Source organism: Silene latifolia, chromosome 10, assembly GCF_048544455.1.
Source record: "Silene latifolia isolate original U9 population chromosome 10, ASM4854445v1, whole genome shotgun sequence".
NCBI classification, from domain to species: domain Eukaryota; kingdom Viridiplantae; phylum Streptophyta; class Magnoliopsida; order Caryophyllales; family Caryophyllaceae; genus Silene; species Silene latifolia.
Window position 1 is genome coordinate 11,749,143 of NC_133535.1, and position 61,236 is coordinate 11,810,378.

The window sequence follows — 61,236 nt, forward strand, 5'->3', positions numbered from 1 at the left end:
CTATAGGATTCTTGAAATGGAAGAGAATCGAATTGTTGTTATTATTCCTGACAATCGAATGATTACACGATTTACAGAAATTACAGAAGGTTTAAAGAGAGAAAGCCAGAAAGAAATGTTTGTGGATGATGATGAATGAATGAATTCTAACAATCTCTAACAACCTATTTAAAGACTTGCTTAACTTTTTTTCCCGCCAAAATTCTCTAACTGAATCTGTTAGAGCTTGGGTTTTCCAGCTGGTTGCCAACTGTCACCAGCTCTTATTTATTCTAAATTCCCTTTATTACACATTTTTTAAGCCAAGGGTATGCAAATGAAAATCTATGGATAAGTATTTCGATGAGCTTTATCTACTGAAAAAATAAATTAAATAGATTCATGTTGATGAACTTTGATTATATTAGGCTATATGGTTAAAATAATTAAAATAAAGATAAAATCAATGGAAAATCCCTCTAAATCTTAATGAAACAATGAAATCATGTTGCGAATTTGACTCGCTACTAAAATACATTTATAGTTGTCAAAAATTTACTTTAAAAATATTAATTGGGAAACAAATATTTGTTTCATTATGCAGTGATAAATAGTTCATACTAATATTATTTAGGGTTATTTTATGGGAATAATCCAATCTATACCTCGTCTTCTCATATTAATCCGACCTATGATTTAACCGAGAATAATCTGAACTATACCCTCATTTTTCTCACAATGCTACAAGTAACCGGATACCTATTGTTTAGGTTATACTTCAAAAAACAAAAACAAAAAAACAAAAAAATCGTTAATCCTGTTAATCTGTGATAACCTCCAACTTTTAAAGTCATCCCCTCCACCTACTGACTTCCCCATCACCAACCACAAACACTAAAACCACTGTCACAATATCTCCGTCCTTCCTCTCTGCAACCGGACTGCGCGCAACCACCAACGCCCCTTCCTCACTTCGTCACCACCAAACTAACCTGAGTTTATCCTTGGTTGCACTCCGCCTAGCAACCTAACCTTCCTCGCCTAGCCACAAATACACCAAACTTAAATTAACTTCAAATCACCATCATATTTAATTCAAACATTCGTCAAAAATCAGATTAAAACAATAAATCTCATCAAATTCCCATTCAAATCTCACTTTCTACATCTTCAAATTAATCTCGATATCAATAATCAAATTTCTATATTTGTACATTATGTAGCCTCTCGAAAACCCCACATTTCGTTCCCTATTTTAATGGGGATTTCGGTCTTCTTCGAATTTACCCTCTTTAGGGTCAGAAATTGAAGACCCATTTTAATTGGTCTTCCCTCATTGCAAAAATACCTGATTAAGTAAAAGTTCGTATATGCCTTGATTCCTTTACGAAGTTGATGGATGATTCAAGTGCTCAGCTTTTGGATATTAGAGATGACAAGAGTTTGAGTTTTCTTGTTTCACCTAATTTAAGAATTTTAGCAAGGTTTTTATTTAGATCTCTTTACTGGTTTCATGAACCCAGTACTACTTCATCTTGTTTTTTTTCCAGTTTTTTTTGTATTATTGTTAATTTCTTGTCTGCTGTGAGAAATTAACAAGGTTGTTAAAATGGCGAATATGCGAGTTAAAATATGGTGGTGTAAATGATTGATGAAGGGGAAAGGTGGTTGGCTATGTGGGTTCAGGGTACCAGATAAGTGGTGGATTGGTAATTGATGATGGCGATTGTTGATGAAGGAGGTTGAACTGTTGAAGGAGGAGGATGAAGGGAAAAAAAATAGAGTGACCTGATGGGTTACCTGATTTCATAGGTCAAAACCGACCTAAGTGCAATATGAGCAAAGAAAGGCAATAGAATGGTTTATTTTGAGTTAAATTGAAGTTCGGATTAATATAAGGAGAGGTATAGTTTGGATTATTCCTATAAAATAACCCTATTATTTATCGGCATAGCCGTCTTAGCATAGTGGTTGACATATATATTTCAACTAATACTATTTACCAACATAACCAGCCGTCTTAGCTCAGTGGTAGTAAGGTTAACTCATTAGTTTCTATCCGTTGATTTGGTTTAACATCCATCTGATGTATAGTAAGGTTATGAATGGCAGCTCAAGTTATCTAACCGATTTTTGTGCTACAAATGGTTTAATACATGAAAAATATGCCTCAGTATTAGGGTGGTTACAAAATATTGTTAACCCTAACACATAATCAACTAATACAACAAAGTAACTACAATGGGTCACAAAAGTGTGTTGGTGGCGTACGGATGACTGAACACAAAGATCAACTTCAACATCCTCAACATTCTTGAAGGGATGAACAGAACAAATCTCAGCAGAAATTCAAAGGAATGGTGGTGTTGATTTCGAAAATACAGCTATTTCCCACAACGCCCAACAAAGGTCCAATATGGAAAATAAGGTCTTTCCACGTGTATCGAGGTCTGCAGGGTATTCTCCTGCTTCTTTGAATCTCACAATGGGGAGACATTTTATAAATATCATGTATATATGACACAATGTTTATTAATGGTAGAGGCATTAATATATTCCCTACAAAAAAGGAGTCCGCCGCAATGAATTAAAAATGTCTTGATATTTGCGATGGAGGCGGATCTCCAAAGGAGAGCCTTTAAAATGGGCAATGCTAATGAGATTTACTCCAAGCTTGTGACAATGTTTTCACAAACTCCGCGGATCGTCCAATATGAGACGGCCGCGGCATTCTTTGATCTCGACTTCAAAGAGGGCCAAAAGGTTAGCCCTCATGTGCTCAAACTTATGGAGCTTGTCGAGACCTTGAAGATTCAAAAGGCAGTGGTTTCTTTAGTGTGGTGACACTTGTAGATAATGTGACTAATAATTGTTGTCATAAACAATAATGTGATCTATTGCATCACTATGTAGGGGTATGGAGGATTTAACTGATTAGAACAGGACGGTGTTTTCAGCAGGATCTTGGAATTAAAGATTAGGTCACTAGCGCGCATTCCAACACCTTTTGTTGACCGAATTTAAGAGTTTATAAGAAGTTAATTTGCTTTTCGTTTTAAGTGACACAAAATTGAATTCTTATTGTTGTGAAACACTCATCATTTGTACGGATCAGTGGTAGAGCGCGTGGCTTTTAACCACGTGGTCGTGGGTTCGATCCCTACAGACGGCATTTTTATAAATAGAAGAGATCTAAACATTAGAAAAATTAAGGTCGGGTTACCATGCTCAGTCTTCTCTTGTCCTCTTGTCCAGTGAAGAACTTGTTTCAGTCATCTGAAATCATTTTAGGACTGGAAGCTTCAAGTAGCATAAATGGAATTTGACTATAAACAAAATGCTGTGAAACTACACATTACAATGTTAAACTAAAATAATTATCTAGCATTTTTTTTCGAGAATAAAAAATCCCTTTTTTTAACTTGAAACATATAAATACACAATCACCCGTTTATCAAACAATCCATCCGTTTCATGGATGGATGGATGACGGATGGGTTGGATGAGATATTAAAGTGACGGATGGATGACAGATGAGACTTCACCGACTGAACACGATCCATGGTATGTCCTCAGGGAAGCTTACTTCACTTGAATATTGTTATGCCTAGTGATAAAGGACGTTAACAACATCTTATCAAACACTGAATCCATTACGCACCTTATTTCTGAATTCCTAACAAACAACCAAAATGGCGTAAAAGGAAGAGGTACCAATACAAACGTGCACAACACAAGTACACAACCACTACAACTACATGCCCATTTGGTCAATCCTAATTGCCTCTACTCCAAATAAAAAGTCCTTCCAGCCGTGATAATACAATGCCCAAAGGGCTATAACATCGCGCACCACACCTTACTACCTTAGTCATTATCCTACTTTTTTCAGATTTTGCTCCTTTTTAAAAGCAAGAGCAAACAAAATTCTAGAGGATGCTTTCGGAAGCGCTTTGTTTTACGTTGTTAGCTTGTGATCTCGTGCAGTGGTAAACCACCTATCTTAAGAGCGAGTCTAAAGATTTACCTTACAAACACATGATTACTTATGGATACGAGTATAGAGCCAAAACACTGGTGGATCATGACCTTTTATCTTCTCCTTCTGATCTATCCATCGTACCAAGATTTAGTCTTAGCTTTATTGACTCATGCATCCTTACGACTAGCCCATATTATTGTGCATTTCTAGTGTCTTAGTAATAGGATCTTGGAAAGTCTTACAAGTATTGCTCAAAAGTGATAACTTCCCATTTTTATAAAAGGATGCAAGGGGACATAAAAACAATAGGCCTCAGAATTGGTCAGATTAGGTGGATTATTTTCAAATTTCACCACCCTTTCATTCAACTCCTTGGTTCCAGTGGTCTTTAAAATGGTTGACTCAATAAAATTTATATTACATCATCGGTCTCATGTGTCATATCTAAAACATAAAAATCATGGAAAAACCAATTGATCAACCTCAACCATCACATTCACCGTGACTTCCCTAGGATGAACACTAACCCAATTTGCAAAAGGTATCACAATTCTAGTACTCTTCAATGTGTGTGGATCCTCTCCAGAGGGTCCAGTTCTTTCATTAATCAAGTGACAGATGGGGAAGGCCAAATAAAGGGTTGAGGTGAAGTTTATACTCAACATCTTTAACTCATCTTCCTCATCCTTACAAATTACCATTGACTCCTAAAACGCCATCAACAACCATCATCATCATACAGCACCTACACGCACTACCTGAAGCCATTTGCAGTATCTAAAATCACCGACTTCCCTACCCAAACAAACAGCAAATTAAAAATGGGCTTCCTTCATTTCCACCATTGTCACAATGAAATTCATAGTACATCTTCAACAAGAAACCAAATTCATAATACCAATACACCTTGCCACCCCACAATCACCCACCCCCGAGATCCACGGGTCATTCACTGGATCGTTGTCTCTACCGAACCCGTCGTTTTCTACCGGACTGCCATACAGTCTAAATCAGCAAAAAATTGTGAAGATGATCCTTTGAAGAAATAGTTGAACGGCAACAACTTGCAAACAAAACTGGTAAGGTCATGAGTAACAATGATGCTGGTGAATTAAATGTCGGTCCATGAAATAAGCATGAGGGAGGATTTTTAGTTAATTGGAAGGTCCATTTTTTAATTTATAAAAAAAAAAGAAAAAAAAAAGTGAGATTGGAAAGGCGCTGGACATAGAGGAAGCATAGCCGTCCACTTTTATGCTATGCACGTGTCATCAGATTAACATAGGTGATAAGTCCATTTTATATACATTTTGACCCCCTACTTTAGCTCTAATATTTATGATTATTGCACTAATATAGTGGTTTTATGAGCTAATATTGTGTTCTAATTGTCTTTGCATGGTTTGTCACATTTTGTAGAAACTTGAGCTTTTAGGAGCTTATTTCTAACAAATTTGCAAGAGTTAGTATATAAGGCTAAGTGTGGAGCACGAGTTGGACCAACATTGAACTATTACATGGATTTGCATGCATAAAGCTATGGATTAAAATGAAAATGCAAAATAAAGTCTTATGCAAAGTCAAGCCCAAGAAATCAAGTCCAACTAGGTGGAAGCTTAGGATGCTAGAGTGCATTTGGATGTCAAGCTTAAAGATCATTATCAGACGCTTAATAGGGCATTTATCGCTAAGAATTGGATTTCATAGGCATTAACTAGAGGAATTAAGGAGAATAAGCTGGAAAGCCACGAACCCGATCGTGGTTGGCGGCCCCGGTCGGGGTTACCCCTCTCTTAATTGCTTACGTTTCTTCCTTCACCCCTATATAAAGGGTGTTGATTCGGGACCTAAAGCACTTCTCTTAGACACTTCTTACATACTTCCTACACCACTTTTAGACTCTCAATTGAGTTCTTAGTTTAGTTTAGATTATGTTTCCCTTTATCATTTCCTTTATGTTATAAACAATTTCCTTAAGCATTTCAATTTATATTACAAGTTCATTTACAATTTCCATTTCAAGTATTTGTTCTTCTATATTCAAGTTCTACTTCCATTGTCAAGATAATTTCATTTATAGTGTTATTTTGTTATTTCTTAGTATGTTTATCTTTATCAATTCATATGTCATTAGATTAGTTTTCATTATGCATAAGTAATTCAATTGTCTAGGGAAAAGGGGAAACCATGCATAAGTAGTTCTTGCAATTGTTGAACAAGGATGTATTAATATCATTTCATTGTTTCTATCACATGTTTGCATTGTCACGTTTAATCTTTGTTTAAAGGTCTTGTTCATTGATTAAGTTTGTTAATTCGTTCTATAAGTCGAGAGGCACGGAATCGGATTAGACTAAGCATGTGTAGTAGGACGACCTAGTCATAATTAAACGAGAGTTTCTCTAGGATCCGGTCTATGGTTGACACTAATATCGTGAGGTGGGTGTCTTTAAGCCTAAACAATTAACGATTCATCAACTCCTATGTTTAATTTAAGCATTTACATAATTTGCATGTGTGACCCGACCTTCCTAGACTATTCCTTTATCATTATTGTTTTCCCCCATTATCCAACCAAGCAATCATACGATAACCGACCTTGATAAAGTTCACTCCATAACAACTAATTAACAACTATCGTCTCTCTGTGGATTCGACCACTACGTACTACATTCATTTGTGTCTAGGGTATTTATTTTTGCATAGGTGTGCGACAGCCTATCAATAAGACTGGACCCTCAGAATAACCGAAGAGAAACCGAACTCCTCTTCAATGAACCAAATAAGATGATATTGACCTCGTATTTACAAAAGGTTTAGGAAATATCACTGTTATGCTACCCCTTTATATTATCCTTCAAGGCTAAAGGGAAATACGGAAGCAATTCAACAATTATTCAGGTATTGGTTCTAGCCTGGTCACTTCACGTTAGGTCATTTTTGGATCAACAATTATTAGGTTATTTCGGGTTGAGTCAAGTTGTTTTGGGTCAGTTTAGATCAAAATTTTGTGACAGACGCGTGACTAGAGCTAGCAAGTCTGACCTGACCCGAACTCGAGCAAACTCGACCATATAGGACTCGGGAATATTGCAAACTAAAACCAACCCGACCTAGTGACGACCCATAACCCGACACGACCCGATAATCAGTGACCCGGACCCGACCCGATCCGATATGAACCCGACCCCGGTATTAACCCGATTAAATTGATGACCTGATAATTACTTAGCTTAATATTATCAAATTGTAAGCGATTTAGTGCTTAACTATTATAGATCCCGTGCTAAAGCACGAAATTTTTGAGATATGACTATATAACAGTGTAAAATACTTTGGTAAAATATATTTTTGTACAAATATTAACAAATAAGAATTATATAAAGTAGGCAAACATTTGTATAGATTATAGAATGAGTAAAAATGTTAGGCCCAATACTAATATATGCCCTTAATGACAGGGGATTGAACCAGCACTAGATGTAGTTTGGCCGGAAGCCTTTCGAAGATTTTGTGCAAGGCATCTTTGTAAAAACTTCAAGGCTGAGTATCCTGGTTTATTGATGCATTCAATTTTTTGGAGAGTAGTTAACTCTTACTCAGATTGGGCCTTTAAGAAGGCATTAGAAATGGTTGTGAGGACTGGAGGCAATGGGTGTGCTAGGTGATTTCTTGACCTAGGCCCTAAAGAGTGTTGGACAAAACATAAATTTGATCCAAATATATGCAGTGATGAAAATACTTCCAATTTTGTTGAAAGTTTTAATAGCACGTTAGGAGTTCACAGATGTAATCCCGTCTTAAGCCTTTTAGAAGGTATGCCCCTTTATTATATTGTTTTCACTTGTTAAATCGATATATGTTATGAACATTATTTAAATATAGATAATAATGTGTGTATATATTACAGGCATTCGAAGAATAGCAATGGTGAGGCACGCCACAAGACAACAGATTGCAGATTCATGGTTAGATGATGGTATATGTCCAAACATTCACAAGAGGCTTATAGTTCTACAAAAAGAATCAAGAACATGTCATGCCTATCCATATGGTAAAGGTATTGGATTTGAAGTGCATGATGGTAGGTCTCGTTTATCAGTTTCACTTCGCAATAGAACTTGTGCTTGTGGGCAATGGGAAATTACTGGAATACCATGTAAGCATGCCGTTAGAGCTATTTTGTATGCTAAGAAGGAGCCTGCTGATTATGTAAGTGATTGGTTCTCTGTTAGAAGGTACAAATCAGCTTATGGTTTGTCAATAAACTATATGCCTGATGTGGAGCAATGGCCATCATTTGATGTCCCATATTTGGAACCTCCAACCCTTCGAAGATCAAGAGGTAGGCCATCAAGGAATAGAAGAAGAGAGCAGGGAAGCAGAGGAAAGGAAAGAGGTCCATGACAGTTAAGTGCAAGAAATGTAAATGTTTTGGTCATAATTCCAAAACATGTAAGGGGGGTTACACGGCTAGGGAAAGAAATGAAATACAAGGGAAGGTTACAAAGAGTAGGAGCAAAAAGGGTTTGGGATTGACATCTGAGTTCACATCCTTCAAATCACTAGAGGAGCTTGAAAGAGAAATCACTGCCAATAGCCAAATGCAGGAGCTGCAAATTGCAAATGAAGACTCTCAAGCAAGTTCAAGCAGAGGTAGAAAGAGGAAGCATGTCCAAGTTCAAGCTTGAAGAATCCAGTACTTGTTGCATTCTGAAATTAGCTATCTATAAAATATTATTAAAAAGTTAGCCTAAAAATGCCACGTAGATAATGCCACATGGGATGAAAAAAAGCCACGTACACAATAACAATGTGACTTGGCAAACTAATATGACATGGATTATCAATTTATTATTATATTACATTAATTTAATTCACTTATTTTCTTTAAAAATCCATCCATATTCCATTAGCTTTAAACTTAATTAACTCAAAAAAAAAACTACAATAAGAAAATACGCATTAACTATAAGTTAATAATTTCAAGAAATTTCATATGGATTAGTATTATATGTATTCGAAATAAAAAAACTGAATACATAAGAAATTAAGAATGAAGAAGAATAAATGAAGTTGAAAACAAAAAAAAATTGAATTGTCGGATTTGTCACTAATTCACTACTTTTTTTTTGAAAGAATTCACTATTGTTGTTATTATAACTTTGTTGTATATAGAAGATATTTTACAGAACTAATTAATCAACAAATTTGTATTAAATATCATATAGAATATTTTTTTAGGAAAATATAAAATATATGGAAAAGAAAATATTTATTTAATTTAAGTAATTTACAAACAAATTCTGTAAATACTTAAATGAAATTAAACACTAATAATAGAATTTTAAAAGGGTAGTAATACCATGTATTTAGTTCATGAAATTATTTCAAGTAAAGGATAAGGTTTTGGAAAATATAAAATATATGGAAAAGAAAATATTTATTTAATTTAAATAGTTTACAAACAAATTCTGTAAATACATAAGTAAATTAAACACTAATAATAGAATTTTAAAAGAGTAGTAATACCATGTATTTAGTTCATTAAATTATATCACGTAAAGGATAATTTAAATGAGACCTTCTCCATTCCACTTTTACTGTTTAATTATCCTTTAAAATTCATTCCAAATTAATTGTTTTTTCAAAATTTAGTATGATAAATGACTTAACTATTAGTATCTATACAATATAATAAAAAGGCAAGATGAGTAGTTTATTATTTGACGTGTGTCATGTTAAGCAATTTTAAGTGCCACATTTTATGTTATTTTTCTTTGCATTTTATCTATACAATATAGTTAAAAGCCTACTTAAAGCATTTAATTTTAATCCACGTGTAGTTTTTCTATTGGTTAATAATAATTCAATTATATTAATTACTTAATTATCTAACTAAAAGTAAGTAATTATCTAACTAAAAGTAATCTCTAAATACCATGTGTTACATGCTTATAAAATACAAACAAAATAAAAAATATTAGTGATAAACACAAAAAACAAATTAATACAAACTCTTTATTTTTCTCTCATAAATTTAGTATTAATTTACCTATTCATTTAACTTTATTTTTTCTTTTATTTAATGGATGGTCTTTTGGTTTTTCCTCACAATTATTATACTTTATTGAAATTAATTAGATAATTAATTACAAAAATTTCCTTATATAAATATTACAACAATCCTATTTTTCATTTTTATCCAAAAAGTTGGTAGGTAAAGTATGCATATATAACCAATTGAATTATTTAACTTTTTTATTCTTATTATGTTTTGAATTAATTAATACTTAGAATCTTATTTAATTATTATTTTTGTGTTTGTATTAAAATTGCAGGAGGATGACATACTCACATATCAAAAACTTTGCATGAAATCTGGAAATAATGGTTATGAAACTTCTTTGCAATTATCTTTTGACTTGAATATATTTTTCATTTTCATTAAGTTTTCCTTTTTTTATTATTATTATTATTATGATGTATGCGCAATATCAAATTGTAGTATGAATCTCTAATTATTGGTGACATGTTACATTATATATTCCAACACTTGGAATATTAATTGATAAATTTTGTAAATTGTACTAAATTGTCTTATACCCTGTCGTGCACTTTATTAGTTTTATGTGTACTCTTCAACTTGTATTTTGTCAATCAGGTTATAAATCAAATATCTTAGTCGACAAACAGATTATAAATCAAATGTCTTAATGGAAATGTTGAAGTTATATGCTCCAAGGATATAAATCGGATCTTTTAATGCGGATCAAGGTAAATATTTTGCATGGTTTTTGATTGAAATCCGATGATCATTCTCCAATCCATTGTTCCATTTTTAATGCTTTCAAACCTTTAAATCATTTTTTTTGTTTTCCATCAAATATTTTCTTCTAGCACTCTCAATATTTCTTCGAGAAATGTTTACTTTTTTTGTTTGTATATATTTTTGTTTTCTCATAATCAATTGTTGCGGATATTTTTTAATTATCACCCCACTTCTCTTTTTTTTGGGTCCATTTTTATATTATCACCCTTTTTCTTTAATTTCTACTTTGGGACGTACTTTTTACCAAATGTTTCTTATAACGTTTTTTTTTAAATTACAAAATAATGTCATCGTTTAAGGGTAAAATTCTCACATTACTCCACCAATTGCAAACTTTTTCCTTTTATTTTCAATTGGTTTTTATCTTTTCTTAATCTTAATTATTGCACACAAGCAAATGAGGTGCTAATTAAAAAAATGGAAGAAGTATAATAATACAAATTGTGTATCCTTATTTCTTTGAAATTCATTGGGATAGGCGTTAAAGCTCCTCACATAAAAGTCCACCAACAACAAAAGATATAGAGATGACTCTAATTGACAAGAGATATAGAAATGAAACTAGAATGATGTCCATTGTTTAACAAATACATTTTCTCGTGTATCCTCTCAAAAATTGCTCACATAAAATTTATTTTTAAAATTATTGAATGCGTATTTAATCTAAATTTTTTTTTGTATAAGTCACATGTCATCAACTCCTTGCTAATAGTTTTAAGTATATCACTTAGGTCTTTCGTTATACAAAAATCATTTCAATAATATTTTTCCCAATACGTTGGAAATCAATTGAATTTACAAGGACGATGTTGCAAGACCGACGAATCGACAAGAATTGTAAATGTATTATTTGTTAAAAGTTTAACAAACTTCATTGCATTTAAGAAAACAAACTTGTAATTTTAGCCTAATTAGTAAGATAAACATAAGTTGTATTTTAACATAGCGCTTTCTGCGCATTATTCATATCGTCTCTAATTGACTAAAGGCAATATGTAAAATTCAGTTATAAAATAGCATTACCATCCATTCATTTATGTATTTTACATATTTACTTTATTTTACATTTTTTTTTTCATTAGAATACGTTAGGTAATAAGGAATATAATTAGATGTCCAAGTGTCCAACATTTTGTTTCTTTGTCGGATAAAAATAGAACCAAGGTTCTTCGAACGCACCAAAACAACACTAAAAACAATATATCAAGTACTAGAATACCAAAAGCCGTCAATGTTGAGTGAACTGAATAACCACCGTGACAAAACGAAGCGCCCTCTAAATCCAGGGACAATCTAAACACCGTAAAAAAAAGCAGGGAATAAAAACAGAAAGGGGACCGACAGTAATTAACACAACAAGACAACAATCAGTAAAAGGACAAAGACAATGAGGACCGTAGCAAAATAAGAGTAGTTTGCAAAGTTAATATTCCACTGTTTGAATGCAATTTTACGTTTTTCCATAATTTGTGTTGACTTTGCTTATAGGCTTTGAGAATAAGTTGTTTAAAGTGCTCTAATGAAACACAAGACAATACAATTTCCGATTTAATTTATATGCAATAACAGCCTTCAAAATCAGATAATGGACATTCGTATGTTCTTTAAAATGAGGGATTCATGGATTTTGGTGCTATAATATATTTACCCTCATGAACTGTGACAGGACCCTCTTTATTGCCTTGCTTAGGTATCCTACCAACATATCTTCAAGATAATAAGCAAGAAGACAAACAAGCCGAATAACGCATTCATGAACGACACCGCAAAAATAAAATAACAAAAACAATCAAACCCGTGATTCTCACGGGTCACAAAACTAGTTTCTTATTAAAACAATTGGGAGAAATTTTTGTTATGAAACCAAATTGTGTTTTATGGGGTATCACTTTTTGTAATCAAAACAAAATTGGTTTATGTTTTAATCTTTTGTGACTCAATGTAAGGATAGATGAACTCTATGCTTTAATATATTCTGACTGAAAGCTAGTTTGCTGAAACTTTTATTAGTTGCTGCACATTCACTCATAATATATCCATCATTAATTTGATCTAAAATTTCACAATAACAACTAATAAAATAACAACAAATATAATCACAACTAATAACAACTTAATTAGAATAATCAATCTACTTGCTGCTTTTTCATATTGAGAAATTGTTCTTTCAAAATCTGCATTTGATACTTTATTTCCTCTCCACTTGATACATCATCTTCTTCATTTTCATATCTCATATTTAACGACTTCGTTATCGTCATGTGATATTTTGTTAACCACATAACAAAGTGTTTGCACTCTTCACATTTGAAGTAAGCTTTCCTTGGGTTGTTTATCGACCCGGATATCTTACTGATCGCATTTTTCCACATCTATTACAAGGTTGATTTCTAAAATTAAGTTTTTCAATTGGGTTGCTTCTCAACCATGAGGATGAAGACATGATATGAAGGGAGAATGGAGAGGGGGGAACAAAGATAGAAAAAAAGGATAAAAGAAAGGAAAGATGGTTAAGAGGAAAGGTTGGAGTGTTAATGCTGCAAATGGAGGGAAACTTTTGGGAAAATGGAGGGAAAAGCAGTGTTATGTATTTTAGGACGCAAAACAGCCATGTCAGCAATCCACCAAGACACTTAACAGAGCTCTTAACGTTAAATTGTAGTTTGTCCACGGTTTAGAGTAAGTAGTTAAGTTTAGGGGTATAAGAGGAGATTTATAGAACTGAAGGGGTATATGGTAGAAAATGAGAAAACTGGAGGGTATATCATAGAAAAACCCTAAGAATTATATAAAGTAAACAAACATTTGTATAGATTATAGAATAAACAAAAATGTTAAGCCCAATACTTAAGAATAACTACCAAATATGTTAAGGCCCAATATATAGTTAGAAAAATTTGAGAGGGAAAATTCCTAGATTCGCCTATTTGTTTAGTAAATAGAGGATTTGATATCTTTGACTTAATAATGAAGTAATTAAAACAAATAATGGTCGAAAATCGAAATACAATTTTAATGGTTAAATATTAAAGTAATTTGATAAAATCGCTAGACCCGATAATGACCTTACCCAAACCCGACCCGTCCTGGTACATCATCTGACCCCGAAAACAACTCGCCCCGAAAGTGTAGGTTGGCCCGAAACGACCCAAGCCCGACATAACCCGACCTGATATGTCCGACTCAAATCCAACTCGACTGACCTGATGGTCACCTCTAAGCGTGCGTGAGGATGCCTTTTGGTTGGCACGCTTTAACTCTCCACACGCGTGAAAACCCCATCCTTCACATGCTCGCACGTTTCACCCCCAATTTTCTACTCTATCTCTCTCCTCCGCCGGAATAATCGCCGGAATTTGCGGATATCGCCGCCGTCGATTGCGCTGTATGTCAATTAACTTATCGTCTCTCTCCTTCACTTTCAAAAAGTAATAAATTCTAGGGTTTTAGATTATGGTGTAATCAGTAATCACTTTATCTGTTTATGAATTTCGTATTTTGTTACATCTGTGAATTTTATTGATTTTTGGCCGGTTTATAAATTTGTCAATTTTATTTACGTTTTACTGATCTTAGATGGTAGAGTACGCAAAAACTTGTTTTTGGTTCAAATGATCGCACTATGTCGGGGTGAGAACCGACATCTAACTTGGGATAAAAGAGTTTTTACCATTTGAGCTGACTCTTGCTCAGAAGTTTTCTTAGTATGCAAAAACTTGTGTAAGACAGTTTTACACTTTTACATAAATTTGTTGGAAATCCGCCTTCTAATTTACTTGAGTAGCCTCGTAAAACTAGTTACCAAGATAACTAGTGGTTTTACAGTAAGTTATTGTAAAACGATATTGTAAGATACTGTACAATGTTTAGGGACGGTATAAATTATCGGTATTGTAATTACCCAAGAAAAAACATACTCCCTCCTATTCACTAAGTTCTTCCACATTTGTTTTTGGGTAGAATTTAGTGGTATGGTATTATGTGGATGTAAATGAAAGTAAGAGAGAGAATATGGGGTCATAAGTTATTATAACCACAAATAATAGACAAATAAAGAAAGTGAAAGATCTTCGTGAATTTGACATTTTAGGAAATGTGGAAGATCTTAGAGAATAGGAGGGAGTATCAATTAATTTTTATGGTCTTGTTATGGTGTTATTGATTGGTAAGATTGAATGATTGATGTTTTAACTTAGGGTCCCCAACTCACTTACCCAAAGCGCATGCAGAAATGCTTGTACAGTGCGGTTTTATAAAAATGTTACTGTCAAACGGCCGATATAATTATTTTATCTAGATATCATGATAAAGAGTAAATTAGTACGGAGTACCATTATTTGTTGTAGGGTGTAAATGTGATTGGTTGATGGTTTTACACGTGAAACCATTTTGAGACTAAGTAAAGCGCAGGAGCCTCTGAATAGGCAGTGTGGGTAATGACAATGAGTTTGTGTATGTTGTGTACTAAATGTTTGCTGTCATTCTGTTAAGCTGTGTCATTGGATTAACTCAACTCTCGGGCTCTCTGTGAATCACTTGTTGGTTCGCTTGTATTCATATGATAGTGTATGCCGTGTTTCTTAATATTTTGTATCAGCATTCTACTTGATTCACTTGTATTGTAAGATTAGCTTCTTGTCAGTAAATTCATATGATGGCGTTTCTTAAAATCATTGTCAAGTTGTAATTCTTGTCCAAGTTTTCTTTAAAGTGAACTTCTGAAACTTGATAAATGAAGTCATTGCAATGTTAAAATGCCGACTGAAACAATTTGATTGTAATCATTTTTAGGTAATGCAAGGAGTTGTGTTTTTTCTCCCTGGTTTTTGATCGGGTAATCGAAATATTATCAGCAAGTAAGGCAATGCTGCTCAAAAGAATGCTGCAGTTCGTATTTGTGATGGGTGGTTCTATCAAACTATCTAAGTAATCCTTGTTGCAAATGAATTGGTCTCCACTTGTTTGTAGTGTCATTAGGAGATGAATATGGAAGATATGCAGAAACTGATTGGAACTATTGAAGACGATGAGGAGGAAGAGATGGAAATGGATGAGAAGGTAGAACAAGATGATGAAGATGGGAAGTGCATTTCAGCTTCTATGATGGTCAATATGGATGGAGGCATTGAGAGCAGCAACAATCAGTTTCATTATCAATCCCCATCTCAAGAACAGTCTTCTAGCCAGGGAGGAGGTGCTAAAAGGCCTAGACCTTTAGAGGAGAAAGAGAGAACAAAGCTGCGAGAGCGGCACAGGAGAGCCATTACAGCAAAAATCCTCACTGGGCTACGTCGCCATGGAAATTACAATCTTAGGGTCAGAGCTGATATAAATGATGTAATAGCAGCTTTAGCAAGGGAAGCTGGTTGGGTTGTGCTTCCTGATGGTACTACTTATCCTTCACAATCTCAGGTACTAAAGGTTCTAACTTTTGCGAGCTCACTGCTCACCTTTCTATGGTGATGGTTGAGACTTGTGTTAAAAATGCATCCAAGTTAACTCTTTGTTACGATACAAAAAGACGGAGGGAGGGGTGATGTAGCACGGCCATTTTCCTTCCAAGTATTTCCTATTTTAGAAGAATTTTATTTTGCCTTGTAGGGCTGGCAATGAAGGGACCTGTTGTCCCTCCTCGATGCCCTCCAACTCATTTTTTCTAACCAAACAAAGAATATTGTTCCCCTCTCCCCCCTTCCCTTTACTTCTAAATACCTCCATCGAAACAAAGGGTAAGAGTTTTTGACTGTTAATGCATGTAGGAGAGCTGGTGATTTATGCAAAAAGAACTTAAAGGTAAAGGGTTGGCAGCTTTTGTCGCTGTGATGCAGTTTCACCTTTTTTTTCTGGTGAAAGGGTTGATGGAAGGCTCAATCCTTAATACAAGGGAGCCGAAACTTCGATAATGAGCCGCTACTTATCTGAACTCGATCCTTCACTAAGTTGGCTGCTAAAGATATGGTTTAATGCAACAGATCACACAAGAATAATTAGAATGATGTAGTCTGCCTAGTCTCTGGTGGTCTAGTATCTTGCGTGTTCTAGTCTCCTGGATTACCACTTTGATTGTTTGTTATGCATCTAACCCTGAAGTTTTGTGGGTTATAAAATGGAATTCGAACTGTGGCTTATTCCATTACTTCGCTCAATATATAAAGCTTTCAGTAGGATGAGGCAAGATGTAATTCCTGGCTTTTAGTGATGGAATCGTTTGTTAAGAGGCCATCATCTGCTTACTCCCTTGGTAGATCATGTATGCCATCGGCAATTCCTGGTCTTGAGTGACAGAATTTATGGTAACAGACATCGAATAACTTCAGAATATGTGGATACCTGAGATATTGACTACTAATTTTTATTTAACTAGGGCTCAAGGGTTTCTGGCGACCATTCAACACCAGCAACTACTCCGTCTCCACAAGTTTTGCCCCAGCAGACTCAGACTGCTTCGCTCAATGAAGTTTTTACTGGCTTTCAAAATGCAGTGGAATATAATGCATGTCAAGGAAAAGGTGTTTTTGTCCCAGTCACACCGCCTTATGATGTATCCTGCAATAAACATTTGCATATATCCTCTACAGTAGGAAGCAGGGTCGAAGTGTCAGGCAATGATCCTCTTATAAGTACATCTGTAAATACTGCTGATAACAAACAGGTGTATATTTCTCTTCTCTTACCATTTCTTTAGTCATCAAATATTGTAATTATTGCATATCAGAAAATAGCACTATGCTTTCTGCTTAAAAAATGATTGAGGTGTGTAATTTGACTCGATGATATATGCTTACTGATTTCTTCCTTGTATATATAAGAATAATAAGGTAAAGAATAATAATAATAATAAATATATGTGGTTTTTATGCGTATTGCTTAATCCAACAAATAATCATTTGTGGTGTCTCCGGGCCAGTGTCAGTACTGGTGATAAAAAGTAAAAACTATAGCAGCAGATGCTTCACTGGTGTAAAAAAGTACTTTTTTCCTTTTCTGCTGCTAATTCTGTAATCTGCTTCGTTTAACATGATAGGTTGTTGATCCAACCTCATGTCCCTCAAGACTAATTGAGCATGACTTTGCTGGGACTACATACATTCCAGTTTATGTGATGTTACCAGTGAGTTTTTCTTTTCTGTTCCTCTGCCCAATATATTATTTTCAGTTTGATTATATACTTGATCTGATATTGTTTTTCACTGAAAGTGGATATATTTCTCATCTTTCTGCTGTAAAAACTATTGTGCAATTCTTAGATTCCAATTGATCTGGAATTGCATTCTTGACTCGGTGCGCTTGTGCTGAACATTAATAATACAGATTACAGAGTATCTATATTCTATAGTTTATAGAAATGTTGGTCGTTTTCAACTTTTGACTTGAGTATATGATATTTTTTTGTTTTGTGTTGCAGTTAGGGGTCATAAATATGAAATGTGAGCTTAGTGATCCTGATGGGATGCTGAAGCAGCTTAGGGTTTTGAAATCTATCAATGTTGACGGTGTTATGATTGATTGTTGGTGGGGGGTAGTGGAAGCGCATGCACCGCAGGAATACAACTGGACTGGGTACAAAAGACTGTTTCAGATTGTAAGAGACCTCAAATTGAAGTTACAGGTATTCTTAGGCTGATAGGAGACATACTAGTATTTGTTTATGCTTAAAATTGTGAAGTAGCTTTCGGTCTATGCAATCCTCGACCTAATTTCATTATGAGTCGTCCAGAAATAGTTTTTTGTGATTTCAATACATGGGTAAGATTGCATACCTCGAGCTTCCCCTGCCTCGTTACGCCACCATATGTGCCTTTAAGGCAGCGGGATACTGTTGTATGCTGATACAAAATGAAGTAATGAACCTTAAAGGTTGTAAAAGTGTGACTTAAACACTAGGAAGCAACTTCTTTTCTAATAATCTCCTAAGGTGGATCATGAGTGCCGTTTTAAGAATATGTGACAGCTACTTCTTTGGTGGTTGGAAACCACCATCACTTGGGTCATGGAAGACGATGAACAAAGTTGCTTCCTAGTGTTTTAAGTCACGCTCTTCATATGCTTCCTATTGTTCAATTGATGAAGTTAAATACGCTCTTGTTAGGGGATCCATTTATCGAGTTATCATCGAAGTTTTACTTGAGAATGTAAAAACATTAAGTTGAGAGCTAGTTTTAAGTTTGGATGATTTAAGTATATGTTCAGACAAGTGGAAAATGAAGGAGTGAATCAGTAAATGTGATTTTACAATATGCATGTAGGTTAAATTTTTGCAATGTTTACATTGATTATTATAGTGCTTGCTTCTTGCAGGCCGTAATGTCATTTCATCAATGTGGAGGAAACTTCCTCGATGATGTTTGCATTCCCTTGCCCCTTTGGGTGGCAGAAATTGGTCATAGTAACCCTGACATATTCTTTACCGATAAAGAGGGACGGCGAAACACTGAATGCCTCTCATGGGGTGTTGACAAGGAACGGGTTCTGAGAGGTCGAACAGCAATTGAGGTGATTTTTTTTTTTTTTTTTTTTTTTTTTTTTTTTTTTTGTGGTTGGCCATAATTATTCAAATTTGACTCTTTTCTACTAATGTTTATAGATCTCGCCAGCAGGCACTCAATTGATAGTTAGACTTTAAGAAAGACCTTTATACTCGTGTAGACTTGTTATAAACAACTGTGCCCATTTAGATTTCCCTTACCCTGCCAACTGCCAACATAATAAACTTGGACGGTGGTGGCGTTATCTTCTCTGTTCCAAGCCGTACTTCCGGTTTTAAATATGCCGGTGTTTAGTCTTTCCGTTGACAGTTCTCTCTCAAGTCTCACCACTATTCAAACTGCAATGTTCAATAGAACTGATAACCAACAATCTGATGTACATTCACTCCTTTTTTGTTGTCATTTTTGGGGAGGTTATTGGTCTTATGTCCTGTATAAATATACTGTAGGTTTACTTTGACTTTATGCGGAGCTTCAGGATAGAGTTTGATGAGTTTTTTGAAGATGGGATCATATCTATGGTGGTTGTCGGACTTGGCCCTAGTGGAGATTTGAGATACCCTTCTTATCCGGTTAAGCATGGTTGGAGATACCCGGGCGTTGGAGAATTCCAGGTATTTCTCTTTTAACTCTTTCAATCATGTGCAAGTTTATAATCTTACACTCACATGGCTTCTTCAGCTGAATTTTGATTTTCTGGTTAACTCTGACATATAATAATTCGAGAAATGGGTGATAAGTTATATGTGCAAGGCGCTCCTAACCATTTGCCTTTAATATTTGGGACTTTTGATGCTTCTGCATGCATTTTGTTTTTAAATGTTTATGGTATTTGTAAAATTTATTTTGATCCGTAGATCTCTCATGGGACCAAATGTTTCATTATACTTTATTTTGGATATAATGAATAGATCATAATATCTTTTTTAACCGTACTACGCATCTTTATGCATGAAATAGCAGTGGTCATACTATTGTAGCCCAAGGGTCATTTGGAAACCGACTTTTGCAGTTTTGCTTATGAATGGTTGTGTATGTATGACTTCCGTTTTCCTGCTTGGAGAGGGGGTGTTTTGGAGGTGTCGACTGTCGAGTTACTGAAAAGGGTGATGGAATTTACTTCTCCAGCTTTTTTCTTGTGCTCATCACCCCATCAATTCTCTCTCCTATATTTCGAAGAGTGGGAAAGGTCACCATTTTTTGGTTCTAGATTATATGAAATAAAGCAAATGACTCACTTTACCAATTGCACTCTTTTTATTGTGAAGTGGCAGTCATTCAGTGAGATTCTTGATCCAATTTTTATATTGAGTCAACCAAAACAGCCTTTTTGTGTTGTTACACGAGGAATGACTTTGTACATCTGACCCCCATCCTGCCTTTTGCAGGATCAATTGAGGTAATGTTGTTTATCATTCATTTTGTTTGTCAAGAGTCGGTTTTCTGCTGCTCCCTCTGCAATGTGACTCTTTAGATGCATCATGTGTGTGTATTTGTATAAAAGTCAACGATCCTATGTCCTGCTTGGCAGTGTTATGATCAGTATCTATTGAAAAGCTTACAAAAGGCAGCAGAGGCCAGAGGGCACTCATTTTGGGGTAAACCACCAACTAATGCAGGTTTCTACAACTCACGACCAAATGAGACGGGATTTTTCTGTGATGGAGGTGACTATGATGGCTATTACGGCAGGTTCTTTCTTAACTGGTATTCTCGTGTCTTAGTTGACCATGGTGACCTGATACTTTCCCTGGCCAAGCTAGCTTTCGACGGAACTTGTATTGCTGCAAAGGTGAGCTGACCAACTATAGCTTTTATTGTATTCATTGAGAAAAATTAAGTAGACCGTGTGTGCGACTTCATCTAGCTTAATTAGAATATCTTCCACGCCACCTATTAGTCTGTGCCTGCACTCAATTTCCTAGTGTTTTTTTCCCCAGTTGAAATTCTAAAGAAAAAATATAACTAGGTTTTGCACACAGGGATTTCAATTGATCCCTGCTGCTATCCCATCGATTGGACTTGATACTGACAGAGTGCATGCAAATCTTGAAACTTTAAACCCAATGGATTTGGCTCAGATCGAGATCAATTCACAGGGAAATGGATTTAGATCTTATCTTTGAGATTCAGATCTGCCCAAGTTAGCAAAATTTCACAAATTCAAGCCTATTAAGTCGATGCTTATGGATCCAGATCCAGATACTTGAACTTTTCGACTTGTGGATCAGGGTCAAATCTGGATCGACACTGCGCCTTATGAATCTAGGTCCGAGGGATTCCGACAAGATGCAACTGGATCCCGTCCTGATCTGGCTCATTGGCATCCCTAGTTGCACGGCCATCACCCCTAACGCGGAAACCTATTTTTGTTGTGTTACTTAAACATCTGTTTTAGCTGACTGTTTTTGAATCTCGTATTCATGACAGAACTGTAGCTTATGTATCAATTAATAAGCAAATTAATATTGGTATTAATATCGAGTGTCTCTCCTATAAATACCCCTAGTAGTGATTGGAGTAGGATAACTTGTAATTAGGTACATTGTGCTCAATGTCAAATCACAACTCACAAATAGCCAAGAAATAGAAATCAATGCTTTTCTCGCAAAACCATGTTTGTGAAGCTTCTGTTGTTTTGAACTACTGAGAGCCTAATATTTCACCCAAATCAATTCCGAGCAGGTACCAGGAATACATTGGTGGTATAAAACTGCTAGTCATGCAGCTGAGCTGACTGCAGGCTTTTACAACCCATGCAACCGTGATGGCTATGCTGCAGTAATGTCCATGTTAAAGAAGCATGGAGTGGCTTTGGAGTTCAATACCTCAGATGTTGGCATGTTAGGAGACCTTGGAGATTATGCTGAGGCACTAGCAGACCCGGGAGGGGTTGCTTGGCAAGTAAGAAACGATTTTTATTGTTGCTTTGCAGCTTTTTCCGTCGGCACTCTATTCCCGAAAAATGTATATTTGTTTTGTATTTTTTGGTCTGGAGAACCCTCTTTAGTACGGATTGAACTGGGTAGGACCACAAGGATGACAAAACTCTCCGTTGTGAGTTTCAACTCTCCATTCTTACAGAATTGAGCTCAAGACTTTGTCCCTTACTGCTCGAGACCTCTAGTTAAGCTAGATAAACCCACTACCAATTATCAGTTGTCGATCTAAAGATCGCTAGTTAAGCTAGATCCACCACTTATTGATCTAAAACCCCAGGGGTATGTGGAAAATTGTTATCAGTTGGTCTTCCATGTAGCGGTCTCATATAGATATAACGAGGGACCAACCCATTCAAGTAGAAGTAACTCCACTGATTTACCTACAAACCCGATAAAAACTCCTCATAAAGTAGTAACTTACCTATCATATAGCTCGATCACATGAGAATCTTATTATGAAACCGTATCATTGTTCATTATATATAGAAGTGTGAAATGGTAATTGTCGGGATTAATATTCCTGTGTTCTTTCATGTAGGTGCTAAATGCTGCATGGGATTTTTCACTTCCAGTTGCCAGTGAGAATTCTCTTCCCTGCCATCATAGAGAAGGATATAACAAACTACTAGAAAACGCAAAGCCTAACCATGACCCTGATAGACGACATTTGCTCTCATTTGCGTACCAGAGGCTTAGTCCTCAACTCACAGAACGACAAAATCTCACAGAGTTCGAAAGATTTGTAAAGAGAATGCATGGTAAGATTATTATGACCCTGCCTTACTTGTCAATTGAATTTTAAGAAGCAGAATATAATATGGTGTAATGCTCGCGAATTGCAGGAGATGCAGTTCTTGACCCCCATTATTGAAGATTGATTATCCATATTTTATGAAGACATTAATTAATTATTCATGCCAGAATTTGTATAGAGCCATAGGCTTGAATTGCCTGAATAGATGATCTCATGATGTATATCCAAGATAACCTTCATTCTTCACTAATACAAAGGCTGCTATATTAGTTCCGCTCTTGGCTCTTCTTATTCGACTATTGAGACTTGAAGGACCTCTCTGTTTTTTTTTTTTTAACGGCTGTTGTTTATATACGAGATTACGACTTCCTTGGTATATACTTGAGGGCTGAGGCAGCCTGAATGCAGGTGAAACAAGTAACTATAGTTTTTACAATTATTAACCCCAAAGTCGGTCAGACAACAACTCCGATCTAAACCCTCTACGGAGTTGAAATTAAAATGAAACTAAAAAAAATAAAAAAATACTCCACAATTGAAGATTTTGAATCAAATTAATAAAACGTTTGATGTACACACAAATATTTGATTGTTTATCAAAGGGTTTTTGGTCAGGGAGTGCCTAACATTTACCCTCATTGGCACCAAGGTACCTAACTTTTTACTTTTTGCCCAAAGGTACCTAAAATTTTATGTTGACTTGTCGAGAGTGCCAAATCTTAATTGCTTAGTTAAAAAAAAGTCAGATTTCCGTCAAAACTAACGGAAAACGTAATGAAGACCTTACTTTTTCTCTTTAATCCTTTACCTAAAAATAATTTTTCATTAAATTAACCCCTTCTTCATTTCCTCCAACCAATCCTAATAAACCACCCTCTTCATTTCCCCTATCTAATTCAATTTTCCTCTACCATAGACTAATTCAACAAGAAAAAAAATACTTTGTAACTAACAAGTACAATACCCATAATATCTAAGGGTTTAAGAAGAGAGAAGTAATGGAGTTTCAAAAGGATGCAAGATAAAGATAAATGATAGGGAGAAGATGATTAGAGTTGAAACTTGAAAGTAAGAAGGTGAAGATGAGTAACAAAGAAGATGATAAAGAACAACAATGGAGATTGATAATAATTATATGTATGAGTTGCAAATCGTGCTATAGTTCTTGAAGAGGAAAAAATAGATTAGGATTACAAGTTTTGTGGTGGTAATTGAGAGATAGATGGTGGGGAAAAATAGGTAAGTAAGGAGGGTGGTTATGGGGTTGGGTAATGGGAGGGAGATTTGGAGGAGGAAGAAAGGTTGAGGAGTGAGACAGTGAGTTAGTGAATTAACAATGGTATTATAAGATCTTAATTGTAATTATAAGTTTAAAACAATTTTTATTTATGTTTTTTTGTTAATTTTAGCGGAATCTTGACTATTTTTAACGGAATTCGTCAATTGGTATTTATTAACAAACAAAATATGAATTTTAGGTACCATTGGGCAAAAAATAAAAAGTTAGGTACCTTGGTGCCAATGAGGCTAAATGTTAGATACTCCCTGACAAAAAACCCTTTATCAAAATTCTATCCGAAGTTGAACCTAAGCCATATCTATGAGTCCAAATCAGGTTGCATTATATTGTTTATTAAAATTCTATCCGAAGTTGTTTTGACTGACGAAGGAGGTATTACTTTTTTTTTTCTATCATGTCAAAGATTTAAATCTCCATTATAAGTGATACCGTACTATTATACTCCCTCCCATTCATAATAAACCTCCCCATTTCATTTTTCGGTTATTCACAATAACCTCCCTATTTCCTTTTTTGGTAAGTGTTTGTGTGGTCCAAATTTAATTGTATGGTGGGGTAGTGTATTTGTGTGGTCCAAATTTAATTATATGGTGGGGTAGTGTGTTTCCTTAATTTTTGTGCCAAAATGAAATGAGAGGTTTATTATGAATGGGAGGGAGTATTTGTTTTATAAGGCGATTCTGTTTATGCAACTAGTTCACCTAAATTGTTTCATTCAAAAAAAAGTTGTAGAAAAATACAAATGATAAAAAAAAAAACTTTGACATTGTCCTCCACATAACAATATCGAGTAATGATGGTAAGATAAAGACGAAATTTACTTAGTTGTAGAAAAATACAAATGATAAAAAAAAAACTGAGACATTGTCCTCCACATAACAATATCGAGTAATGATGGTAAGATAATGACGAAATTTACTTTGACACTTATAAGCTTTGGACAACCAACAAGATACAAGTATACCTTTACAACAAAGGTTTGATTTTATTCACACGATATACTTGTATATTGTTTGTCCAAAGCTTTAACAAAAGTAATTTTGATCATTATTTTGCCATCACTGACTGTTTTGGTAAATTTCTACCAAATTAGGGTTAAAGTGGTCTTAGCGTTAGGTCAATATTGCGATTTATGTGAACGTTGTATGTTATCCTGTTTGAACGATGAATGTAATGAACACAAGCAATTTTGGTGACGCGGAAAACCCAATGTGGGAAACAACCGCGGGGGGAGACGGAATCCCACCAATATTTTCACTATAATTCGAGAGGAAATACAGTTCTTATGCTTGCTATGAATGCTAAAGTGTAATTCTTGTCTCTTTCGATGATCTTTCTTCTTTGCATTGAGGCTCCTTATATAGGGGAGGTCGAGGAGCTAGGGTTTCTTACTTCTCCTCCAAGTTATTCCTAATTTGACATTAGGTAGGACTGTCCTTCTTCAGATCTCGCAAGATGTTGGACCCTCATAAGCTTCTCCCGCGTGGACCTTCGGCCCATATCCTGCGCTGATTGCCGATGCTGGCATCCTGGCTTCCTGGTATCCTGCATCCCGTAACATTCCCAGGCCTGCTGCCCCAAGTCAACCCATATCCATATTTTGGGCCTAACAGTTTGCCCCCAATTTTCTGCGAAAAGTGCAACCCTAATTATTTGAGCGGGAAATTGCAGTGTATCGTTGAGTGACTTCTCGCATACTCCATTTCAATTCACATTTCAGAAACCCCAACTACCCTCTCCTATTTAATCTCATCCGCCCACCATTTTCTCTTTCATCATCATTTCATCTCCTCAAACCTCTCAAACTTCCGTCTCCCCAAATTCCTTCTTTGTCAACACCCTTTCACTGCCAGCGCCGCCTTCATCCGTCCTCTCAGGTACTTCCATTTCTCCCTCCTCGTTTATTATGGCTAAGACTCGCTTAACTTCATCTTCCTCCACCACCATCGACCTTGAAAACGACGACTTCCCCACACAGGGAGTCCTCAAAAGACCACACTCCGGTGACTCCCACCTTACCCAGGAGGATATACCTAGAATCAAAGCTCTGCTGGGGCTAGGTGATGATGTGGTGATCCACATCCCCAAACCTGGTCAGAAAGCAGACGCTTTTCGTTCGGGGTGGATCTGCTTGTACACCTACCCCTTTGTCCTTGGTCTCAAATTTCCGTTCCCCCCAATGATCCAAGAGTTCATCCGCTTGAACTCTCTCCCTATGGCCCAAATTGCTCCTTATGCGTGGAGGATCCTCCTGTCCACCGTTGCTCTGAACAATAGCATGGGCGCCGAGATTGGTTTATCAGATCTGGCCCATAGGTTCGAGTGCCGATCACTGGGGCACGGCCAATATACTTTTAGGTCTGTGGAGAAGACCGAAAACTTCCTCCTCTCGGCGGCAAAAGGGAAGGACGATGGGTGGTATGAGGATTTCTTCTACATCAAGCTCGAGTCTCTTCCCATTCGTGCCGACTACCTGTTCGAACACTGGGTTTTCGCCAAGAGTAAGTGCATTTGCATGTTCATTCATAATTGCCCCCGTCGCTTACTATTCTTACTCTTTGATTTGACGAAACTCAAGAACCCCGAGAAATCCGAGGACGAGGATACTTCTGTTGCCAAGCTCTTTTCCATCCCTGAAGATCGTAGATCATTCCCCCTCCTGCTTGCTGGTTTAGACGACTCTGCTGCCGAGGAAACCATGTCTTCTGGTAAACACCCCTCAATCCCTTGGAATTCCCTGTCTCCTATGATTCTTTATTCTGACCCCCTGCGTCCCTGTGCTCCTGTAGGAAGTGCCAAACCATCTGCCTCCGAGATCTTAATGCGCCATGCCAGGAAGAGGACTGCTGACTCCTCTCACTCTCCTGCCTCCTCAAGAAGAAGATCCTCTTCTAGGCCTGCTCCAGAGCCTATTGAAGCTACCCCCAATATCGCGCGCTCCTGGGTCCCCCATCCATTCTGATGAACTGCTTCTACGCCTCCCTGCTGAGTTTGGGGACGCTGATCGGGCCAACTACTGGCCTGCACTAGAAAGGCTTCTGACCCCAGCTTGCTCAAAGGCGTTTGACTCGACTGCCCCCCAGGAGATGACCAACCTGGCTGCAGAGCACTGCTTCCTGGTGAGCCTCCTTTTACTGCTTCTCCTCTCCCTTTGCCCTTGTGATTCTACGACTAACGTGCTCTTTTTGTTTACTTCAGGCTCTCCAATCTTCTCTCTACCTTCGCAAGATGTTGCAGAGGGCTAAGGTTGAATGTCTGGCTTCTGTGGGGAAGAACAAGGAGCTCACAGCCACCTGTGCCAAGTTGAAGGAGCGACTCCACACGACTTTCCCGGGAGAAGGAGGCGACCAAAGATCGGTGGCGAGGACCCGGGAGGCCAACTGCGTTCGACCTGCAGGTTAACAAAGGCGAGGCCCGTGCTAAAGAGATGGCCGAGCCGGCCAAGAATGTGGGAGCCTATCTTTGCTTTTGAGGGGCGGATTGATTGACCGCATCCGTGCTTATACCGAGGGAAGCACACATCCTGGAACCCGAAGAGGAGCCGGCTGAATTTGCTCGTGCATTTCCCAATGGCATGGACACAGAGTGCCCTGTTTCCTCCCGAGGTGAAGTGCTAACCCGAGCCCGAGTATTCAGCCATGGATATTTCTGGAGCCATCTCTGGGACCGTAGAGGAGATCCTGGCTGTGGAGGCCGGCAATGGTGCTACTGCAACTCCTGAGGCTGTCCAGGTACCTGCAACGGAGAAGCAAATAGAGCATGGGGAGCGAGCAACATCGGGGAAGCGGTGTTGAGAGGATTGACCTCTCTTAAATTTTATTTTAAATTATCTGGGGACTTGGCCCTGTGTGGCGCAAGTTTTGTAAAAAACTATTTTCTTTTTTGGTCCGTTTTGTGCCTGCCGGTGTGCAGGCGTTGAACTCTTGATGGCGCCTGCTAAAGGTAGCAGGTGCCCTATTTTAAAGTAGCTCTGGGCCCAGGTTTTCAGGCCTCACTTTTGTTATACTTGCATTTTTGCCACTAGTTTAAGTCTTGATTCCACATTGATATACCAGGAAGTGACCGGCTCCGGTGCACGACCCTTTTTTTGGCGATAGATTGTTGATAACGTATTTCACCCATGACGTGAAATACCTTATCACTAGGGTTGGCTGACTTAGAGCTTACCTTCATTGAATACTTCTGACTAACAAGGAGTGTTGCGCTCCTTGTGGTTCCAGACGTTTGAAATCCGTGCGTGCACCCATTGATCTACGACATAGCTAGCTAAGGAATTACTGAGTTAACGTTAAGGTATGGGTGGTCTTAGTATGCCGAACCCTGCGCGCTACCTCGGCGTATGCTCTCCATGTGGCTTGACTTTAGATAAACGTCTCGCGGCCTCACATGGCAGGGGCTGGACCCTCAAAGTGTGCCTCATCTGACAAGTAACCAACATTAGTACCAAAGCCCTTCTTCGTAGAAGCATTATAAAGTCCAAAGTAGTGCAAATTACCAGTCTTTGTCTCATGGTGTTCCAGGGCAACACCTGGATCCAGGAAGCCACAGCCTGTACTACTCGGTTTTAAAACGACTCTTTCTAAAAAAAAAAAGAAAAACTAAAAGGAAAAAAGTTTTCATAAAACATTCTAATGCCTAAGGCATATACTAACCCCCACCCTTTTTTTTTTTTTTTTTTTTTTTTTTTTTTTTTTTTTTTTTTTTTTTTTTTTTCACGGACTTTCGAAGGGTCCTTTGTACACTAAAGTTTTGGCACTTTGTCAGACAAAGTACCGTTTCAAGTGACGGATGTTCCAGGGTTTATCCAGGATTTGACCGTGCATGGTCATCAACCTGTATGCCCCATTCTTAACAATGCTTTCGACACGATATGGCCCTTCCCATTTATAGGCGAATTTGCACCTTGTGTGGTTCTTGGTATTTTCAAATACCCTTCTTAGTACTAGGTCCCCTACTTCGAGGGTCCTGATTCTGACATTCTTGTTATATGTCCTTGCTACGGATTGCTTATATGATGCCATACGTATGTAAGCACTTTCTCGCAGCTCATCAACTGTATCCAGGCTCCTAGTCATTTCGACTTGGTTTTGCTCCGCCGTTTGACAGCCGTATCTGTGTGTGGGTACCAGGACTTCTGAAGGTATCACTGCCTCCGCTCCGTATACCAGGCTAAACGGAGTTTGACCCGTTGCCATCTTTGGTGTTGTTCTGTCTGACCAGAGTACCAGTGGTAGTTCATCTGCCCATTTTCCTCCTAACTCTTCCAGCCGCTTCCTGAGGTTCTCCACGATAATTTTATTGCTGGACTCAGCTTGGCCGTTGGTTTGTGGATACCTGGGGGCTGACTTTCTCAGTGTTATGTTCCATCGTGCACAGAAGCCTTCAGTGTTATCTGATATGAACTGGGACCCGTTGTCGCATATGATCTCGGATGGTATCCCAAATCTGCTTATGATGTTGCGCTTGATGAAAGAGATCACCTGTTGTTCTTTTACCTCTGTCATGGCTTCTGCTTCAATCCATTTTGAGAAGTAGTCGGTCATCGCTAGCATATATACTCTGTTTCCTGGAGCCCTGGGTAGCTTTCCCACTATGTCCATGCCCCACATCATGAATGGCCATGGAGAGATAATTGGATGCATTGGTTCTGCTGGCTGGTGAATCGCTGGAGCCGCCTTTTGACATGATTTACAACGTTTGGCATGGTTTATGGCGTCTGCGCGCATTGTGGGCCAGAAATACCCCTGCCTTAAGATTTTGTTTGACAGGCTTCGTCCTCCAGCGTGGTTCCCACATTCTCCACTTTGTGCATGTCTTGCGATTGTTTCGCTTCCTCCTTGCTTAAGCACCGAGGCATGGTCACGCCAATGATTTTCTGAAGAGAATATTATCAATCATGATATACCTGGAAGCTTTTATTCTGAAACTTTGTGCTTCCTTTCTGTCTTCAGGGAGCGTCCCATCCCTTAGCCAATTTAGGTATGGAATCCTCCAATCTGCATCCTGCTGTCCCACTGGGGAAACCAGCATTTTGGTTCCCTGTACGCGCTGCATGTGTACACCCTTTCTTGTGGAATCCAAGTCGGCTCTTTACGGATGGTCAGGGGTCAACACGTGAGTAATTGGTATGTTTGACGGCTACGTCTGTGGGCTGGAAGGTTGCCCCAGCGTAGCCGGGCATCGACCTCCACGTTCGATCTCGTGGCACCCGAGTTATCTTGAATGTCCTAAACTTTGATTTACGCTCTGTGGCTATCTTCAGGTAGGCTATCATCTTTGAGTCTCGTGCCACATATTCGTTGTTCACATGATTTACCACAAGTAAGGAGTCACTATATACTCTTAGGTTCCTTACCTTGAGCCCCCGACGCCATCTGCATCCCAAGTATAAGAGCTTCATACTCGGCCTCATTATTGGTTGCCTTGAATTCGCACCTAATGGCTTGCACTATCATATCCCCTTTAGGAGATCGCATCTAAACCCACACCACCCCTCTAGCATTTGAGGCTCCGTCAATATACGGGTCCACACCTCACCATCCTGGCTTCCCATCATCGTCGCATTCCTTCCTCTGCTTCCCCACGAGTTGCGGGCGAAGTCGAGACGAAATCTGCTAGGGCTTTGGATTTTATCGCCGTTCGGGTTCAAATTGCAAGTCATAGCCACTAAGATGTACCGACCACTTAGTCATTCTGCCCGAAAGTTCAGGCTTCCTCATAATAGTCTTTAGCGGGTAATTGGTTATGACATGGATGGTGTGAGATTCAAAGTACGGCCGCATTTATAAGAGGCGATAACCAAAGCCGTGCTAATTTTTCAAAAGAAGTGTATCTGGTCTCTGCAGGGAGCAGAGACTTGCTGATATAATATATGGGATGCTGCACTCCTTCTTGTTCTTTAACCAGAACTGCGCTTACGGCTGCTTCCGTGACTGATAGATACAAAAATAGCGGTTCCCCTTGCTCAGGCTTCGCGAGTAATGGTGGCGTGCTTAGGTAGCTTTTGAGTTCGGCGAACGCTTTTTCATGCTCTTTGGTCCATTCGAATTTCTGACTCTTCCTCAATATATCATAGAATAGTTTGCACCTATCCGAGGCCCTTGATATGAACCTATTTAGGGCCGCCACCTTTCCTGCTAGCTTCTGCACATCTTTTGGCTTCTGGGGTGATTCCAGTTGGAGTATTGCTCTTATCTGCTCCTTGCTTGCCTCAATTCCCCTCTGTATTACCATATACCCTAGGAATTTTCCCGAGGATACCCCAAATGAGCATTTGGATGGATTAAGTTTCATTTTAAATTCTCTCAATGTCTGGAATGTATCTGCCAAGTGCTCCATGTGCATTTCTGCTTTTTTGGATTTTACCACCATGTCGTCAATGTATACTTCCATGGTCTTTCCTATTTGCTGCTTGAACATTTTATTTACCAACCGTTGATAGGTGGACCCGGCGTTCTTTAGGCCGAAGGGCATGACCTTGTAACAATATATGCCCCTCTCCGACATGAATGCTGTCTTTTCTTGATCTTGTGGATGCATCTTGATTTGATTGTAACCGCTCCAGGCATCGAGGAAAGTGAGTACCTCATGTCCCGCAGTAGCGTCCACCATTGCGTCGATATGTGGTAGTGGGAAGGGATCCTTGGGACAAGCTTTGTTTAGATCTGTGAAGTCTACGCATACTCTCCACTTACCGTTCTTTTTGGGTACCACTACTACGTTAGAGAGCCACTCAGGGTAACTGACTTCTCTAATTTTATCTCTGCTTTGCCAAGAGACTCGTCCACTTCTTTATTGATGACTTCATTTCTTTCTGCCGCGAATTTTCTTCTCTTCTGCTGTACTGGGGTGCAGCTTGGGTTTACGCTTAATTTATGTGAAATAACGGATGGGTCTATGCCCACCATATCATTGTGGGACCAGGCGAAGCAATCCATGTTGCTCTTGAGAAATTGAATCAGCTGGTTGCGCAGTTCTTCACTGCAGGTGGCCCCAATCAACACTGTTCTATCCGGGTGTCCCTCGTCCAGGTGTATCTGGTCCAACTCTTCCGAGGGGGGCTCCTTGTATTCTGTCGAGGTGCCCCGGTCCTGTAATTGCTATGAGGGGAGCTTAGTTGTGGCTTTGAGGGCTTGGGTATAACAGTTTCTGGATTCCTCTTGATCTCCTTTTACCGTAACTGTGCCCCATGGGGTTGGGAACTTGAGACACTGATGATATGTTGAAGGTACTGCCTTCATCTGATGCAACCACGGTCTTCCCAGTATCACGTTGTAGGTGGTTGGACCTTCGATGATTAGGTATCTTACTAATTTGTTAACTCCTTCAATATATGTTGGGATGGTTATCTCACCTATTGAATGTGCAGTCTCTCCACTAAATCCCACCAGTGGCACAGATTTCTTTATCAGGTTCTCTTTATCGAAACCCATGGTTTTGAGGGTTTCGAGCATGATAAGGTTCACAGAGCTCCCTGTATCTACCAATGCTTTCCGTACGGTGCAATTGCCAATGGATAATGTTATGGTCAAGGCATCGTCATGCTGTTCTGCGCCGCTTTCCATGTCGGTTTTTCATCGAAAGTTACGGGGGTAAATTGCTCGCTTACTCGTACGAGGTTTTGGATGACCTCCTTTGCTTCCGGTGGCTTTCCTCTTCGCGGCGGAATATGTCAATCCTGCTAGCTCGGATCCGCTTTGTTATCACGTTAATAATCTTCGTACATACGGGTGGAGCGGAAGGAAGTACCGATTTCTTTGCTTCCCTCATCTGCCCGCTTGCCCCCACGTGATAACGGTGGTCCAAGTTTCCTTTGCGTACACGGAACTTCACCTCCCTCCGCAATTTGTAGCAATCTTCGGTCCTATGCCCTATGTCTTGGTGCCATTCACACCTCTTCTTACTTTGTCTCTGTCGTCGTTTGGCCTATCCTGAGTGGGTGGCTTTGGCCATCTCACCTGGTCACCCAGGTTTCTGAGTGCTTTCAACAACCCTTCTATTCCCGTGTTGAATCCGTATTCAGAAAGCTTAGGAGGGTGCGGAGAATCGTCAATTTGCTGAGCTTTTTCTGCTACCCTGCTTATATTGGGCCTGCTGTATGGCTTAATTCTGTCATCCTTCTTTTCTGGTGCGAATTTCCTACTTGTCTTGTCGAAGCCTGCTGTACCCTTTCTAGCCTGTATATCTTCTTCCAATCTTAACGCTGCAGTAGCTCTCTGTTGAACTTCCTCGAATCTCTCACAAGGATACATAGTTAATTCTTTGTAGAGGTTTGACTCCTTATCCAGGCCTTGCCTGAAGGCGTTGATAGCAGTGGACATATCGCAGCCTCGTATTGAGACTTTTTCTGCGTTGAACCTAGTGACGTAGTCCTTGATTGATTCCCCTATCTCCTGAACGATCCTGTACAGGTCACTTGGCTGCTTGGGTGTTCTGCGGCTGCTGGAGAACTGTTGGTTGAAAGCGTTGACCAAGTCAGCGAATGATGATATGGTGCCATTAGGTAGACCGACGAACCATTGTAATGCTGCTCCGGTTAGGGTTGAACCAAATCCCTTACACATACATGCCTCTTTTGAGGCTCCCGTGGCCGTAGTGACCATCATCTTCTACTTGAATTGACTGATGTGATCGCAGGGGTCCGTGGTTCCATCAAAAAGAGTCATTGTTGGGACGCTAAATCCTTTTGGTAAGGCCACTGTGGCTATATCGTCAGTAAACGGTGAATCGGCGTAGCTTTTACGGTGCGACCATCTCCATAGGCGAGGCATACCGGGGACCCTCCCGAGGAGGCTTCGTAGTTCCCGGTGCTGGCTTTTTCTATGTATGCCTCTCTTCCGGAGGGTCGCCGATGCTCCCGTGGCTGGTGTCCTGCTCCTTGTACGAAGTGCCGTCGTTCCGGGATTTACGCTGACGTGCTGCGATGTTGCTTTGCCACCGGAGTGTCTTCCCAGGTATATTCGCCTTGATTCGTAGTTAGCGTCCTGGTTATTGGGACTGCAGATTGTGGCCACAGCACTTTTGCGGTCTGCCGCGCTGATGTGGGTGTAGGTTCCTGGTGCACTTGGTTCCTCATCCGGTGTTAGTGCCCCTAGTCTGTTGGGACCAGGCCTCCTCGTGGTTGTGGTGTTCCTTCCATATCCACCTGAGTGCTACTTCACGTGGTAATACCCGTGTCGCGCTTCGATCCCTACTTTCTGCTGATGGCCTTTCAAATCTGTCTTCTTGCCACCCAGGGGCTGGACTAGTCTGCTGGTTCCTTAATTCGTTGATACGTGCTCGGAGGAGGTTGTTGTCCTCCTCCATCCGGGATCTCATGCTTCGTTCTCGTTTTGCATAGTCTTAATGGTTACGGCTAAAGTGTCCAACCCGCTTATCATGATCTTTGGTGGGACTTGGAGGAGCTGAATTTGTTGCCGGGGCTGCGTTCCTTTGTCACATGACCGTATGGCTCCTGCCGTCCCCGAGCGACTCTGGATCTCTAGTCCGAACCCTACCCGAAGATGGACTTGCTGCTGCCTGGGAATTCTGACTTTGCTTGGTCTTTGGTGCCTGGGTAGCAGCGGTGGTCTGGACCGAAGTAGTACGTCTTTGCTCTCTGCTGCTTGAGGAGATGGTGCCCGTGTTCTTTGCGGAAGGGGGGGGGGGCACCCGTGTTCTTCAGTCTTGCGCCGCCGGGGTTGCCTGAGGTTGCTTCTTTATGTCCGGACATATTTTGACTGCTGAGTAGACTGACTAACGGAGACGACCACTATGCCCCACGGTGGGCGCCAAACTGTTTTGGTAAATTTCTACCAAATTAGGGTTAAAGTGGTCTTAGCGTTAGGTCAATATTGCGATTTATGTGAACGTTGTATGTTATCCTGTTTGAACGATGAATGTAATGAACACAAGCAATTTTGGTGACGCGGAAAACCCAATGTGGGAAACAACCGCGGGGGGAGACGGAATCCCACCAATATTTTCACTATAATTCGAGAGGAAATACAGTTCTTATGCTTGCTATGAATGCTAAAGTGTAATTCTTGTCTCTTTCGATGATCTTTCTTCTTTGCATTGAGGCTCCTTATATAGGGGAGGTCGAGGAGCTAGGGTTTCTTACTTCTCCTCCAAGTTATTCCTAATTTGACATTAGGTAGGACTGTCCTTCTTCAGATCTCGCAAGATGTTGGACCCTCATAAGCTTCTCCCGCGTGGACCTTCGGCCCATATCCTGCGCTGATTGCCGATGCTGGCATCCTGGCTTCCTGGTATCCTGCATCCCGTAACATTCCCAGGCCTGCTGCCCCAAGTCAGCCCATATCCATATTTTGGGCCTAACACTGACTACCCGATATTCTGTTATGTTGGGAACAAAGTTATTATGTGTATTTTTATATCAACAACTTTTGAATAAAATCAATCCGCCACAATTTATGCAAATAAATATAATCGTCCTACACTCCTACGAAACAAATATAACTCCCTAAGAAACAAATATAATGTTACGTTATCACTTATAAATTATAATGGAGATTTAAAACTTTAAAATGAATAAGGAAAAAAGAAATACCTTCTCGTCAATCAAAACCATGGAAATATACGTAGAGTAGTTGCTTTTTATTATAAAGATTGTATACATGACGCAATCGAAATACCTGTACGAACGGTGTGGTTATCTCTTCTATGATCAAGATTGTGGAAGTGCATAAAATCAAACCTATGTAGAGATATACTTGTATCTTGTTTGTCCAAAGCTTTAACAAAAGTGCCTAAAGTAAAATTTGAGTGTTATTGACCTTTTTTTTTTTCACAAAAATAAAATTTTACGAAAAAATTCATAACAAATCTATGTGTAAGTCAAACTTTTTTAAGTTTCTCCCAAATAATGAATGTTACTTCGGTGTACAGACTACGAAGTAGCATGAACGTTGGTATAAATTATAGACAAGGAAGAGTACAACAAGTCTGGGTGGTGTAGTCGGTTATCACGCTAGTCTCACACACTAGAGGTCCCCGGTTCGAACCCGGGCTCAGACATTTTTTCCACTTTTTTTTTTTCACGTTTAGGGAGAGAACACTGCAAAGGCAAGGAAGAACCTATGCATTGGTTAATTGAAAAGAGACCTTGTTGAGGCTTTTGCCTTTTCGGGTGGAGAATGTTGATCATGCTACATTTACGAGTATGTCGCAACAAACAAGATCAGGTGCTGATGACCGATTTCAGAATCAAGACTGAAAAATTGTCCACGGTGAAGAATTACCATAGGGTAATTATGACAAATTCCTGATAATCTGCTATCAAAGAACAAAATTCTAGTATGTAGATATAGTGACCATAGCATTCAGAACTCTGGAAAGCAAGAATACCGCAACAGTCAACATGAAACATGTTGACATAGCGTAGATTTGTGTAACTACATATATACATACATCTAAACGTTCCTACTTACACATTTATATACAGGTTTGCAGTCCAAACCCTACTATTGGAGGATAATAACTCCTCCTCCCCATCTTCGAATTAAGCCTACAAGAGGTTTAGCGATTTAGTTAATTTCCCGCAGACCCTTCTGGATACTGAGCTTAAAGGTATAAGCTGTGTCTGTGTCCATCTTTCGACAATGCTGACATAACTTGGGAATGCTAGCAACCGACCTGATTCATCAAGTTTTCGACCCGTTTGGTGCTGGCCGACCATTAATTGAGTGATCATGGTGGCGGATCCTCATTTTCGCAGCAACATGGGCTCGAATTGTCTTTTGGGCAGAAATCGCTTCCTGAATATTGGAACAAACGACCTTGCAGAGTTCATCAAGTGCGAGCATAGGAAAAGGCTCTTCTATGAGTACACCCACCTACATAGTTTCATAATGACAGATCACTAATATTAGTTGATGATATTAGAGAGAATACTTTCGAACAAGGGTTTTAGATAGATTTGTATACAATAACAACAGTGATACACCAGTGTCTCAAAGATTCCCTGCTAATGGGGAGGAAGAGTAAGAGGGTTTGTGCTAGGAACAAGGGTGTTAGTTAGAGTCGTACTCAAGAACACCGATCTCAGAGAGAAGAATACTTTTGGATGTATGCAGCCTTACTCAGGTGCTAGGAATACATTGAAGGCATATTAATGTATTAACAACAAGGGTCATAGTCAACGAAAATCAAATTTTCGTGTAGCTACTTTAACATAGAGAAGGCATAAGCACTTGTGTTAACACCACTTTCTGTTTCGTCATTAAACATAGAAAGAAAGAATCCCATTAATAATAACTAGGTTAGATCCCGTGCAAATGCACGATTTTTTAGATTTTATTCTTTAGAGAAAGTTGGCAATTAAAATTTTAAATTTAATGTTATAGTTTACAATTTTTATTGTGTAGTAATAAGTGACCCAAAAATGAAAATCTATGGTAGTCCGAAAGATTTTGGTAAAATATACTCCGTATTCCTCTATGGATAGTGCCAAATAAGAATTATGTTGGCCCAGTATTTGTATACACGAAAAGTTTTAAGCCCAACATTTGAGAATAACATAACATGTTAGGCCCAGTTTGTATGTTACAGTAATTTGAGCGGGAAAAATCCTAGCTTTGCCTATTTTGTTAGTAGATAGAGAATTAGGTGATTGTTGCATGGGTTACTGAGTTATCCAATAAAAAGGTCGGCTAAATGATATCCATGACAAGTTAAAAGGGTGATAAAAGAAAAGGTTAACCCAAAGAGATTTTACGACTAAGACTTGTCAGCGGAAAAATTAAGTTCACAAGGCAGAAGCAAATATAAGCGTACCTCTTCTATGCAAAACAATGACGCTGCACTGATGAAGGTAGCAGGAACAACAATCCAGTGGCAATCATCCCACAATATGATAGGTAACGTAAGATGCCACAGAACAAGGAACCTTGAGGTCAGCCTAGTGTATGATAGAGGAATCGGCATACCCATTATCTGATCACACACCCCAATTCCATCATGTAGACAAGTAACCTTCGACTCCTGGATATGACAGAGATTTAGAAATCCACCATAATATGAAGCTAAGTGGGCGAAGAATACTCAGTGCAAATATCAAACGGTATATGGGTATACTACATCCTACAACAATAACATTACCCTAGTGCTTTAAAGGTGTTCCCGCATCCATTCCTTCAGTGAGTTCTTGTCTGTATAGAGCAAGGTATGTAAAGCATGGAAAATTTTCATGTTTTCCCAGGCTTTTACGACCGCAATTACATAAATAACTGCTCTTCTTCTTCTCCAAAAAAAAAAAGCTTGAAGCCAAATGGCAAGGTACGGGGTACATACATACACAGGGAGTTCATTATAAAAACACATGTGGGTTAGTGAATTTTTGTTTTCTATAATGGTATCACATAACGAAAGAGCGTCAAGTCCTTGGCTAATATGCAAATATCTAAGGTATACATGTCATGATTTAGTAGATCTATACGTCAATTCTTAATACTAACTTCGGGATTCAGAGACTTACCAACACAGTCCTCTTGGTCTCCTCCAGTTTCAACAACTGAAGGCTTTGAGTAATAAGTTGAATGACGCAATGTGGCCGATGATTTGAGCTGAGAACAATTGCTAGATCATCTGCTTCAAGGACATTCTGGAGATCTTTTCTAACATCAGAATCATATAGCAAATGACACTGCAAAAATCCATAGACAGCGGATGAATTCCCTCAGAGGAATCACAAGGTATAATGTCAATTAGAATCTCTTATCAGAGGTCTACACTAGCATGATTCTAAACCCTAACATCTGCATTCAACTGTCTACTCCATCTAAAGCTCCAAACAAGTGAGACAGCCAAAACAGGTTAGTCTCCACAAAATTGATACATGACACACATTTTTCAAGCATCAAACAGACTGATCAAGTCTACCAATGTCCACACATCATCTGCAACTCCGATCACAAATTCTTATATGAGACGGTATTACAATGACCCCTTTTAAAAAATTATCAACCCCTTTATGGTAAGACCAACCCCATTTAGCTAATACTCCCTCTGTCCCGGTCACTTGTTGTCCTTTTCCATTTTTGGGTATCTCAGTCAATTGTTGTCCTTTCTATTTTAAGAATGAATTTGATGAACAATTTGATCATTCACACACAATTTGGTCCACTTGTCATTTATTAATTAACCGGGACGGAGGGAGTAATTATTTTCATAATGTTAGCAGCACATACACTAAACTTATAATAAAACCGTCTTCCAACAGAAATTACTCGAAATCCAAACCGGCAACAAACCTTAAGGGAAATAGGGAAAGCCATAATGTACTGCAAAAGACTCCTCTTAATAACTTCATTATTATCACTCAATTCATCAACACCAGCAATAACCTTGCCAGCAAAATCACTAGTCCCGGAAATAACCTTAACCCAAGCCTGCTTCCCTTCCTCAAGCCTCGAATACGAGGCCTCAGTCCGAAACACAAGCAGCAGCGCCAGTGCTGGAGCAGTAAGCTGGTAAGGCAATGAAGAGGCTCTCAACAAAGGAAAACATTCAGGCAACCAGTTCAATGCAACAGCAGTATTATACACAGAAACTATAACAGCAACAGAAGTAAAGAAAATCACAGGAGGGATTAAAGATAAGATAACTCGAGACGAAAACGAAGTCATTAAATGTCTAACATGCCTTAAAGAACTCCTATGTTCAGCCCATTTTTCATGATTATACAAAACCCTCTTTTTTCTCATACCCTTTTCTTGAATTTCATCAGCCCATTTAGGTAAACTTTCAATAATTGAGATTAAATTTAGGGTTTTTTTAGGGTTTTGAGCATCTTGGGAGTGTAAAGATTGAATCTTTAGATGAAATTGGGAAGTGGGTTTTGATGGATGAAGTAAAGGGCATAGTTTTAGTGAGAATTTAGGGGTGAAATTGGAGGGAAATGGTGGGTTTGAACTAGGGTTTATGCATGATTTTGAAGGAATTGACATTTGGGGATTTTTAGGGTTTTAGGGTTTGGAAGGGAAGAGTGATTGGAATTGAAGAGCAATTGATTTGGGGGAATTTAGGTTAGTTGGAAACAGTTATTTTGTGAATGATAATATTACACGTTTGATTCAGATTTTATTGATTTTTGTTATAGGGAATAACATTTGGGGGAATGTACTCAGAAGGAAATGGTCCTTTCCAACTTTTTCTCTTTGGAGTGTATTGCACTCGAAAAAAGGTTGGTTGTGACAACTGACAAGTGTCGAGTGCCGATTTTACTTTCTAACCATTCGTTTTTACGCAAATTCACATTGGGACACGTGACACACGTCACAAGCTTGTAAAAATAACCTTGAAAAGGAAAATTGTGTGTGAGATGTCACGAGTCACTTTTTCACGTAAGCAGCATTGAGTAACTTGATTGTATACTCGATCTTTTGCTCGGTAGCTTAGAGGTAAGTTAGTTTCATTTCGGCATTCATATTTTCCAAAAGTCGGTATTGCTCAATAATGAATACTCGATTTACCAGATCTCAATCTAATTACATTGACGACTATATTGCTCCTTGGTTTAAACACGTTTGGATATCTAGCAAAGCAGAATCTAGTCTTGAATAAACGTAAAAGGTGAATGAATAATCGGCAATGGGGGAAGTGCCAAATAAGCCCCAAACTTTTGCCACTACGTGCAAATTAGCTCCATAACATTTTATAAGTGCAAATTAACCCCATTAGTTATATCCGATGTGCAATTCGCCCCAATTAGAGATTTCCAAGTAAATTTCTCGCAGGAAAATATTGACGTGCCACCGGAAAGATGACTAGGATAGAGTAAATTAACGGAAAATGCACGCGGTGCCCTTGAACTTTGATGTTTTGCCCGAAATACCCAATTTTTTGATCCGGAAATCTTTAAGAGGCTATAACTCGTGTTTACAAGCTCGGAAAGTAACGATTTTTTTTTCAAATTGATTATCTTTTCGAGACCAACGACTTGAAAAAAAAATTTGTCGTGTTTGGAATTCGTGACCAAGAGATATGGTCACTCAAAGTTTGTACGGTAACAAAAACTTTGACGTACAAAAACTCCTAGCCACGGGATCCAAATACGACAATTTTTTTTTTTCAAATCGTAGTTCTCGGAAAGATGATCGATTTGAAAAAAAAAATTATCACTTTCTGAATTTGTAGACACGAACTATAGCCGCTTAAAGTTTTCCGGAACAAAAAATTGGGTATTTCGGGCAAAATTCGAAACTTCAAGGGCACCACGTGCATTTTCCCTTAAATTAAATAATAATTTTTTTTAAAAAAAACATGATTTTAAATGTTGGCAGATTTCAATTTATTGCTTCCTATCTTCTTCATCGCCATTGTTAATTTTTAATTCTTACGTCTGTTTATTGCTTCCTATCTTCTTTCGCCTTTAGATAATAAATTAACCCTATTATTTTTATTTTTTACGTTTGTTTATTGTTTCCTATCTTCTTCACCGCCATTGTTAATTTTCGAGCTCAAACCGTGTAAAAATGGCGGTATACAAGTGTACTGTGCATAAACTCAATTTTCCCCAAATTTCAATTTTTTTTTTCAGTTTTTTGTGATATTTGCTAAACTTTAATTACAAAAATGGTGGATGAATGAGAATTAGCATAGGCTACAACAAAATTGTGATTAAAAAAATAGAAAAAACGGATCGGATGGAAGGAGTTTAAAATGTACGGAGTATGAAAGTGGGAGAGAAGAGGGAGGAAGTAACGAGTGATAAAAGTGACGGTGATAATTCTTGTTTTTTTTTTTAATTTATTATTTATTTAATCTATCCTAGACGTCTTTCCGGTGGTGCCATGTCAATATTTTCCGGCGAGAAATTTACTCGGATATCTCTAATTGGGGCAAATTGCACATCAAGTATAACTAATGGGGTTAATTTGCACGTATAAAATGTTATGGGGCTAATTTGCACGTAGTGGCAAACGTTTGGGGTTTATTTGCCACTTCCCCGATCTACAATGTCTGCTATGCAATTTATATAAAAGGCGAGTAACAAACGTTGCGAGAGCAACAAACTCTAACTAACCCAAAAAGAGCTGAGTTAAAGAAAGTCGGGGAGGTTTGTGTGTTATATAAGTCCCAACAGTTCTTACTTCTTAGTTTGCACGGTCACTTTGACCTTCGATTTTTTTTTTTTTGCGTGAAGCCGTAAACAAACATTCAGCAACAATCTTACCTCGAAGATTCAAAGATCCTTCGAATGCACTTCCGTCCAATTTAACCGTATTTAAAACTGAACGTGCATTTGGGCAATTCTAAACACATCATTAACCATGATCTTCACGTTTTTTTCTTTCTCGTTTCACACATTTCCACAGACAATCTAGCAATAATGTGAGCAGAAGCGCTACCAATTCAAAGCTTACATCAATTTCGGACATGCATCACATTCTTTGAGTAAGTTTGTATAGACTGCCAAGATTAGTGTGACCTTTTCTCGATCAATACCTTCACAATCCATGATACTGCACTAGCTATAAAGACATTGTGGATGTCCGACCGCTTATAAACACGGGTTTGCTGGAAGGGGAAAAAAACGACAAAAGGAAGGAAAACTAACGAGTCCATTGTCGCTAAACAGTGCTACCCTGCTATTTTAAGAAACTAAAAATCATACAATTTACGGAGTTCTCTTTTCACCATTTGTGTCCGCCTTGCTAGTATCACTATCTTTTTGCTTCTTCTTCGTTCCAAGGATGAAGTCCTTCACTGAACGTTGTCCTGAGAGTATTGCGTTCCTGATCTGCCATAAATAAGAGAAGCACGGCATGTTAACAATAAGAGATGTAAATAAGATTTAACGGAAAAACATATCACAGCAGTTTTTCAGTACGAGTGTTTGTATCCTTTCCGCCTTTTTCTCTCTCGTTATTGAAAGTTTCCAGATTTCTTATAGAAAGATCTACCGGCAGAATACTTTCAGCATATAGTCGGTACGATATAAGTTGGTGCACGTTGAATAGTAGTTCCATCATGTTTGGGTGTACATATTACTTTCCAGAAACTGGAAGAGACTGGAGTCTTAGCAGCATGGGCGCGGTTTTGTTCCATATACATATTTGTAGTAAGTCAGAAATAATTGGCTTCAACGTAACATTGTAACCCCTGAGCACTTGGGTCAACTGGAATAGAGATGATCTACCTTAACCAGAGCTCTCAAGTTCAATTGCCGGGGATTCTGGGAATACAATGGTGTTAAAACTTAGAATGAAGATCTTTGTTGCCTAGTGTTCCCAACCCGCTATCACAGGACAAATTTGATGGTGCAAGCTAAAACAAGGATAAAAGGGCTTCAATCTTTCTCACACTTCTCGTACGTTGTAGGCGACTAGTCGGTCTAACTTCAAGAGATAAGGCCTCACCAAGTTTCAATCATTCATATTCATTATATAGACTGGCCTCAGAGGCCTGCTAAAGCTGAATCTTCAATTGCACCAAAATGATACGCAGAACCGGGTTCAACAAAGGGTATCGGGTAACACCTCAAACTTCATCTCACGATCAATATCAGTATATCAGTATATCAATCTCGTGGCCTCTCTCGTTAGAGTTGTCACTCAGCCAAACCTCCCTTTTTGGCTTCACAAGAGTCCTATGCGCAAAGCTTCAAAAATACAACTTTAAGAGCTAAGAGCCTAAGACTAGTCAACATTTAGATCTAAACCCTAATCAATCCTCACTCACCAACGCCTACACAATTCAAATGGGAGCAAAAACAAGCTTCCAAAGAACTAGAGTCTGCACACTCGGTTTTAAAACCTCGATCAGTCCTCACCCTCCAAAGTCTAAACAATCTAAACTCATGCACAAACCAATCAAAGAGGGTAACAACTACAAAAATCTGAGGCAAGTCTCAACCCACGAACTACTTCATGAAAGAGACCAAAGTTGAGAGCGGTCTACCCATTAATTTGCCTACATTAACCGAAAGAGACACAAACCGGTTCATTACATGCTTGCTTCTTGGTAATTGAAAATCGTAGATTTTCGCGTTCTCATCCGGAAGGATTGTATAGATTGATTTTCAATCAATCTAGTTTCTTTACCTTATCCAAAAAAAAAAAAAAAAAAAATGCCCCAATAAAGCATTCAAAACTCATCATAACTACAAAAAGATCAAAACTTCAACACCAAATCTAATCATATAAACTCCACCACCAGATGAATCCATGCAAAATCACAAACCCATCAATAATCATCAATTGCAAGACACAATATTCAATTCTATGCATTAAAAACATTCAAAAACTACAAAAGATCAAAACTTTAGCACCAATAAATGAATTCATGCAAACCCATCTAATAATCAATCAATTGCAGGACACAGCATCAAGATTATGCATCAAAATTAGAAAAATTGATCAGGGCATCAAATATTTAACTATAATTTCAAAAAGAATTGAAACATAAATGCAAGAAAAAATGAAGAAAGAAGGAGAAGGGTATACATACAGGGTCAAGAACATTGGGTTGAGGACCATAATCAGCAGTAAGAAGAAGATATGCAGCAACAACAGTTCCCACCATTGTTGTGCGCCTTACTAACTTATCAGTTTGTGGATTCATCTTCTTTTTTCTTCTCTGATATTTTCTTAATTCTCTTTGTTCATTTGAATAATCCGCTGTCTAGTAAGCATCCTGAGTGACTAGCCAGTCTATTGAACCAGAATATTGTAGAGCTGTGGTGGGTGAAAGACTGTCTGGGCTACCTGGCAAACGGATCAATCGATACGGTAAAGGGGGATCGATTTGGGTTGGTCCGGAATATTTTGAGTTAACTATTATCATGTAATTTATTTACGGATAATAATTTTTCGCAATTTATTTTCGCAGTACGTTTTTTACTCGTTACAGTACTAATTACACAAAATTTTCCATTTGATACCCTTGGACTAAAAACATCCGATTTCTCTCAATTTCTCACCATTCAGCCATACTCAAACCAAATAACCAATTTCTTCAATTATATATGAAATTTTAAATATATCAATGTATTTAATTCGTTAATCGTAAACTATTAACGAAAATTTGATGGTTTTTTTTATATCTTGAGTAATTTATTGGTTGAGTATGATTTTAGGGTTACTAGTGTTTGAGGGTGGTGGTTGGTGCCTGGGGGTGGTTCGCTGGTGGTTGGCCGCGGCAGCAGAGGTAAATAAAGGGGCGGCGCCGGTAGGGAGAGGACGCGGTGGTGGGGGCAAAGGTGTGGTGAACTAGGCTGGCAGAATGGGCCTCTCAATCCTTCGTTCCGGTGGTGGGAGGCTAGGTGAGCGGGGTGGGGCTGCTTGGTGGCCAAAGGGACATGGTGGTAGGGGTGGTTGCAGGTTTGTGATGGGTGTACTGCCTGATTCATTTTTTTGGGTTTTCTCCATATAGTACAGTGAGAGAAGGAGAGGTTGGAAAATGAGGAGGGTAAAAGTGTCAAAGGCGTACTGTAATGAATAAAATGTGTACTACGAAAATAAACACCCTAATATTTTTTTTGGTACATATTTACTAATAATAATCGAGAGGGCCACATGTTAGGGAACAAATTAGTCTCACTATATTCGTTTAAGTGGAAGACGGGTCAAATATACTTAAAGTGATACATATTTTTTGGCCCGGTCATGCAACTTATTGCTTATTTTATGCTTAAAGTAGGTGAATATTAGACTCGTCTATAACTATAGACAGATATCTCTCGTCTATAATGAGAATTTGTGAACTTGCTATTAAGCAAAATTAGGTACGAGCCAACCCAATCTTCTCTTTCGAATTAAAAAAAAAGTGATGAAAAAAACAATTTTTTTCTCAAAGTAGTAAACAAATACAGCAAGTCTCTCATGTAACGGACATATTCGTTACAAGTTTGCGACGTGTTAAGTAATATTCATGTGGGTAGATAAAACAAAATAGATTGTTACTCCATGGACATTCGGCTTTTGTCTTATCTATCGCACATGGGTAATACTTGACTCATCGCAAGATTGCGACGGATATGCTCGTTACAAATAAGAATTTATGAAACAAATATTAAAAATCGGAAATAAAGAAGTGACCATTTGAGATGATTATGACAACCAACTAACCAAGACCAAAATTGATGTTTATGTTTGATCTCTTTTAAAACGGACTTATCCGTTTTAAAAGTAAAATGGGTTAAATAGTACCTGTTCATGTGGAAACAAGATTAGTATCTTAAGGTGCTATGTAGGTCGTAACTATTCTCCTACACTTTATGATCCACCCTTTAATGCAAGGGTTTGAGCCACGATTGTAGATGCGTAATCTAAGAAATAGCGCTAAATTACTTATAATAATTTAGCGCTCAAGCATGAATTATATAACTGATAACTCCCAAACTTAGGTGCTGTTTGTCCCGGCTTTTAGAAGTGTTTTTTCACTAAATAAGCACAAGCTAGGTCAAACAAACAATTTTGAAGAAGTTGGTGCTTCTAGCTTTTACTTTTATCTTGAAGATTTTTAATGCATAAATGACAAATTGTATGTTGTAAAAATGTCAAAAAAATAAAATTAATACTTATTAATTCATATTTTTTCATTCTCTACAAATCGAGACCCATTTTGATATACTTTCAACAAAAAATTTCATTTTTCATCCGCTTATGTATAAAGTCTTGTTAAGAAGTCATTTTTTTGTAAAATGTTAGGCCAAACACTTTTCAAGAAGTAGCTTATTTAAAAGCTCATTTCTAAAAGCAAAAACAGTTTTCCTAAAGCGAGGCCAAACATGCCCTTAAACACATAAATCTTCAACGATACTTATGTATAAAAAAAGATCCAATAACACAACATCAAGTAGAGTATTCACAAGAGTACTTGTGGATGTTAAATTACAAACTAAGGGATAGATAGCTGATTACCTCCATGATCGGATGGGCTCGCCGTGCTACGTCTAAAGCTAATGCTAATCTACTCTACCACTAAGAATCTAAGATCTGAAGATAGACTAAGTTGTAGTTGTTGTTGTTGTTTGAGTTGGTGTCTTGTTCCTTGGACGAATGCCTCCTTATATAGACAACGTCCGAATCATTGAAAACTACTCCTTAGTAGGGAGACAGTTGTCAAGTCTTCTCGAAGATTCCTTTAGGCGTTTGATATAGTTTTCCCTCATTCAACGTTTCTCATTTTGGGCTTCGTTTATCTTCGACGTGGACCGACATAACTAAGCCCAATAACTTATTCTCCATCATATAGGCCCATATACCCTTAAAATAATTAATTTAGTACCTTAACTAAATTATGCGCTAACAGTACCCTACTTGGATAGATGGCACTTTAAATGAGAATTTGTGAAATTGAATTTTGAATCAAGAGAATTATCGGAGGATTTATATCTAAATTCGTTAGAAAACACAAGAATCTGAACTAACAACACTAGGTTTTCTTAGTTGTGCTTTTCAATGTCCATTTTCTAAGGTGTAACCTAGACCCTGATAAAGGAGTCAATCATATCCAGTTCGAGTGGGGTCAGTTTGAAACGGATCATTTTGGGTTTGCAAAAACTCGCGTCAAATCAGGTTGGGTCATATCAATTTAAGTTCGGGTCAATTTCAAGTGGGTTATCTACTTATTTGGGGATAAGTCAATATGAAATAATAAAACATTCGGAATTGGTCAACTTAGGTTTCAATTCAGTGTTGGGTTCTCAATTCGGTTGCGAGTTGGATTTGGGTCGGGTTCAATTGTCTGATTTAGGTGTACGGTGTACCCCTTCTTTTTGTGCATAACTTTTGATTATGAGTTGGAAATCGGTCAACTCTTTTTTGCAAACTGAACACTTTTATGAGATCTTTTGTTTAAAAAAATAATACACCGGTTTCTAAACTCTTAGCTAAGAGTTATCCTCAGTCAAAGTTTTTCGATCGAATAAACTTAGATTGAACACAGCTTTCGGCTACTATTTTAGAAAGTGGTTATTTTTTTCAATCTCACAACATTTATGACATACTTGGTTTGAACCATTTTTTCGAGCTTGTAGAGTTGTAGGCAACAAACAAACAGTTATGGATCGCCAATTTGTTTTTTTGGCAAAAAATAAGGAATATATTATAGAAAAGGAACAATCTGAAGAGCAAGGACTCTAGGAATAGGCCTGATAAAGTTGGCTCAACTCAAATGACTACATGCCCTAATAAGGTTGACCTGAGACTCGAAAGTAACTTGAAAATGCATGATCCAAGTATGATCTGAACTCCAAAGTGACGTGATCCGACTTGAACTTGGTGGCCCAACGTTGACCGACCCGAGGAGATCCAAACCCCAAAGTGGCCACTTGAAGTCTAAAACGGGCCTAAAACCCGACCCGCCTCAACCCAATCTGAAATGTGCAACAATCTTAAATAACTCGACCCAAATTAACACGATCCACCCTATCCGATTGACCCATTTAGCATTGTTGTCAGAATCCCGATTCGATCCTATGATTCTATGATTTTACGATCAAAAATGTTTGACCGATCCCGGATCCTACGATTCTATCATGTTTGTAGAATCTTACGATCCTATCTATTCTAAATTTTCTAGAGGTAGGATCATAATACGATTCTACGATCTTACGATCCTACGATCCGACTCCATAGTAAACATATTAAAATATATTTTTATATAATAACATCGTAAAATCCACAAATTTCATGTAATTTGTAGAAACATGTTCATGAAATGATACTAAACTTATTAATTATCAATATTTTGTGTATAAATAAGTGTTTTGCTCTTCAATTATATATTTTTACCAAATAAAAAACTATATTTAGTGAATTTGTAGAATCTTACGATTCTACGATCCGATTCTACCGATTCGATCCTACCCTCCCTATCGATTCAAAGTAGAATCCCGATCCTAACAACATTGCCATTTAGCATCTCTATGTTCCAGACTTATGAGCGAGGAAATCCTAATCAACAACTACCCCTACAACTAGGGATGACAATGAGTAGGATCTGGATAGAACCCTATTGGAGTATTGGATCGATCCATATCCTTATGTGTTATGGTGGATCCGGATCTGGTCCATATCTATAGGATCTGAAATTTTCATATTCATATCTAATCCACGGAATTCGGACTAGATCTGGATCTATCCCATATTTTTTTTAATGTAAAAAATAAATCTTTTTTTAAATATTAAAATATTATTTTTTGAGTTTTACTACAACTTAAAATAGTATTTTTTTTATATTAGAATACAAGTATTATAAACTAAAGTTGTAGAGAGATCGAAATAAAATTTTATTTTCATAAAATAACAATAGTGATTACAAAGTACTTTTTTCAATCGAAAATTTTTATATGGAAAAAAGTTATAGTTTAGTTTATGAAATAACTCTAGAAGAAAGCATATCGTTTTACACTTTTACTATCTCTTTAACTTATTTTTCATTTTATTTAAAATTAAATAAAAATGGATCTAAGGCGGATCTATATCTTGATTATAAGATTCATATCCGGATCCGTTTCTATGTATATGGATCTGATCCATATTCATTGGATCTAAAATATTATGATTCAAAGACAATTCATTTGATTTGAATCCTAAAATTTGGACAGGATTCGAGATCCATTGCCAACCCAACCTACACCTCTACAAGAGACTGAAAGAAGATTGTCCTAGGAATTCCGAATCAAGAGTTTTTATATAAGAAAAAAATTATAGCTTAGTTTATGAAATAACTTTTTACTATCTCTTTAACCTATTTTTTTTACTATTATTGTAAAATTAAATAAAAATGGATCTAAGGATAAGATATGGATTCTGGTCATAAGATTCATATCCGAATCCATTTTCATGTAAATGGATTTGATCCATTACCACTAGATCTAAAATATTGCAAAGCAAATCTGACTCGTTAAATCCCGGTCCTGAATCTAAAATATTACAATACAAATCTGACTCGTTAAATCTTGAAGAGGGTCCGAGATCCATTGTCATCCCTACCCAAGTTTTGAAGAGAGTGGAAAGAAGAATGTCCTAGGAATCCGGAATACAAAAAAGAGAAATTTTACAGAACACCCAAACACAAAAAAAAGAGGGAAAAAAATGGCTTCTTCATTTCAACTTCCAACAACAACAACAACGTCGTTAAACTCTGAGCAAAACAACATTCAAACCCTCCCGCCACACCAAACTTCCATGGCAACTAACATCATTAATCCTGCTAATCATCATAACAACACTCACTATAATACTATTACTAATGGTAATTACTATAATAATAATACCATTAATAATCCAAAGAAAAGATCTTTAGACTATGATTATCTTTCTCAAAACTCTCCTTACTTTAAGATGCGTGCTGTAGTTGCTGAACTTCGTCCCCTTGTTCTTAAGGTATTGTTATTTTTTTTTTGGGTTTTTTAGTTATTTTGTTTTGTTTAATTTACTGGGTTTGGTGTTTTTTTGACGATTTATTGAATTTTTAGGGTAAAGATTGTTGCTTTATTATGTGGATCTTGGTTTGGGATTTGATTATTGTTTAATTTCACTTTCTAAATGAGGATTTTAGTTGAATTTGGTATGCGGGTATTTGTTTACACCTTTATTTGTGCAGTTGGTTCCGTCTTAAGTGTAAAACGGGTCAAATACTACCCTAAATATCCGTCTTGAACAAGAATTTGTGTAAAGATTGAATCTTTAGCTTGCTGGCGAAGTTTGTTGAAATGGGTGTTTTTGTTACACCTTGATTTTGAATAAAGTTGGAATCTTCAGCTTGTTGGTGAAATTTGTTGAAATGGGTGTAGTTTGATTAATTCCCATTTTTGTGCAAGGCCGAGTTATGTTGGATCCGCTTCCCATTTTTAGCAAAATTATCTAACAGTAGTTAAATTCCACTTTGATGGGTGTTATGTTGGATCCGCTTTCCGATTGTGCAAGGCCGGGTTAAATTGTGTTAATGTACAAATGCGGCTTGGTTCGAAGTTGAGTTCAAGTTTGTCTAATTCAATATGAACACGCCACACCGGGTATGCCATATCAGATTACGCTCTAAACTGATTTATGAATCGGTAGGGGTGGGATGAATCTGGTAACCCTAGTCTAGTATTCTAGTAGTCAAGCCGATATTTTAGGATTTTTTTTGGATGGGTGAACCTTTAATTTGGCATTGCTGCCTTGATTTGATACCATGGTCGCATAACATCTGCGTGAGGACTGAGGACTATGCTAGTGGTTTGAATGACTTCTGATATGGTGTTACCACACATGAAGTTACAGTAGACGGTCTTGCATATGAGTCCAACCTATTAACCCTAGTAGGGCTAGTACTTAATTGAGCAGTACCTGAAGTTTGGGTTAATTTTTATAGTATATGGTTGATTCAATACTAACAGTTAGGCTTTATAAAATCTTAGTGGATATCGTAATTCCAAGTATAATCATTAAACTATCAAGTATTAAAGCACGGCTTATATCGTAAGTCGCCTAACATCAGTTTTTAATTACTTCATTTATGTGATTCCATAATTGTTTTTTATGCAATAACTCCTGAGTTTTGCACGAGGATTGGACAGATTACTGTCTATGGGAATAGATTCTGAAATTGATGAGTTGTTGTTATGAGCATTGTATTTTAAAGTAATGTATAGCTGTTGTTCTGACTTTCTGCAATCACTATTCTAAGTGACTGAAAACTACTGCATCTGTGATTAACAAACCCTAATGTTAGACACCAAAACTTGCTAAGTTATAGGAAGTTTTTAAGCTTTCACGTGTCCGTATGCAACTTTTGAGTCTGCAGAAAATTTTTTGGGGCTTCAAAGTTTTTCGTATATTTTGTTATCTATGTATACATCCAAATCCCCAGGTGAACATGGCTGAAGTTTCCTTTTTCATTTAAAAATCATGGAATAGTTGTAAATGATGATTATCTGTCATTTGTTATCCGTCATTGATGGTTTTAAATGATGATTCATGATAGTCGATCCAAATCAATTTGGGTTAAAGGCATTATTGTCGTTGTTGCTGTCGGGAAAGTTATGATCTGTGAATGATATCAGTAATGTCTGATTGTCTGGTCACTGGTAGCATGCTGCTTATTCTTGTGCTCTAAAAATATTGGTGTAACAACTGATTTAATTGACATAAATCAGTTTTGTTTACAGTCCTCTGATAATTTCCTTAATGTGGTAGGCTATCTTGGCTCCTACCATGGATGCTTGTGAAGCTCGTCATGGAATCCAAGAAAGTACGATATTTTCCCCTTCAACTTTTAACTGATAGTAGTCTATAGTCTATACTACATGAAAATATTTCGGATGTGTTCCGTTGTTGCCCTGTATAAGCTCTTTGTGATTTTGTATGTCGTGTTTTAGTTCTTGTCAGCAGACTGCCTAGAAACTAGAATCTAGATTCCTGGAATGGCGTAGAAACTTTGGAATCTCTCATGTTTGAGCTTAAGCTACTACAATTCCTTCTTAGTATATAATCGGTTTTTCTAACTTGAATTTCTTATGAGATCTTATAAATCTTTCCACATTTAGGTTCTTAATGTGTGCCCTTAGGGCACACATTAAGTCTCTACATGGTAAACCATATGACACAACGACAAGCAGTCAATAGAAATATATTTTACTGACTGTCTCTACTCGGTAAATCATTATGCGTATCCCTAGTGAGATTTGGACCAGACTGTCCCGAAATTGGTCAAAATGGCAACTTTAATGAATCAATTTTCTTATCAAGTTATCAGAAAAGTTAGGTAAGAGGGAGAGGCAAATTTTAATTTAGCATCATATATGCAGTATTCTTTTTCAACCGTCTGTTTTTATGAGGATAAATTAAGCAGTCGGCATTAGTATTCCCTTCTTTTTTTTTTCCTTTTTTATTTAAAATGCCTTGACTCTTTCTTTTTCGACTACTTTAATCCTGCAGAGCTGGAACTCCTGTTGGATCAATGTAGACAGCAGAAGACGGCGTCTGTGATCAACTGCAATGGTGGGACCGGAAGGAAACATCCTGATAATGGGAAACAGCCTGAGCCGAAGCTGCCACAACTCCCTCGAGTAAATCAAGAAAAGCGGTTTCCTACTGGTAACGGCATTGTAAAGCAGAAGCATGAGACTCAAGTAATCCCAGGATCATACATAGTTGGTGGATCGGCATTTGGCTGGAATTTTTTAATGTTCCAAGGAACTAAACCGGAGTATTATGGGAGAACTAAGGAGGCATTTCGAGCTGGAGTATGATCTTATGTGATCTTACATGTAACAGACTTGTAGTCGTTTTTATCGTTTTTAGAAAACTACGTTAGTATTTAGTACAGTACTATACTTGTGGAGTTACGTCAATATGGCGAGGAGGAGAACTGAAGCGAATTGAAACAGAAAGATTCACTATTAAATCTTCCTGCTTTCGTTTCAAAAATTTCAACCCTTGTGATGGATATCATTGCGGAAAGCAAAAAAGGGAGAAGGCGGCTCTACCTCGACGAACGTGCCCAACCTGAAGTTGCAGATTGTTGCTGGTGCATCTGATGATGCTACCCTTCCTGTCTGTTACCTGTACTGTCTTTGCAGTTCCTTGGATATATATCAGCCTTAATTTTTTTTTTTTTTTTTTGTAGAGTAATTGCGAGTAAATTTCAGGATACTGTGACTTCGGTAGCCTTAATGTTGGATTGTTATAATGCCATTGTGAATTATACTATGCCACTCGTTTTTATGCTCGAGTTAGATTTACAGATAACACTCACAAAGCAAGTGGCAGAAGTAATTTACCATTTCGCGTATTTATTCCCCTTAATGTTTCATCGGTTGATATATTGAAATACTATGTTCTTCGACTCACCTACAAATGTCGAATGTAGTCACGTCTAGGACAAAACATGTACGGAGACACAGATTTCTTTATTGAGAGATCATTTTACAATTTGAAGTAGAAATGGTACTAAACATACTAAATCCGTTTATATATGTCGAATGAAGGTAATATTTGAAACCTCAAAACTATAATTAATTCCAAACCGGCGAAAAAGGAACGGTCACACGTTTCGGCATACAAACTTGATGGGAAAATGGAAGCAACATTTTTGCTCCCATACACTAGCTAGAGTTTTACACACTTGTAATTTAAGGGCTCAAACCGGCCCGAAACAATTCACCATAACCAAAACACTGTACACAACTTACAAGTTTGTAAGACATTGATGCCTTTTAAAAGCGAATTTTGTAACGGGTCAAAGAATCGTTAGGCAAATTTCAGATCAGTGTCGAGGTAACTTCAAAAACAGGTACCGCAAAACTCAGAATGAAATTTCATAAAAATCAAACTATTTAGCATCTAAGCCGTCTCTTTTGGCTTCGCGTGTAGTGCCCTCCTTAAGAGCATCTTGGGCCTCATTCTCCATCCCGAGGGCCAAGAGGGATGAAGCTTGAAGGTATGAAGCAATGTGCCAAACTGGAGAGATTACCTCCGCTTGCATTGCATCATCCAAAGCTTCTCGTGGCATATCGCTCATAAGATATGATAGACTACGACGTGCTAGGACTGTTGGAGAAATCATCCCTCCATCTACAAACTGCAAAAGGAACCAGAGAGGTCTCAGATGGTGTACGATGTACGAATCAAATATGTACATTTGACTATTCTGCTCGAATCACAGCGAATATTTGTATTCTAGTCTCAGAAATTTTAATCTCAATCATCAATAGAAAAACGGGCAACCAGATCCTGCAAAAACTGACCAAAATACAGAAAAAAAAAACGCTCACCTGTGAATACCGTTCGACTGCAGTCTTATAATCTTTCTGCTTAAAGGCAACGTCGCCTTTTTTCTTTGATTCCAATGATTGCTGCATTTCGTCCGTCCACATCTGAAAGGAAAGCTGCAAAAAAAGATTACTCACTAATGAGCAATTAGTCGGAAAAACTTAACGAAAGAAAAGGCAAACAAAACTTAAAAAAGCCAGGCAAATTCATAGTACATTATAACAATCTGTGGTACATAATAGCATGATCTTTTCACCATTACATCAAGTGTCAAATGAATTAAAAATTGTAACAAAAAAAAACATATAAATTCAAAACCCCACAGTACTAAAATACTAAATAGACTCGTACTTCAATATTTTGACATCTCTGTCTAGTACTGTTAGGTCGGTATATATGACATAGGATCGGCTATACCGGCCAAGTACCGTCTGTATCAAACCAACGGCCAATATTGGCTAGTTTAAAAGGTCCTCGAATATATCTCAACATTTCACATGGTAAACTGAAAAAGCCCAATAATTAACAACTAACTCAAACAATACCCCATTTATATCTCATATCGGTTAGTCGCATGATAACATTACCATGAGACGGAGATATTGCTACAATGCTACTATTATCATGAGATCGTCTCAAATGAGAATTTTTTTTCTGAACTAAACTTGCTTTTTCATACTTGGGAATGGAAATAGAGGACATAACATGTAGCAACTGAATGAAGGTGTATCTTGCCCATATCAAGTATCATGTATAAGTGAGTAAAGAACATATACAAAACCTCATTCGTTACTCCTTCGTCATCTTTATACCCTATCCCTTCCAATATTTCATGAATGGCAGTCAAGTCTCTTCTTGAACATGCTTCACCTATGGCCGATAAAGGCAGGGATGAAGCACTGTGCGGGATTCCCATTAATACATGAGACGGTACCTGCATGGGTGAAAAGAATAGTATTATTAGTTGAAAAATTAGCTTGGAAAAAATTACGAACATTATGACTTCCATTTTTTTAAATTCCAACTTTTTTTTTGCCAAAAAATCTCACACTCTCACACACATCAACTTATGCAAAGGGCTTTTTAGCTGAAAAGTGAATTTATCAAGAAATGAAGTACAGAAAAAATGGCGGGACTAAAAATATATCGACAATGGTGTATGTACACTAGAGTTTTGTTTAATCTTCTCTTACATCATTGCAAATTAAAGTTAGAAAGGGTTCCAGTAACAGCACGAAAAGTACAGACCTCAGTTTCCTTCTGAAGAGGGGTCAAAGCAGCAACTAATGATCGAGTGTTTGGTCGCTCTTGTGGTTCGTAGTGTAGACATCGAGAAGCAAGGCGTACTATCTCAGTACCATCATCATTGGAAAATTGTCCTTCTAAGCAAGAGTCTGTCAGCATCTGAAGATTCCTATCACGTATCATGTCTAGGGCCTACATAAGTTCAAAATGTACGAGGCAGTAAGGCACACATCATTTCTAATGGAAACTCGGTGAATACAGCAAAACAACTCAATGAATTCTGTATGCTTCTATTGTGAAGTAGCTTGTGAGTCATCCAAAAGCAGTTTTCTCTGCTCTTAATGATGGGAAGACACGAGGTCACGAGGGAATACTCTGTACTTAATAGAGTTAGAAGGGGAACGGAAACTTACATGACTTGGGGGAATATGTTTCCCGCTGATAAGGTCAAGCAGCAGAGTTCCAAAGCTATATATGACACTTGCTGGTGTTATTCTACCTGAATTTATGAGAACACATTAAAAGACTAAAGAATCTCGTTTTCCAAACCACGGTATCAAATCTCGCTTAAGACTTGATGCATCCAACTTAATGTATAAACATGATAACAATTTTAGACCTTTTAGCATAAGATAAGAACTTAGGGAGTCTCACCAGTTCGCAAGTACTCTGGAGGAGTAAATGCAAGATTCGTACTATAACTTTTCCCATCTCTACTGTTTTTCATCAAGCCAAAGCAAGAAAGTCTTGGATTACAATCCTACAAGTTTAAAGAGTGAATTTTAGAATACGGAAAGGGAATTATAGTATAACAAAAAAAAAATGCGTACTTTTTATGTTTTTTTCTGAAGGCTGGAAATATTCTTTAGTTAGTAGTTAAGCATGATCGAGAAACTAAAGCTAACTGATGTGAATATATTGTTTACCCCATCAAACAAAATTCTGTAAGCATTAAGGTCATGATAAATGGCACGCCCTCTACTTGTACAGTACTCCAGAGCTTGTGCAAGATGTAAGACAACCCTCAACCGCATTGCCCACTTCATTGGCTGAGCATCCCCTGTAAAAGCAACCACATCTCTTTAATAGAAATAAATTGAAAGGATCACCAGAGGTGAAATATCTTCACAAATTCTCAAAAGAGACGGTCAAAACGTTTTGTGATACTGTTTCATTTATCCACCAATTACCCTGTGATACCTGAGAGTGTCTCAGATGTTAGGCATTATGTGGGAAAGCACTCAGAGCAGGATGTGGGATCAACAAGACGGATAACGGAACAAAATGACAGCCTCACGGCCATTGCTTATTCAAGCTTTAGAGAGACAAATACTTACAGTGCTATAATGTACAGTACACAAGACAGAGGACGACAAGCTACAATGCTAGAACCCTAGACATAAAACGAGGAATCATAAAACCTTAAATGGATCAACTAAGACATAGGTCTAGAAACTTACAATGGAAAAGATGTTTTGCAAGGGTATTGTTTGGCAAGTACTCCGCCACAAGGAGCCTCTCATCATTTTCACAACAACATCCAAGTAGATTTGCCAACTTTGGACTACGAAGCTGACCAACAGACCGAGCTTCTTCCTGAATATACCAAAGAAGCATTATTGAATAGGAACCAAATTTCTAGTGTTTTAGATGAGTTGAAGGTAAATCCTAATTAAAATTCCAAAATAACACACATTAGCAAGTCAGAACTCAGAACATGACTAAGGAGGGCATATACACATTAGCAAGTCAGAGCACGACTAAACACAATACTAGCCATCCTATATACACCAACAATAAAGGCATAAAGCCATTACCCCAGTGCCTCAACAGGGGTCGGATGTAAGCAACCTAACCCTTAAATTATCAACTGAAAGAGGGCATTTCAGGATGACCAATAATGAAAATTGCATCGGCCACACATGCATGGTATTAAATAATGGTTTCAGATTTGATCTCAGAATCAATATTCGCAGCCTGATCTAGGTCGTTGTGCCAACGGTATGGCCGTAACTGCCTGTAAATATGGTCGTAATAACCTTCAAAATCTCAATAATTTGGTCGCCATTTAGTGTAGGCGTGCAGCGGCCCAACTTTAAATACTATGATTGCATGTCTACATATAATACACGAGAAAGAAAGAATTGAAAACAACACGAGAAAGAGAATAAGAAGCTGGAAAGCAATTTTACCAAGAACTGCCGAGCATCAGGCCACGCACTTCTATTGAAACGCTTGACGACAATTCTCATTTGGTTCTCTAACTTCCCTTTGTAAACAATATTGGGAGCCTTCTCACCATGTTCAGACACAATATTCTCCACAGCAAACCCTGATGTGGCATTTTTAAGCTGATCATATGTGAAATCTCGGAATGTTGGTAAGCCAAGCTCGTTATCATCTTCATTTCCTGTACAAATACACTGCCACCAATCAGCTACAAGCCTACAAAAACTTTTATCTAAAAAATCCAGAACACCTCAAAATGATATGGGGTTAGCTACAGTATTTGAATCTGTCGATAGAAGGTCAGATAATGAAAAGATAAAAAAAGGAAAATACATTATCAAAAATAGAAATGACGAAGTGTTTTACCCACCAGCATCAAGAGGCTCAAACACTGCTGTCTTATTCGGTGAACCCAAGCAACACTGAACAAATTTGGATCCTTGTGATCCCATTGACTGCACTAGAAAGATTCCGAGTTCCAAACAGCAATTACTTTATCCTGAATTCTGCATTGCCAAGATAGTCCATGTATGAATGGATATAGAACCTACTGACCAACATAAAACTTCAATCTAATTCCTATCTTATTATTCCGCTAATAACAACACTAACTCAAGACGCAATTAGGCTAAATACGCCGTCAACTATTGATCAGGAAATCAGGACTACTGATCCATCAAATCCAAAATTCCGCTAAACTAAGAGAAGCAACATTATACTACCCCATCCAATTATATTGTCCCTTTTTTTACTTCAGTGATCAATCGCTGTCAACTTTGACCACTGATTCCTCCAAATATATGTATAGTTAACAATGCCAATTATATTGTCATATCGATCATAGTTGACATAGTTTTTGACACGACAATAAAAACGGGATGGAGGGAGTATGCCCTGAACAAATAAGGAAGCTAAACAGATCAAATTAAAGATGACAAAGTTCAGCAAATTAAAACTTTTCAATACCAACAATATCAGAATTTAACCTCCAAATCAGATTACTCCACAATTTCAAAATAGAGCAACACCAATCAGACTACTCACTATCTATCCACCTAGTCTTGCTTAAGACAGAGATATCCGTTTTAATGGTAAAAGCGATTCAAATATTAGTATACTACCACTTGATGTTAATAAGGCCAACTATTTGTTACTACCTAGGCAGCTATCCTTATCATGGTACATATTTGGATCCATTTTACAACTAAAACGGATATTGTCGTCTTAAACAAGAGACTGTGCTATCCAACCAACAACAAAAGCAATTCTCTTGCAAAATACATAAGCAATCTTCTCAAGTCTCTAGAACCCTAACAAAGAATGCTACTTTCATGAAATTAACAAACACCCAGATCCACATTTTACATACCCAGATGAAATCAACCTACAAAAATCACAATTGAACACAATATAACGCAACATACCAAGTGATTAATAACCTCACTTCATAGTTCATACATAAAAAACAACAAATTCATAGAAAAGCAATAAACTTTAGAGCTAAACTAACAAGATTACTAAACTTACATTGTTTAAAAGGCAATTAGATCAGATCAAGCAAGTGGGACATGAAAATTAATTGGTAGGTCATTGAAAAAATACCCAACAAACCAAAAAAAAACAAAATCAAAAGATAATAATAATAATTAAAATGTTGAAATAATTTGTCCAGAAAAATATGAGTAAAAATTTGGAAGTATTGTCAGAAAAATACAAGGAATATGAAGAAACAAACAGTCAAATGATAGTAAAAACAGTAGTAATGAAGTGATGTGTGTGTCTCTATATATTACAGTAGTACTACAATTTACATGTTACTATAACATTAATTTATAGTTTTATTAGTTTATTGGATGGTATGACAGTTATGATTACATGGGCATGTGTTGAATTGTTGAGTGATGTTTGAATCTGTTTCTCTTTGTAGCCCACATAAGTGTGCAGTCTAGGTATGTGCTTGTAATTATTTTCTGGGTTGATTTACAGAGCGGCGCCAGGTAATTCACTATTCACAGATTCTCTCGTCACCTTGTGAGTTGTGACGGATAAATGTGACTATTTTACACGGAGTATTTATAATTCGTTTCTATTTATCAGGTTTTTTCCGTTTTCCTTCTGGTATTTCAAATGATCAATAGGTTTTTTGTGTTTTTTTGGGTCTAAATAAATGATTAAACCAATAAAATAACTTTTAAAGTCATATACATATAAAGTCTTAAAAATCTGCACCAAAAGTAAATTTAAAGAATTGATGAATGAGAGGGAGAATTTGATAGTAAAAACTAGTGTAGATTCCCGTGCTACAGCACGGTATTTTTTAATTTTATTTTATAAAGAGACATTCTCGTTAAATTAATTGCATAAATTAACTGTACCTTTAATGTTATAATGTACTAATATAATCTTAGTAAGAGGTAGAAAATGAAAGTTTATTACCATTAAAAGACACTTTAAGTTAAGTTATTTTTGTCTTAAACCATTTTTACTTTACTATAAAAATTAACTCTATAATGCTATATCATTTCATGAAACTAATTTATGACATTAAATTATAATTAAGTGATGTAAAAATGTAAAATATAATTGAAACGCGTATAAACCTTATAACAAAAACAGGAAAAAAAAAAGATACCACACACTTAAAAAGACGATTTACGATAATTAAAATAATATATTTTTTTTATTTTTAATTAAAAAAATACATAAAAATTGTTACGTCCTTTAAAATATACACCGTATTTAGAGTGTAACTGACGAAGGATAATATAAGAAACAGA

The 61,236-nt window shown here is 37.5% G+C and overlaps 6 protein-coding genes and 1 non-coding gene across 9 annotated transcripts; 3 read left to right on the top strand and 4 right to left on the bottom strand.

Moving 5' to 3' along the window:
- The first annotated feature begins 14,017 nt into the window (after positions 1–14,017).
- LOC141605119 (beta-amylase 7) lies at positions 14,018–23,249 on the top strand. 2 transcript variants are annotated; one of them, XM_074423775.1, is made up of 11 exons: positions 14,018–14,221; positions 15,585–16,205; positions 17,158–17,445; positions 17,818–17,904; positions 18,199–18,402; positions 19,092–19,286; positions 19,729–19,893; positions 20,811–21,071; positions 21,965–22,183; positions 22,760–22,979; positions 23,064–23,249. In XM_074423775.1, the coding sequence occupies exons 2-11, from the start codon at positions 15,774–15,776 to the stop codon at positions 23,090–23,092; spliced, it is 2,100 nt and encodes a 699-aa protein (XP_074279876.1). In that variant the 5' UTR covers positions 14,018–14,221; positions 15,585–15,773; the 3' UTR covers positions 23,093–23,249. The 2 variants fall into 2 exon arrangements, with proteins under 2 accessions (XP_074279876.1, XP_074279875.1); XM_074423774.1 differs by having other exon boundaries at positions 14,018–14,178.
- An 8,741-nt stretch (positions 23,250–31,990) lies between these two features.
- On the bottom strand, positions 31,991–32,839 carry LOC141607106 (uncharacterized). The gene is made up of 2 exons (XM_074426463.1): positions 32,450–32,839; positions 31,991–32,365 (listed from the first exon to the last, which is right to left on the bottom strand). Exons 1-2 carry the CDS (start codon positions 32,837–32,839, stop codon positions 31,991–31,993), a joined length of 765 nt encoding a protein of 254 aa, XP_074282564.1.
- A 3,380-nt stretch (positions 32,840–36,219) lies between these two features.
- Positions 36,220–36,293, top strand: TRNAV-CAC (transfer RNA valine (anticodon CAC)). The gene has a single exon. It is a non-coding gene; the product is annotated as a tRNA-Val (tRNA).
- Positions 36,294–36,546: 253 nt separating this feature from the next.
- LOC141605120 (voltage-dependent chloride channel 1, chloroplastic-like) lies at positions 36,547–40,348 on the bottom strand. Its single transcript, XM_074423776.1, has 4 exons — positions 39,527–40,348; positions 38,752–38,919; positions 38,052–38,258; positions 36,547–37,111 (listed from the first exon to the last, which is right to left on the bottom strand). Exons 1-4 carry the CDS (start codon positions 40,220–40,222, stop codon positions 36,920–36,922), a joined length of 1,263 nt encoding a protein of 420 aa, XP_074279877.1. The 5' UTR covers positions 40,223–40,348; the 3' UTR covers positions 36,547–36,919.
- Positions 40,349–42,598: 2,250 nt separating this feature from the next.
- On the bottom strand, positions 42,599–44,963 carry LOC141605121 (uncharacterized). Its single transcript, XM_074423777.1, has 2 exons — positions 44,727–44,963; positions 42,599–43,017 (listed from the first exon to the last, which is right to left on the bottom strand). Exons 1-2 carry the CDS (start codon positions 44,838–44,840, stop codon positions 42,895–42,897), a joined length of 237 nt encoding a protein of 78 aa, XP_074279878.1. The 5' UTR covers positions 44,841–44,963; the 3' UTR covers positions 42,599–42,894.
- Positions 44,964–50,197: 5,234 nt separating this feature from the next.
- On the top strand, positions 50,198–53,996 carry LOC141605122 (uncharacterized). The gene is made up of 3 exons (XM_074423778.1): positions 50,198–50,611; positions 52,409–52,463; positions 53,150–53,996. The coding sequence occupies exons 1-3, from the start codon at positions 50,321–50,323 to the stop codon at positions 53,461–53,463; spliced, it is 660 nt and encodes a 219-aa protein (XP_074279879.1). The 5' UTR covers positions 50,198–50,320; the 3' UTR covers positions 53,464–53,996.
- Positions 53,997–54,205: 209 nt separating this feature from the next.
- LOC141605125 (serine/threonine-protein kinase BSK3-like) lies at positions 54,206–60,441 on the bottom strand. 2 transcript variants are annotated; one of them, XM_074423780.1, is made up of 11 exons: positions 59,987–60,441; positions 58,830–58,965; positions 58,423–58,640; positions 57,691–57,826; positions 57,157–57,290; positions 56,885–56,990; positions 56,644–56,729; positions 56,234–56,422; positions 55,767–55,919; positions 54,988–55,101; positions 54,206–54,794 (listed from the first exon to the last, which is right to left on the bottom strand). In XM_074423780.1, exons 2-11 carry the CDS (start codon positions 58,909–58,911, stop codon positions 54,546–54,548), a joined length of 1,467 nt encoding a protein of 488 aa, XP_074279881.1. In that variant the 5' UTR covers positions 58,912–58,965; positions 59,987–60,441; the 3' UTR covers positions 54,206–54,545. The 2 variants fall into 2 exon arrangements, with proteins under 2 accessions (XP_074279881.1, XP_074279882.1); XM_074423781.1 differs by lacking the exon at positions 59,987–60,441 and adding an exon at positions 59,884–59,966.
- Positions 60,442–61,236: the final 795 nt, after the last annotated feature.

Bases quoted from the DNA above. Each gene is read 5' to 3' on its own strand.
- LOC141605119 (XM_074423775.1), top strand. From the start codon at position 15,774: ATGAATATGGAAGATATGCAGAAACTGATTGGAACTATTGAAGACGAT. The intron at 17,446-17,817 runs GTGTATATTTCT...TTAACATGATAG, and splicing joins ATACTGCTGATAACAAACAG to GTTGTTGATCCAACCTCATG. The intron at 22,184-22,759 runs GTAAGAAACGAT...TCTTTCATGTAG, and splicing joins CGGGAGGGGTTGCTTGGCAA to GTGCTAAATGCTGCATGGGA.
- LOC141607106 (XM_074426463.1), bottom strand. From the start codon at position 32,839: ATGGAAAGCGGCGCAGAACAGCATGACGATGCCTTGACCATAACATTA. The intron at 32,366-32,449 runs GTAAAAGGAGAT...TAGCAATTACAG, and splicing joins CCCCATGGGGCACAGTTACG to GACCGGGGCACCTCGACAGA.
- LOC141605120 (XM_074423776.1), bottom strand. From the start codon at position 40,222: ATGTCAATTCCTTCAAAATCATGCATAAACCCTAGTTCAAACCCACCA. The intron at 38,259-38,751 runs GTAAGTCTCTGA...TGTCATATCCAG, and splicing joins AGACCAAGAGGACTGTGTTG to GAGTCGAAGGTTACTTGTCT. The intron at 37,112-38,051 runs GTACGCTTATAT...GAAACTATGTAG, and splicing joins CATTGTTTTGCATAGAAGAG to GTGGGTGTACTCATAGAAGA.
- LOC141605121 (XM_074423777.1), bottom strand. From the start codon at position 44,840: ATGAATCCACAAACTGATAAGTTAGTAAGGCGCACAACAATGGTGGGA. The intron at 43,018-44,726 runs GTATGTATACCC...TATTTATGGCAG, and splicing joins AACCCAATGTTCTTGACCCT to ATCAGGAACGCAATACTCTC.
- LOC141605122 (XM_074423778.1), top strand. From the start codon at position 50,321: ATGGCTTCTTCATTTCAACTTCCAACAACAACAACAACGTCGTTAAAC. The intron at 50,612-52,408 runs GTATTGTTATTT...TTAATGTGGTAG, and splicing joins TTCGTCCCCTTGTTCTTAAG to GCTATCTTGGCTCCTACCAT. The intron at 52,464-53,149 runs GTACGATATTTT...TTAATCCTGCAG, and splicing joins TCGTCATGGAATCCAAGAAA to AGCTGGAACTCCTGTTGGAT.
- LOC141605125 (XM_074423780.1), bottom strand. From the start codon at position 58,911: ATGGGATCACAAGGATCCAAATTTGTTCAGTGTTGCTTGGGTTCACCG. The intron at 57,291-57,690 runs GTAAGTTTCTAG...TTGCTTTTACAG, and splicing joins TGCAAAACATCTTTTCCATT to GGGATGCTCAGCCAATGAAG. The intron at 55,102-55,766 runs GTTTTGTATATG...CTTTTTTTGCAG, and splicing joins ACGAAGGAGTAACGAATGAG to CTTTCCTTTCAGATGTGGAC.